The 58,115-nt window shown below is 54.1% G+C and overlaps 15 protein-coding genes and 1 non-coding gene across 16 annotated transcripts; 9 read left to right on the forward strand and 7 right to left on the reverse strand.

Moving 5' to 3' along the window:
• Positions 1–2,974: 2,974 nt before the first annotated feature.
• On the forward strand, positions 2,975–3,862 carry COL26b_013367 (uncharacterized protein; the record flags this gene model as incomplete). The annotated part of the gene is made up of 1 exon (XM_053185984.1): positions 2,975–3,862. One exon carries the CDS (start codon positions 2,975–2,977, stop codon positions 3,860–3,862), a length of 888 nt encoding a protein of 295 aa, XP_053030057.1.
• A 2,029-nt stretch (positions 3,863–5,891) lies between these two features.
• Positions 5,892–7,370, forward strand: COL26b_013368 (uncharacterized protein; the record flags this gene model as incomplete). Its single annotated transcript, XM_053185985.1, has 3 exons — positions 5,892–5,979; positions 6,034–6,138; positions 6,193–7,370. 3 exons carry the CDS (start codon positions 5,892–5,894, stop codon positions 7,368–7,370), a joined length of 1,371 nt encoding a protein of 456 aa, XP_053030058.1.
• A 2,014-nt stretch (positions 7,371–9,384) lies between these two features.
• COL26b_013369 (uncharacterized protein) lies at positions 9,385–11,213 on the reverse strand (the record flags this gene model as incomplete). The annotated part of the gene is made up of 5 exons (XM_053185986.1): positions 9,385–10,326; positions 10,375–10,672; positions 10,741–10,902; positions 10,959–11,046; positions 11,159–11,213. 5 exons carry the CDS (start codon positions 11,211–11,213, stop codon positions 9,385–9,387), a joined length of 1,545 nt encoding a protein of 514 aa, XP_053030059.1.
• Positions 11,214–19,256: 8,043 nt separating this feature from the next.
• On the reverse strand, positions 19,257–22,968 carry CHS2 (Chitin synthase, class 2; the record flags this gene model as incomplete). Its single annotated transcript, XM_053185987.1, has 2 exons — positions 19,257–20,500; positions 20,553–22,968. The coding sequence occupies 2 exons, from the start codon at positions 22,966–22,968 to the stop codon at positions 19,257–19,259; spliced, it is 3,660 nt and encodes a 1,219-aa protein (XP_053030060.1).
• A 1,104-nt stretch (positions 22,969–24,072) lies between these two features.
• Positions 24,073–26,040, reverse strand: COL26b_013371 (uncharacterized protein; the record flags this gene model as incomplete). Its single annotated transcript, XM_053185988.1, has 1 exon — positions 24,073–26,040. The coding sequence occupies one exon, from the start codon at positions 26,038–26,040 to the stop codon at positions 24,073–24,075; it is 1,968 nt and encodes a 655-aa protein (XP_053030061.1).
• Positions 26,041–26,614: 574 nt separating this feature from the next.
• Positions 26,615–27,131, forward strand: COL26b_013372 (uncharacterized protein; the record flags this gene model as incomplete). The annotated part of the gene is made up of 2 exons (XM_053185989.1): positions 26,615–26,620; positions 26,694–27,131. 2 exons carry the CDS (start codon positions 26,615–26,617, stop codon positions 27,129–27,131), a joined length of 444 nt encoding a protein of 147 aa, XP_053030062.1.
• Positions 27,132–27,719: 588 nt separating this feature from the next.
• On the reverse strand, positions 27,720–28,510 carry COL26b_013373 (uncharacterized protein; the record flags this gene model as incomplete). Its single annotated transcript, XM_053185990.1, has 2 exons — positions 27,720–27,874; positions 27,937–28,510. 2 exons carry the CDS (start codon positions 28,508–28,510, stop codon positions 27,720–27,722), a joined length of 729 nt encoding a protein of 242 aa, XP_053030063.1.
• Positions 28,511–32,961: 4,451 nt separating this feature from the next.
• Positions 32,962–35,282, reverse strand: COL26b_013374 (uncharacterized protein; the record flags this gene model as incomplete). The annotated part of the gene is made up of 4 exons (XM_053185991.1): positions 32,962–34,438; positions 34,494–34,858; positions 34,912–34,987; positions 35,038–35,282. The coding sequence occupies 4 exons, from the start codon at positions 35,280–35,282 to the stop codon at positions 32,962–32,964; spliced, it is 2,163 nt and encodes a 720-aa protein (XP_053030064.1).
• A 1,291-nt stretch (positions 35,283–36,573) lies between these two features.
• COL26b_013375 (uncharacterized protein) lies at positions 36,574–37,232 on the forward strand (the record flags this gene model as incomplete). The annotated part of the gene is made up of 3 exons (XM_053185992.1): positions 36,574–36,699; positions 36,752–37,110; positions 37,160–37,232. 3 exons carry the CDS (start codon positions 36,574–36,576, stop codon positions 37,230–37,232), a joined length of 558 nt encoding a protein of 185 aa, XP_053030065.1.
• A 2,033-nt stretch (positions 37,233–39,265) lies between these two features.
• COL26b_013376 (uncharacterized protein) lies at positions 39,266–40,657 on the reverse strand (the record flags this gene model as incomplete). The annotated part of the gene is made up of 1 exon (XM_053185993.1): positions 39,266–40,657. One exon carries the CDS (start codon positions 40,655–40,657, stop codon positions 39,266–39,268), a length of 1,392 nt encoding a protein of 463 aa, XP_053030066.1.
• Positions 40,658–41,978: 1,321 nt separating this feature from the next.
• COL26b_013377 (uncharacterized protein) lies at positions 41,979–43,174 on the forward strand (the record flags this gene model as incomplete). The annotated part of the gene is made up of 3 exons (XM_053185994.1): positions 41,979–42,095; positions 42,153–42,874; positions 42,934–43,174. 3 exons carry the CDS (start codon positions 41,979–41,981, stop codon positions 43,172–43,174), a joined length of 1,080 nt encoding a protein of 359 aa, XP_053030067.1.
• A 2,277-nt stretch (positions 43,175–45,451) lies between these two features.
• On the forward strand, positions 45,452–46,968 carry COL26b_013378 (uncharacterized protein; the record flags this gene model as incomplete). The annotated part of the gene is made up of 2 exons (XM_053185995.1): positions 45,452–45,631; positions 45,898–46,968. 2 exons carry the CDS (start codon positions 45,452–45,454, stop codon positions 46,966–46,968), a joined length of 1,251 nt encoding a protein of 416 aa, XP_053030068.1.
• Positions 46,969–50,588: 3,620 nt separating this feature from the next.
• Positions 50,589–52,571, forward strand: COL26b_013379 (uncharacterized protein; the record flags this gene model as incomplete). Its single annotated transcript, XM_053185996.1, has 7 exons — positions 50,589–50,799; positions 50,863–51,042; positions 51,095–51,215; positions 51,269–51,409; positions 51,479–51,759; positions 51,824–52,366; positions 52,423–52,571. The coding sequence occupies 7 exons, from the start codon at positions 50,589–50,591 to the stop codon at positions 52,569–52,571; spliced, it is 1,626 nt and encodes a 541-aa protein (XP_053030069.1).
• A 572-nt stretch (positions 52,572–53,143) lies between these two features.
• Positions 53,144–53,214, reverse strand: COL26b_013380. Its single transcript has one exon. It is a non-coding gene; the product is annotated as a tRNA-Asp (tRNA).
• Positions 53,215–53,311: 97 nt separating this feature from the next.
• COL26b_013381 (uncharacterized protein) lies at positions 53,312–54,420 on the forward strand (the record flags this gene model as incomplete). Its single annotated transcript, XM_053185997.1, has 6 exons — positions 53,312–53,326; positions 53,376–53,389; positions 53,539–53,668; positions 53,716–53,761; positions 53,854–54,137; positions 54,196–54,420. The coding sequence occupies 6 exons, from the start codon at positions 53,312–53,314 to the stop codon at positions 54,418–54,420; spliced, it is 714 nt and encodes a 237-aa protein (XP_053030070.1).
• Positions 54,421–55,318: 898 nt separating this feature from the next.
• Positions 55,319–56,743, forward strand: COL26b_013382 (uncharacterized protein; the record flags this gene model as incomplete). The annotated part of the gene is made up of 1 exon (XM_053185998.1): positions 55,319–56,743. One exon carries the CDS (start codon positions 55,319–55,321, stop codon positions 56,741–56,743), a length of 1,425 nt encoding a protein of 474 aa, XP_053030071.1.
• Positions 56,744–58,115: the final 1,372 nt, after the last annotated feature.

Genomic DNA, 58,115 nt, shown 5'->3' on the forward strand with positions numbered 1-58,115 from the left:
CTGATCACCTTAGCCTCTGAAGACTTGATCTACTACAAGCCTACGACCTACGACCCAGACCACGACCCCAGTGTACTGTTACTACGTGTCAATCCCCAGCTTCTGTTAGCAGACCCTACTGTCGGATAGCTGACCGTAACACTATTATTCCTATGATCCTATAGAGTATAAATATCCTATCCTAGCCGCTTAACGCCTAAGTAGGTCGGTCAACTGTTATCCATACATAATAGGTCGTAACACTATTCAAGCGATGAATCAGTCAGTGTCTAAGCATCTCCCCTGTAGGCTTAAGTCACTACCGACCGAGCTGATCGAGGCAATTTTATCCGCCTCACACTCAGAAGTTAGATCTCTATGCTTTCGCCAGGGCCTCACTCACGATTTAGAGAGCGTTCATTTCAGCCAAGCGAACAGTCTTCCTCAACATTCTAGTCTAGGATCTCGGCCCGGCCCTGCGGGATGCCCTCGCTGTGGCCACTCTAGTCCCAGCCAAAATCGAACACCAAGTAGATGGGGGAGAAAGAACGAGGATTATTCAGCGATACAAGTCACTAACCTGAGACGACAAGTCTTTTGCGTGAGTAACCATCAATGTAGTTATAGCACTGCTCCACGTGAATCACAGCGTGCAGCTTCTCACTGACGAATTCGCCGCATTAAGGCTCCCGGAGCTCGAGAGTATACATCCGGACGCCGCCAATCCACTAACCCTTACAGAACGTTTGCGTTTTGCACAAGCTCTACTACGGCATCAGGTTCTTACCCGCATCACTAAAGGCGGCGAGCCCCAACCAGAAGGGCCCAACGTTCTGCATGACTTCTTTAGCCTCTTCAGACCTTGGGAGACACACCTGCTGTCCGATATTCACTGCTTCATCTGCTACATGATAGACCAGGCACTCCTTTACTGCAGAGGAACGGCGAGACCGGATAGGATTACAGTAGACAGCCCGCGAACAGAGTTGCAGAAGGAGAGAGCCGCAGCTTACACAGTAAGGTCGTCGCGGAGCGAGCTCGTCTGGCCGCTGATCCGGAGATTGCAGCAGCTCTTGTCAGCGCATACATATACAGCCGAAAGGGGCCGATATGAGGACTGTGGCCCGGTTTAACTTCCTATAGTAGGACCGTTGCCTTTGAGCATCGGTTCCAATAGAGTGGCAGAAAGAGACAGGGACATACGTAGTAAGTTGCATCGGCGAGAGGATGCTATGCCCCTCTTGGTGCATGAAAACATGTGTAACATTACTATCACGGATACACTGATTTAGACCTTCATCCCCTGGCACCGAATTGGATTTTTCACATTCGACCATACTTTGATCGACGTTGGAAATGCTGTCGTTATCAATTTTTCATAAAACCTACAACATTACGTTTCTGGTCTAACCCATACACATGTTGCTCAAACGCTGTGTCAAAGACTAGATAGGGGACATCTAAGTCTGCGCCATCGCACGGGTGGGTACTCCATGTGATGAAGTGATCAACGTGGTTTTTCTAGTTCTATGAGAGTGGCTCTCCTTCTGCTGTATCATCATTGTTGCTTTTTCGCAGGTCTTCAAAGCCCTACTTTGCCCTTTTGACAGTTGACTCAGATGATAAGTCGGGCGACTCACTTTGAGAAGAAGCCCGAGCATTACCGAAGATTGACTCAACAGAACGTCTTGATGTCATGACAACGGATCAAAACCCCTCAGCTAACGTTCTCTTTCAACCTGGAAGGCATTCCGTTAGCAACTACCACAGCCAAGCTTGGCCCCTTCAGTTGACTGCCCAGGGTGAACCATGTGACAAGTTTTGCAACCGTAGTATGACCAAGCTGAGTCTGTTGTCTGCTGATATCCTCAGAAATTTCATGATCCGTTCTATACGATATAGAATAGATATCGAATATTTCGAATAAGACACCAAAGCAGAGGGATACAAACGGCTGATTGATAACGTTATTTTAAAGTGGCTTGGTCATTGAAATCTCATATCTGCCGATCACTAAGACGCATTTTTGGCAGCGCACAAGTCAATGATTTGCCACATCAGTTGCTTTGCGTCTGATATTGATGCACTCGCGGGAGATGTTATTCGTGCCACTGCGTTTCAAACTACCGGGTGGTGTCATGGAGATACATTACTCTGAACTCAACACCAAGTCCAAAGGCAGTAAAGAACTCTAACTTTTTCTTCAGGCCGACTATAATTTGTCTGTGAGCGCAGGCCTTCTCGCAAATTTCTGGGGTACGTCGACGAGAATGTGTATTTCTTCTTTAATTATGGAATGGACACCCAAAGACATGATTGAACGAGTGTCCGAATACTTGTGGCGTCAACTCTGCAGTCAGCAGGTGCAAATCTCTCCCAAGAGTTCCAGAATTTAGAACCAATTAACACTTGATATTGGGAGCTTTTCATGAGGATCACTTACATCTTTCATAGCACAGGTTCATTGTTACACCAATGGTCATCGGGCAATCGCTCAGTGTCTCTAATCATGCTTTCGTCTGGCGTATGTCATCTGCCGATTAATGCGGCATTTACTCACTGCTTCCATTGTCTGTACATTACTCACAAATTAACATTTGCGAAACATTTGCGACACCGAAAATGAAGATATTGCGGACTATCGGGAGACATTGGGCTCGGAGGCTGAGGAACCCCCTTTCCCCATTTCCCCTCACGGACTTCCGGCGGATGGCTGTCGGTGATATTTCTCCGCTGCCTGCACCGCTCATAACAGGAGGTCCAAGAGTTTGCGTTTTCTGCAAATGCAGTCTGGAATTGGAGGATCGATCTCGTTTTAAACGCTGGCTCGGACGCGGTTGTCACATGTCATCGTCATTAATCATTGATCAGGCCGCCCGTCAGACGAACGTTTTCTTCTGCCCACCCGCCAAGCCAACCAATCTCCTAACTCAACTTCATTCGCCAAAGAAAAAGAAATCGTCATTGTCACCGATACACTAGGAAGACATCAGATATGGTCATCACGACAGGAAGAAACTTCTCGCGCATGCCCTTGGGCTACGGCCCTTGCCCAGGACCCCGGCAAGACGCTAAGGGCAACCAACCGCTCCAAGGTTGGGATCAGGTCAACACCAAAACCTGTACAGTTACTTTCAAAGCCCCGGTTGACCAGTTGGTCGCACTACTACCCCGACCATGCTTCCAAATTGACGCGGAGACGGTGGTGGAGGGTCTTGCGGAAGCGTCCATCTCCTTTACCTCTCTCGGTAACCTTCCCTGGCTGGCTGGCCGCGGATACAACCACTCGGGCCTTTACATTCACAACGTCATCTGCCAGGGCAAGACCGAGACTGTTCAGGGCAAATATCTCAGCGTCCTGTTTGAGAACCTCCCGGACCCCATCCTTAGCGGCAGAGAGGAGCTGGGCTACCCGAAGCTCTTCGCGACACTGGATCAGGAGGACAACGTTGAAGCGTCAGGAGACTGGAGCCTTTCGATGGGCTGGGAAGGCAATCAATTTGGAGAGGTCAAGATCTCCGGCCTGAAGCTGGAGGTGGCGCCTCCTGAGCCCGCAAGACCCGGCCAGGATGTTCTTTGCTTCAAGTACATCCCTCGCACCGGCCGTCCGGGTGTTGCTGATGTCGAATACGCCACGGTCTCCCCGGCTCCGTCTCCTGAATGCTTCAAGCTGGAGCGCATGTTCAAGGCGAAGGACGCGAAGATCCATTTTGAGGCCCTCGGTTTTGATGAGCTACCCACACTGCATCACGTAGCCACACGACTGGCCGAGCTTGACATAGTCAGCGTTGAAGATGTACGCATTGTGGAAGGAAAGGGTGCACCGGATTACCAGAACCAAAGAGCAGTCTCGACTTGGGGTTACGGCTTGTCGACCAACTGAGTGGCCACTTGATACCAATGCCGATAAGTCTCTGTTAAGCTCGATTCTCCCTCAATTGATTTCATTTCATCATTTGCGTCTTAACGCTGTCCACTAATACATTGGTCAAACATGAGATCCTTCTGGCTCTCGAGGGAATGCAATGCTGACAAGTTGTGACTGTAAATGGAATAGTCTTGACGGTATATGCCAAAGATCGACCATATAGCAAGCAAAATGTTGTATTCCGCCATTCGCAGCCTCCAAATCTCATTTATTATCGGGTCGTGAATACGAGAAAAAGGTTCTGGAGGATATGCAGGTATCCTGTCGGGCCACAAAAACCTTTTCCTATTCGAGACATCAAGTCTAGGGTTTGCAAAAGAAAGTCGCAACCCCTGATGAGCTGGTGCGCTGCAGCGTTCCAATCCTTCGTGCTGATCCGCTTTTATGAAGGTGGCTGTGAACAAATCAATCCGCTGCCTGATGTCGAATTCTGGTCTCATCACACCCCCAAACATGGAAAAGGAGGTCGATGGACAGCCTTGTGAAGGGGGCGCTCATGATGGGGGCTAAGTTGCTTGAGACGAGTGTCTTTTATTATTGCTAGGATCATACATCACAGACAGAAATAGCACACGTAGGCTCGGCATTTTGTTAAATTCAAGACTTCCAAGCCTGCATGGCCATCATCGAATTCTCTGCGGCTCTCGGGAACAAGGTTTCGGAGGGAGATTGAAATCCGGGACCCCACTGCCCTTCTAATACCTTGTCTGTGATACTCTGTAGCGTAGGTGCAATTCTCCCAAGGAAAGATGGGAAACGGCTAAACTGCGGGAAGTTCTGGACACGAACCTCAAAGAAAGACCAATAAGATATGAATCTCTCGACTACCCCCAATCCTTTGGGTCCTCCGCAATGTCCGGTTCCATTTATTGTGTGTTGGATCTTGTACTCAATTTGGTAGAATCCACCTTTTTCAGCCAATAGAACAACAGCTTTCCTACAGCCAAACAGAGAGCCAATCAAGAAAACACACGACTTCGAAGACAACCAGGACATGTTCCGGCGAGCCAACATGCACCGCCCGGCTGAAAACTCGTCGAAATGTCCAGGGAAAACGGCAGGGGCTGGAACTTGTTCCGGAAGATAGCCGCCTACCCCTATCCATCGCATCGCGTGCTGGGAGAGCCTGAGACGCGTCAGTCAACCGTTTCCCCACAACTAGTCCACAGCTTCTGCCACTAACGATCTAATTCTGGGCGATGGAATGGGGCCGAATCGTCATCGCAAGGAAGATCACCCCACCACCCAGGGGGCCAACGACGCTAAGTCCGAGCGGACCGGAAGTTTTCTGTCTTGTGCCTCGCGGCCCTTCAAAAGGCGCACGTAATCTGCAGTCACAAATCCACGAGTTCGCAGCTTCGTCCGCACGTTTGATCATCATTCCAATCCGGGGAAAGGCGACGGATCTAGTTGCCGAGTGATACGGATACTTGGTGCATAACTTCTGGAGAACATCTTTCCACTTGGTGTTGGGCGGTAACCAGGCAGTGGATTCACGATATGGAGGGAACCCACGGGCAAATCCACTTGCATTGTTGCGCCATAAACCTGAACAAAGTCCGCAGCAGGCACATAAGGCTGGCACGCTGGGATGCCATTGGGCGGCTCCGGAACTTGAGATCTGCCCTCAGGATTGAAGATGCAAATTTCAGACAGGAGTGAAAAATATGCTCGGCTTGTTTTGAAAAAGTTGGATCCGATATTCATTGTTTGTCATCCAGTTGCATGTTGAAGTTGTGGGTTGCAAACGTCAGCGGTGGAGAGGTCGAAATTGGACCCGCGTTTGCACAGCCCCTTGAAGCTCCCTTTTAACTCGAGCGACCCTTCTGCCCATCTTGGCGGTCCTGGCGGCCTTTTTTGAGCCCAGTCGTCGTCGATGCCAAGGTACCAAGCGATCGCGACATCGATTCAAGCCTTTGCTCAACCGAACTCACTTTAGTTTTCGCCTTGGCATTCTGGGCACAAGCCAGCCAACACAGTCAACATGAAGCCGACAACATTATCGGCATTGACGGCGGGTCTGGGTCTGGCGACAGCGGTAAATGCTATCGACGTCACATTCACGGACAATGGTGAGTTCATCATGGAAAAACTGCTGCGAAGAGGTGGTGGCTAACTCCCTGCAGAGTCGATTAAGAGCGCTGCGGGCACAATTGCATATGGATTGGTGAAATATTACACAGGAAACAACACTGGCGACACACCAGGAAACCTGCCAGATCCTTACTACTGTGAGAACTCACGACTGTTGGGATGATCTCAAAGCTGATTTCAATGCGTTCTAGGGTGGGAGGCTGGTGCCATGTTTGGCACGCTGGTTGATTATTGGTGGCTCACAGGCGACGACTCCTACAACACGATCACGACACAAGCTTTGCTGCATCAAGTCGGTGACGATAATGATTATATGCCCCAAAACCAGACTTTGACGGAAGGAAACGACGATCAGGGCTTCTGGGCGATGGCTGCCATGTCAGCAGCGGAACACAAGTACCCGAATCCCCCGGACGGCGAACCACAATGGCTTGCACTAGTACAAGCAGTCTTCAACGAATACGTTAGTCGATGGGACACAGGAAACTGCGGCGGTGGCGTGCGATGGCAGATTTTCACGTGGAACGCCGGATACGATTACAAGAACTCGATTTCGAACGGATGCTTCTTCAACGTGGCCGCCCGTTTGGCTCGCTACACCGGCAATACCACCTATTCCGATTGGGCCGAGAAGGTCTGGGACTGGGAAACCAGCGTCGGCTTGATCACGAGCAACCACGAGATTCTTGACGGTGTTCATTTCGAGGGATCATGTCCCAGCTCTACCGACAGCACAAAATGGTCCTACAACGCCGGCATCTTCCTGTACGGCGCGGCCGTCATGTACAACATCACGGAAAGCGACACGTGGAAGACGCGCGTTGACGAGATGCTCACCGACATCACGACCGCGTTCGTCCAGAACAACATTCTCTACGAAGCGTATTGCGAACCGACGGCGCAGTGTAGTCAAGATGCTCAGAGTTTCAAGGGATATTTGAGCAGATGGATGGCCGCCACGATGCAGGTGGCTTCATACACTACCGACACCATTCAACCTCTGCTGCTGTCAAGTGCACAGGCGGCAGCTACGGCATGTTCAGGATCTCCGGCTTCGGGCTTTAAGGGTCATGCGGGTACGGCCTGTGGCTTCTCCTGGCTGAACAACACCTTCGATGGCTTGGTTGGTGTCGGTCCCCAGATGAACTCGCTGCAGATCATCATGTACAACCTCGTTTCGTCGGCAGATGCGCCCGTCACCGCCAACACGGGAGGAAACTCTTCGGGCGATGTCACTGGAGGAAAGAGTGACGGCTCAGGGACGAAGGCCCCGTCGGCGATTACTACTGCAGACAAGGCCGGAGCGGCTATTTTGACTATTCTAGTAACGGGTAGTGTTGTTGCAGGCACGGTTTTCATGGTTCTTTAGACTCTTTCATGTTTCCATATACCAATTTCCTTTTCTTTCGGATGAATACAACATCAAATGAACTTCATATCTTGGCGACCCAAAGAACTGCATTCCTGGAACATACTTCAGCATGGCACGGAGCATCGTCTCAAATATCCTTCGTGTCTTTCGCGGCTGTGATTCTACTCTGACACCGTATCTGGTACTGCAAACCAAAGGGCGAGGCTCCCCTTTTTGTTAGTGCCCACAACCTTTCTGGCTGGCACTTCAACTAGGTTTCATGTGGATCATTGAAAACTCGACTGCTTATAAAGGTTGCTTCAAAGTGAAAACCATTGCCTTGCTCCTATTTGGCACTTCTCCACGCATCAGATACCAACATGCATCAGAATCAGCTCACAGAAACCGCTGGCCACAATGTCCTTGCAAGAAAAGACGGCGTATCCCGAGAAACGGTGCATCAAATATCGCAAAGATGTCTGCACTTTTGACAGCCATGCTACAGCTTACACGTATACAACGGGCTGGGAGGATCGCAGAAACAAAAACCAGCTCAACTCCACCATTCACTGGATGCCCCGAGAACTCCTTATCGAAATCATGCTTCACCTCAAGCCTGAAGAGCTTTTCCTTTTCCGACAAGCATGCAGTCTGATTTTCCAACTATCTCTGAGAGGCGCATTTGCTGAGAACTATGAAACAGCAGAAGAAAAGCAAACGCCACAATGGAAGCCTTCAGGGATACAACGACTGTTCAGGTCAATATTTGACCTTCAAGTACGGCGGCAGGTTCGAGCCTTCAAGACTTTCCGTCTCCAAGATGACGGCAAAAAGAAATTGAAAAGTTTGCGCCACAGGCATCGCCTGCGCAAGGACCTATGCCAGGAATGCTGGAAGCGCGTGGACTGGTCTACCGAAAAGCAATGTTCACGTGGCCCAGAAGCGTCTGCAGCCAGCTTGCTCTTTTGCCATTATTGCGATGCCACGCACAATGAGAGCTGGTTCTCTATGAATCGATATCAAAAGGGCCGCAGAGTTTGCATCGGCTGGGAGGGCAGTGTTCGAATCTGCTCCCACCACGATATGTCATGGTCTTCGCTGATCTCCTTGCAAATGGCTACGAGGGGCGATACAGAACCTGTCCTCTTTCAATGTGTGGAGTGCTCCGAGAGCATTGGATGGCCCGGCACGGGACCCAGGTTAATCAAGCGGCCATACTCGTACCAACCCAGTCCGATAGCTGTCAACAGGAGTGCCGCGACTGCGACAAATACAACGCCCGCATTTCCAGCTAAACGGACGACCATGAATACAACCTTGGAGTGGAAGCTTGTAGTCTGCCAACTCCAGCCGACTCAAGTCGTGACCAAAGACCTTCTTCGACAAGGTCTGAAGAGGCTACAACGAGACCACGGGGATTTGTGTTGCCCACACCTACGCTTCATCGACGAAGATGTCTTTATGTTGCCATTCAACATAAATCGGTGTGCATGTTTTAGAGACCCGGCGGTCATGGATAACAAATGTCATTGGCATTCACCAAGCGGACCTCAATCGGATTATGCCCGACGTTTTTGCTGCGCTTGTCGCGCAAAAGACAATCCAAATTTGATCGGCAGATTCATGGTACACGATGGCTGGCAACACCAACAAGTCCATCACCACTCAATATTTCGCGGCCGTTGCAGTTTCAAGTATCTATGGAGACTAGAAGAAAACGACGTAGTCGTTTTATTGGGGTCTTGGGACATTAGTACAGACTTCAAGTTTGCAGCCGCGCACTCTGGCCTGACTGAAGAGAGCTTCGGATGGATTCTGGGCATTGATCCTAGTACTTACACACAAGATGAGGAAATGCGGCACTCCACGTGGTGCGAGGACAAGAGTTGTTATAATTCAAGGGCCAAGAAGCTGCACGATTGGAAGTGGGTCAACAAGTAGAACAATCTATCTTCAATCATCGATGAAGGGAGGCTTATGTGGTCTTGCTCTTCTCTCGCTCTGCCTTCAGCCTATTCCAGTTCCAGGATATTTATATAAAGCTCAGTAAATCCTTCTTGGGACGCGTCGGTAGCGACCACTGGCCTCTGGCCTCTCCATCGAGACGCTCATGGTGATATGCGTCAACTTCCTTCGGTGCACCCTTGTTCTTCGGATCGCCCGACTTCTCATCGTCTCCGTTACCCGGCTCAGGGTACTTCTTCAAGTGTTCCAAAGCCCATATCAGATCTTCGGAAAGCACAGGCGGCACCCGTCCTTTACTCCTGAGCGTTGGGAGACCCGCCACCCTGTACAGACCCGTGAGCCACTCGAAGGTCTCGCCTGTCTCCCATGGGATGTCGTGAAACTTTCTGCCCTCCCTTCGGACTGTCTCTTCTCTTTCTCTTTCCCAGCGTTCTTGCTCCTCGAGAGGCGGTAGTGCGACAGAGTTCCTCCCAGAAAATAGTCTTGCCAGGGCGATGGCTTGATATTCGAAACTTCTGAAAGTGAGAACGCGGGGCATGCCGACAATGCCCAAAGTTTGGAAATCCTGGAAAAACGTGTGCCAGAAGATCTTGACCAGCTTTCCTTTCTTGTAATCGTACAGCGGCCGATTGTTGTTTTCCTTGCTGTTCCAGAACGGATACGAAGCCTTATAGCCCGTACAGTAGATAACGTGATCTACATCGTCCAAGTAGGTGTCGTCTTCGAATACGATCCGTCCGTCGGGTTGAAACTCTCTGATGACGGGCTTCCAAGCCTGGCCAGGCGGTGGCTCATCACCATCCCAGCGAGACTTACTCCGACGAGACTGGATCACAGGTTCGGCGGCCGTCCCCACAAGCTCAGCCGTAACATCATGGCCCGATGCTGAGTTGCCGATCACAACAATCTTCTTGCCGGCGTAGGGTTGCGGTGAACGATATGTCTTCGAGTGAACAACACGGCCTGGAAATTTCTTGATGTACTCCTCTAGACCCTTCACTTGGGGGACCTATGCCACGTCAGTCTATAGTATCGTTGGATATGAGGTTGAACATACGTAGGGAACAGAGTAGTGCCCGTTCGCAAAAACGACAGCATCGAAAGTTTCCTGCCACCACACATCGACGTTTCTTGCGGGGTCAAATCTTCGCAACGTCAATCGCCACTGCTCAGGCCGATCAACGGCATCAATTCTCGTGACATCTTCAACGGTCGTATTGAGTACCAGAATATCATCCGTCTTGTGCTGCGAGAAGTAGTTTTCGATGTACTGTCGTGGGATCCAGTGGGGTGCGAAAGGTCCGTAAGCGAATCTCGAGTCGGAAAAAGACATTGCGATGTCTGGGACATTGGTACTGATCAACATGTCAGCAGATGATTAGAGCGTGGAGCTTTCCTCAAGCTGGAAAGTGGGAATGCTCACGTTAGGGAGTGGTAAATCGGCGTTTGCGTGTACCTCTCCTGAGAGGTGCTATGCGGCTTCACTTGCGGAAGCTCGGCCGGGATCTCCAACGCCGGGTCCAGTTCCGGAGGCAGTAATCCCGGCTGAAGCGGAGGGAGCTCGGCTGGGTTCGGATCGTATATCCTTTATAGGTTCAGTTAGTCTTTGCACAGATAGCAGCGCCAATGAAAGAACCGTACCATGTTCCACCAGCAGATTCTCTTCGCTCGTACACCCGAATCTTCTCAAAATAATCTTCCGCCTTGAAAGCAGCAGCTGTGACAGCACCTATTCACACGAAATGCGAGTCAGCTCTACCGCAACCGTAGTCATCAAGCCAAGTGTACAGACGATCGTGTCGTGGCATGGCTTCTGCCGTATAATATTGGGCTTGGCTTACCCGCAGCGCCGGCGCCAATGATGGCCACAGACTTGATTTTCCTTTCGCCGCCCATTTCAATTTCATAAAAGCTCAGACCAAAAAGCTGTGACAAGTACGAGTTCTATACTTCAGAAGCTCAGACCTGAGATGTACAATACATGCAAGTGAATTAAATAGAGAAACATTCCCCCATCAAACACGATATCTCGCCGAGTGGCATCATACGCATTTGTCATCTATCAGATGGTTTAGGGGGGGGACTGGGTTGGTCGGGTGCAATTCGCCATCTGTCGCCATCCTAAGATGTGATTTCACCATCGACTGCATCACGTGAGCACCTGGTATGAGTTTCGGCATGTTCTGCAGACCAGAAGTAGAAGCAAGCTCAAGGTTTCGGATAGTCTTAAAATGGTGTTTTCATAAATACCTAGCTAAGCTTTGACATATGACACTTTCAATTGAGTTTCCAAGGACTTTGATAAGGGATGTTGAGCTGGGTTCCGGCGTGATGTCCACGGACGCCAGCATCCGGCGATGAGCGGGGGCGGGGACGGGGGCCTGAAACTGCCCGAATCGCCGAAGCCGGCCGGGATTGCTTGACGGTCCGATACTGAGCTTCCCTGGACAGCATTCCCGGAGAACTCGAACCCTTCCCATGGCTCACTCCGTGGAGCTGAACTACAGCTGCTCAATCGACGTGAAGATGAACGTCTCGCTTAACGCTTTTCCTCTAACGCGGGCAGCATTTCAATCCCTCCCGATTGTGTGAATGATTGGCAGGTATGTACTGAGTCCGCAGCACGCGCTAAGTTTCTTAAAAATCTCGCATGTCGTTGATGCTTGTGCAATGAGCGCTCGTGCCGTGCAAGGTATCTGTCGACATAAAACGCGCACTGCACATTTCTTCTGTAGTCAACAGACGAGAACTGACGACGCCCAACAGAACAGCCACTCTACCCAGCCCGAGTCGGAAGAAGTCGATGTGTTCTGGTAACGAATACACACTCAACGCCTGAGGCTACTGGTCAACCTTGAGGAGGCGCTTTTCTTGTGTGCTGTTGTCTTCTCTCCCGCATCGAAGCTCCTCTCTCGAGTTGTCACCGTTTAACGGGCGTGAAATCGAGCATCACATCCTGAGCGGAGATCTATCCACTGGCGGACGTGTCAGAAAACCCAGAACTCTACCATTTGGTATTGAGCGATGGCTTCTGTATGCGAATAGAAAAGATGACAAACAAAATCCAGGTGTCTTGTCCTTTTACCGCGTCCAAATGACTAATGAGTCTGCTCTGAGTCACTCGTACACACCATGGTCTCAGCCGACGAGCTGATATATTCAATGAGACTTCCTATGCCGATGGTGGCTCCTTTGATGGTAAGTTATCAGGTCCAACTTGTGTGTAGTCCCATGGCGAAACTTACCGACATTGAAAGATGGATAGCCCGATCACGAAAGCGCCAGCAAGGCTGGAAAACCCAACCCCAACCCATCCCAGTGCCCCCACGTATGCAACGAGACCCAATGACAGGAACAAGAACGCCAGCACAATAAATAAGTGCATCATTGCTGACGCTAGTATTCCGATCTTATCCCAGTTTCGATGCCAGGACTTATCTTCGGCCTCTTGAGCTTGTTGGCGTAAAATGGTGAGCAGACTCGAGCTATAGCCCGCGATGGCTATCGTGAGAATAAAACAAAGCCATCCTACCGCGAGAAATCTTCTGACTGTAGGCAAGGTGAATGGTGGCTGTCTTGGCTTCCAAAGCTCTACAGGGTCTTCCATTTGGCCGGCAATTACGGCGAACGTAGACGCGCCAAAGATGGAAATGGTCAGCATGATTGTAATGAATACTTTATAATCCTTGACGGAATTTTCAACCACATGATCGTTGGGATAGTATTGAGCAGACTCTCTGCAATCTTTGCCAGCTTTAGGCGGATCTGGAGTTGGCAATGTTGTGCTTGGGGTGCTTGGTACCGTAGGACCTCGCTCGGCGCTTGGTGGCCTCGATGCCATCTTGAATTCGTTTGAATAAGCAAAGCTTCGACGATAATCGTTCTTTTGAGTCAAGAATAATTCCTCGCGACGGCGACGACTAGATGCTGTGGTGTAGAGAGATTGGTCGCAGAATTAATGCAGTTAAAGTTGATTAGGTCAGATTTTCTGTCGTCGCCTTCATAGACGAGATTCTTTCTGCCTAAAAGCCCTTGAAGAAGTCCTACAGTCACGGGTAAGGCAATGCGAACCAGCCAATGACCTGGGGTTGTCTTTTGTTTCGCGTTCCCGTCATCTGTCACGCAGCCTGTGACACGCAGGAGCAACCCACTAACTTGTCAGCCCGGTTATGCAGCGATGACCACCACCTTGCGTCCTAATTGGCCTCCATGCCGCAGTCACACGTCATATATCATGGATGAATCCCATCAAGGCAGACGGCGTCTTTTTGGCAATGCAAATGTACTTTTCCCTTACTCTAGTGCCGCAAGCTCATGGGATCGGACTCACTAATTGTTGCACGACGTGAAGCCTCATTATCGCAAGCTGTGTTGAATGGCAGCAGCATCAAAATATCCCATCTTGTTCAATTTTGAGCATGCCTTGAAAATGAGGCCGCTTGTGAGCTCATTGGACCTTTCAATCCGCTGAGGTTGCGTCAACTGACTTGCCGGCTCTTTTGCAGGCAATATTCCTGCTTTGCGGGAACTGCATCGCCGCATTGAACATTATACGGAATTCCTCCTCTGGAGCACTAGGGCTTAATCTTTTGGCTGATTCACAAGGAGCTTAGATCGAGTAGGCTTGATTCTTCAGCGGTTAGGTGTGCTGTTACTAATCGGTTGAACTTGTGAACCAGTATCGTCGCTGTCCACGGTCTGGATGGTGATTGGAGAGGATCTTGGACGGCTGAAAATGGAACCTATTGGTTGCAGGATCTGCTTCCTCAACGAGTTCCCGAGGCTCGAATCTACTCTTACAGCTATGACTCAAGAACGAGAGGAAGCGATCACGAATTGACATTGGGCATATCGGATCATGGACGCGCACTGGTCAGCGATCTGACAATCGAGCGAGGACTCACTAGTGTAAGTTCAAATATCAATCTGGTTATCTGATGTTCTGGGTGTCGTGGAGTATCATGATATCACCTTGAGTCTCGGGCTGATATCACGACTGTAGACCGAGCAACGACCCATAATGTTCGTGGGGCATAGTCTAGGCGGCTTGGTCATTAAGACTGTAAGAGGTTCCTCGTTACTGAAAGATAAAATGATTCAGGAAGCTGACTCGTTGGAGGCTCTACTTAACTCGTACATGGCTGATATAGATCACCTAGAGGAGCAGAAGTCAATCGAGCTATCGACTTATGCTGTCATGTTCCTGGGAACGCCTCACCGCGGTTCTGAAGGCGCTAGACTTGCTAAAGTACTAACAACAATACTCTCCATCTTTTCACACACCAATATCAAACCACTGCATCAGATGGAGTCGGATGGTGAGTGGGTTGAAGAGCTCCAGGAACGATACAACTCCATCAGCAAAAGCTTCAAGACAGTTTTCTTCTATGAAACGCTCGCAATGCCTATCCCATTTGGAAGTACGATTGTAAGTTCAATTGACACCATCCATACAACCATTGGTGAGGGACATTCTGACAGTATTCGATAAAGGTCGTGCCCAAAGCGTCAGCGGTGGTGCCTGGGGCAGTTGATACCGAATCCGTCCCGATGGTCGCTGACCACTCGACCATGGTGAAGTTCAGCAGTGCAGGAGACGCAAACTTCGAGAAAGTTTCCAAAAGATTGGAGTTCTACTCGAGAAGTGCTACTCAAGTTGTTAAGAAAAATTGGGAGAGATGGTTCATCAAGAAAAGTACGGGTTCATAATCCGTTGTCTTGCGATTGAGATAATTGACAGACATATAGCAACATTCCAGGCCCCAGACAGGGCTGAAGACAAAAGGCTTGAAGCCAGAGTAGAACGTGTGCCTGAAGAATTTCGCCTTGGTGTAACTTTCAAAACTGTCTGGAATCAGCATTTCACTGGTAGGAACCGCACGTTACAGCTCATAGACGACATCCTCAGGCCTGGCTCCCATCGAATGGAGCGGAAGGAGGCTGTTCTATACGGTACTGGGGGCATAGGTAAGACACAGCTCGCACTCGAATATTCTCGCCTGAAAGAAAAGGTTTACGGATCAATCTTTTGGATAGACGCGCGTCGACCCGACACAGTGAAGACCAGCATTACAGAGTGTGGAAATCATATACTGGGTCACTATAGGATTAATGGCCTGAGAGAAAACCCTCGTTTCCAATTCTTGGAGGAAACAATCCAGTCTGGACATATAAGCAGAGCTTTATCTATGTGGCTAGGACACGAGGAAAATGACTCTTGGTTATCGATCATTGACAACCTTGACGACCCGAAGACTATCGATTTGAAGGAAATTCTGCCGCCTAAAGCCAAAGGCTCCGTTCTGATTACCAGTCGAAGATCAGATTTAGCAATAACCAGGAATTCAATCCAAGTTCCTTTAATGGAACAGGACGAAGCTTTCACGCTTTTAACAACAGGCATTCCACAAGGGCCCGAAATCGGGACAGATGGTAGGTACCTACATTTTCTGAAGATATCTGACGGCCAGTCAGTCTAGTTTTGCACACGTTCCTTTAGAATGGAGAAATGCGCAGGCCATCATTCAACGACTTGCGTATCTCCCGCTAGCTATATCACAAGCAGGAGCTCACATAGCTATGAATCCTTCAGAGATGCCGTTTGCAGCATACCTTGATCTCTACCACAGATACCCGAAAGAGATTCTCAGTCGAAAGGCTAGGAAGGCAGCCTGGGATGAAAAGGATGATACCGTGTTGACCACATGGGAGATTTCATTCGAAGCTGTCCAAAACCAAATGCCAGAAGCCGCTGAAGTACTTTTGGTATCTGAGTACCTGGCTCCTGAAGGAATTTCACAAGAGCTTTTCACCTTTGAAGGCTTCTTCTCAGGTTAGTTCAATTTGTCACGGAGTTAAAGACATTTTGTTAACATAGGCCTCATGATTCAGAGTTACAAGTCCAGCAAGCATTTCAAATCCTTCGATCTTTCTCCTTTTTCCAGCAGTCTGTCGGCACGAGTGATGTTTCTATACATCCTTTGATCCACTTATGGACTAGACTCCGCTCAACTCCTGCTGAACACGAGGCAGCTCTAAACAAAACGGTCAGCATGCTGCATCCATTTGTATGGCGCCACGACGGTTCTGTTGATGGCGGAACTGATGAGGCTCATGTTTCCCATTTCTACTCCGTCTATACAAAGACAGAGCCATTCGTTTGTAACAACCCGTTACAAAGTGTCGATGTTTCCCTCGGTCGATATGAATCTGTCACGGGCAACGTCTTCAATCTTTATCCGTATGGTAGAGCAGTCCACACCGCTCTTACTCAAGTCACGTCAATTTGCCATGCTCTTTCTCGATGGATTTTCCGAACACCGCAAACGGACGATTTCGATCTCATAATTGAAGAAATTTCTCGCTCCGTGCAAATGGAACGCTTCATTGATACCTACGAAGATAATGACCATACCGTCAGAGAGGAATACCGAGATCTTTTCGAGTGGATGTTTTGTCGAGCTTCAAAACTCTTTCCCTCTCAGCATCCCAAAGTCGTCGAGATTTTGTTCGCATTTCAGATCATGCGGCATTCGACCCAAGATGGGGGGGGTGATACCCTAGATGGTGGTTGGTACGCATGGCTCCTCATTTGGTACGGCCAACTCACAGTGGGAAGTCATCCAGTAGTTGCGGGTATACGCCTTGGGTTTGGCCTGTCACTGCAAATTTGTTACGAAGAGGTGAGAGATTTATTGCAAGCCCGTTACATGAACCGCGACCCGGAGGCGTTTGATGACCGCCTCGTCAAAATCGACATGTGCCTTCGCAATCACACCGGAGGCTCGGAAGATACCAATGAACTCTTCCGCACTGTAATTTCATGGAGCCTGGCAGTGGTTGTGTTCCGTTGGTACGACCCCCGAGATTTCTCTCGAGAGATATGGACCCACGCGAGCGGTGTCACATGGGCTTGGAATGCGACAGACCCCTTCTCTCGAGCAGTGCTACGCGGAGAGATTGGAAACGACGCCGAAACGACGGCTCTGTATATGCTGCTTCAACTTCTTGACTGGAAGAGGTCTGTGTGCTTGAAATATTGGCCTTATTCACTTGCTTACTTGGCAAGACATTTTCATCGGTTGGTGAGAACTGATTTTGGCGGAGAAAGCGTTGGCCATCTCGTCGACATGTGGTCTTTTGAACATCGCAACCGATCTCGAACATGTTTCACTCACACGTATTTCACCGAGAATGGTGGAATTGGCTGCTGCATCGACAATCCAGACGAGACAGTTCGTGTGTATCGCAGGATTCAGGTCAAATGCCCCAAGGCTAACAAACACACCGACCCCGACTTCGCAAATAACTCATTATGCCAAATGGGTCAAGTGGCATTTTATCTATCGATTTGGCACGCCGGGGCAGGCGATATTACAACTTCCAACTTTTGGCTCTCAAATATCTACAAAACACCTTTAGATGCGCCAAACAACCAAGTGATTCAGTGGCACGAGGGATGTCGGTTTCATCAAGAGGACCCTGAGGAGGCCGACGTCCAGGTGAGCTTATCCTTCTTGAATGATGAAAGTGGCCTTCGTCGTACGGCAAATTACGAAAGCGATGGAGTTTTCGACTACATCACCAATGCAGCCGTCGATATTCTCCGGGGATTCCATTATAATGCGATCCGGAAGGGTCGCTTTTCAACACAAGATATTGAGGAATGGCCTGAAATATCGAAGTACATGGCTCAGCTTTTACTCGGACCTGGCATGCAAAATGCTGCAGCTCAAGACGCCGACTTTGCCCGCTTTCTCATGGATTCTGGGAATGTCGCAGAAGGAGCAACGCTAAGAGAAAAAGGAGCCCTTCGGGCTTGGGATACATACGGGAAGAAGTGTCAAGACCGCATACTTCGGAAGACGATCATTGATTCTATTAGCTGGTTTACTTCGCAGAAGAAACTGCCAGTTTTCTGCTTCATCGAGAACCCGCTGTCGGTGACATGTCCGGCGGTTCAAAATGGGCTCCGAAAGGATGGAGGATTGATCGGAGGGAATAAGAAAGACTCTTTTATCAAAAGGATTTGGAAGGGTTTGAGAAGAAGCGGTGGTTGAGGCTGAGCCCAGCACTTGGTTAAATAACATCCAAAGGAACCATCATACTACCCACACGAATGTATACACGAGGACCTATGCTATTGCCTTTCATATTTATATTTAGGAGAAGACGGTTTTAGCCGTTAAACGCCTACCTCCCCACCTCCTTAGGCTTTGTGTTGGCAGGGGGCACACAATGTAGAGGGCTCCTATTCTTCCTGTGCTAGAGAGATTACTTTTCCTGTGTACTCGCTATCGTCGTTAAGGTAGACGTGTATGCTGGGCATGTGCCAATCATTACCATCAAGCCGAGACTATTTATCAAACCTGACCAGCAGGACTGAAAAAACAACATCACATCTTGTCAATCGTAGGATCTCAAGAGAGCAGAAAGTACCGGGGTATATCACTCAATTGCAGAATCAAAATCAAAGACCTCCCTTAGGATAGGTCCCAATGATGGATGGCATCCCATCATGTTTTTATCTATTTACACAAAAAAGTGCTGCATGTTTCTTTCATGCAACACAACAAAATTCCGTCAACACACATGCGTCTCCCATGCATCTTCTCCCATCATCTCATTACAAAAAGCGTTTCTTTGTTTGACCGCATCAATCTTTCCCAATCATGCCCATCTGATATCAATAACTGCGTTCTTCAAAAAGCAACACGCAAAACACAAATACCCTGCCCAAATAAGTAACTTACCTCTCTTGCAGTCCTTTATTCTTTCAAAAGGAAAAAGGTCGAGGAAATGGGGGTAGGGGGATGAATGGGAAAACCGTAAAACGCCAAGGCTGCAAGACACATATTTCGTTTCGTCGAGTCGTGACCTCCCTTTCAGCAGGAGGTGTGGAGGAAGAAGTATGGAGAAGGGACGAACGCCCCGCCTCCCTCAACGACGGAACGGGTTCGTAAAGCGGCTGGTCCCGCTCAACCTCGTCCCGCTCAGCCTGCTCCCGCCCACACTGCTGCCCCCGACGCTGCTCGACAGGCTGCTCATCTTCTCGCTGACCTTCTCGCCGAAGCCGCCCATCCACTTGGGCATCTTGAGACTCAGCCGGCCCTCGCTGTGCACGATGATGCTGACGAGGTTGAGCACGGCGTACGTGCCGCTGCCGAGCGCGCGGAAGACGGCGAGCACGGCGACGGCCCACAGGATGAACGCCAGGTAAAAGTTGTCGCCGATGCCGCGCTCGCTGTAGGCCTCGGAGACGGCCATGGCGAGGATGGCGTTGGCGATGAGCCACGAGAGCACCATGTACGTGCGCACGCTCTTGTAGTAGTCCTCCTGCATCTGGGCCTCGGAGAGGGACTTGGCGGGGACCTCGACGCGGTCGCGGAGGTTGCGCAGCGCCTCGTCGTAGCCCGAGTCGATATCGAGCTGCTCCGAGGGCATCTCGAGCTCGACGCTGTTGCCCTTGCCGACGGCGCCGCCGAGGTCCGTCTTCATGACGTTGTCGCCCTTGGTGCCCCAGGTGACGTCGTGGGTGTTGCAGAAGGCGTAGACCTGGAGGGTGCAGATGTAGGCGGGCAGGAGCATGAAGTACTGGCCGGCTGAGGTGAACATGTGCCAGGGGTCGAGGTAGAGGAAGGACATGATGAAGTAGAGGCCGACGGTGGAAAGGGTCGAGACGATGAGGTTCGTGAAGACGTTCTGGCCGAGGTGGATATTCGGGTTGTCCTTCTCCTTGAACTGCCGCACGACGATGAAGATTGTGGCAAAGGTCGTGTAAATCATGATGATGCTGTAGGCGATCATGCTGAACATGTACAGTTTCTTGGCGCCTTGCGGACGGTTGCCGAGGGAGAGGATGAATTGTGCGCAGATGAGCAGCACGCAGGTGTACCGGAGGAAGGTGAAGATGTAGAGACCAATGTTGTGACCGAAGGGGTCTACTGTCGGGTCGGCTAGACCGCCGGCGACGAAGTAGAAGGTGAGGTAGAAGTTTGCCAGGGAGAAGTAGGTGAACATGAGCTGCAGGAACTGATAGACGAACTCGATGTGGAGAAGGACCTTGCGGGCGAAGGTGTGGTCGGTGGACCAGATCTGCTTGAAGTGGACGAGGGAGTAGACGGCGGCGAAGAAGGCACCGTTCAGCCAACGACGTCTCTGCGAGATGAACTCAGGAACAGTGTCTATGGGGTTCGTTAGTGATGGTCAACCAACAGCGCAAGGGGAGCTTCTTACCTGGCACGTCCGTCTCACCGTGGCAGCCCTTCACATACTTCAACACCCAGCTCTCACCACGTTTAGCCACAAGCTCCCAGCATAGGATACGATCCTCAGCAAGGTACATGTTGGCCGTGAACACGTCTGCGTGCTGACCGTGCAGCGTCTCTCCCTTGAAGTACTGACTAAGAGGTCCATGTCCCGTCTCGTCGTTCTGTAGGGCGTGGTAACGGTACGCACTAAGCGCACCGGGCAGCACGGTAATGTACCCAAAGATGGACTCCAAAGGCTTATCCAGGATGTTGGACATCTTGTACTCGAAGTTCTGCGAAGCCACCAAGGGGTTTAACAGGTTCGATCCGAACTTCCCCTTCATAGCCTTGATCTCACCACAGGCACCCGCAACGTTGGAGTCGTTGTCAAAGGCCTTCCAGAGATGGTACAGCGACGTGCCGCCAGGTCTGGTACCGACGTCGAGCAAAATGCAAACGTTCGGGTTGAGCGCCTTTCCAAAAGCGTTGAAGAACCAACGATGCGAGTTCAGCTTCCGCTGGTTCTTTTCCTTCAGACAGAAGATCAGCTGGCAGGGCACGATTCCCTTCTCGGCGCCCTTGAACTTGAGATCCGAGTCGAGCGACACCTGCGTCGTGTACTCGTACACGTGGGCCTGCACAGCCTTCTGGTTGACGAAGTTCTTGGCGATGCCGTGCTGGTAGACACCCATAGCAGCGAGGGCATCGAGCGTGCGCGGATGGATCGATCCACGTCCGTCGGAGACGATGCAGACGACGATCTTCTGCCATCCCTGGTCGCCCCAGGTGCGCGAGCGGTTGCGCGAGCAGAAGTGCGAAATATTCTTCATCACGGCGTACATGGTCCTTGTGAAGTCGAACTCGTTCTCGTTGTACATGGTGACGCAGATGAAGAGCTCCGTCTCGCGGGCCGTCTTGCCAATGCACTGGCGCAGCTTGTACCCGCGCTCGACGAAGTCGTCGGGGTCGCAGGTGACGGCGGTGTAGCGCATGTGGGTGAACTCGACCTCGTCGCGGCGCGGCAGGAAGCTGTAGAGGATCGTCGGGATCTTGCACTCCAGGACGAGCTCTCCGTTGATGAGCTGGACCTCCTTCCTCGACATCTGCGGGGCGCGCACGCCTCTACGCTCCTGGTGGCCGTCGGGGGCGGGTCCGTAGTGCTCGACCTTTTCGCTGAGGTCGGTCTCGGCCTCATCCTCCTCGCTAAGGGTGACTTGGTCCTGGGACAGGTATGATTCTCTCATGGGGTGGCTCTCGCTGATGTCAGTCTCTGGGCCGAAAACGTCGTCAGAGTCGTGCAGGGGAATCGAGACTGTCGCGTCGTCTGCGAAGGCGGCCGAGTTGCGGTTTCCGCCAGTCGAAAACAGGGGCGCGGGCGGGAGAGGACGTCTCGGGCTTCCGCCGTATCTCGAAGACGGGGTTCCGGGTCGCGGGCTGCCATTGAGGTCGCTGGGCTCGTAGATGCCGGAAGGAGGCGGTCTGGTGAATTCGGAAGAAAGCCTGGAAGGGCTGTACGTTCTCGTCGGGGACTGGCGGCCGGCCTGGTACTCGTAGGCGTAGTCGTTCTCGTACTCCTGCTGGTAAGTGCGCTCATACTCGCGGGCGTAGTCGCGGCCCTGGAAGGGCACGTATGTCGAGTCGGTGGGCGGCGGCATGCGGGGCGGGTCCCGGATGGATGAGCGGTCGGACATGAAGGAAGCCGCGTAAGACCGCCGGGAGGATTCAGGCCTAATACTGTTTTCTGCGTGTGAGCCTCTGCCTGCGCTGGAGTTTGTGCTGTCGTGAGAGTCGTCTGACAAAGGAGCAACAGGAGCACTTGAAGATTTGCGCATTGCCTGCCTCCGAGGCGAGAGTCCTTCTGGTATGGTCGGGAGACTGTCCCGGAACTCAGCGTCCCTCATCTGCGCGGACTTTCGCTTCTTCTGTAGCTTGACAGTAGCAGCGCGCGCCGGCTTAGGAGTCAGAGGGGCGGATTGAGCTTCACCGAAGTCGACGACATTCACGCCCCTTACTCTCGGCGGGTGAATGGGCTCCGGGGGAGGTTGCGCCTCCTCCTGCTGCCTCAATGTCGCAATGTGCTCAGGCGTAGAGATCACCGGGTCAGCCCCGTCCGACTTCTTCCTGCGCAGCGAAAGCGGGCGTGGAAAGAGGCTGGGCGACGACTCGGGCGTCTTGTGGTCCTGCTGAAGAGAAGAAGACGATGACGAAGGAAAAGAGGTGGAAGCGGAGGGGTTCTGGACTTGAGCGCTGGAAACTACATACGTTGATCGACTGTCTGGTTCTTCCACTTGAGTCAAGAGTCGAATGGCGGCGGGATTCCTGGAGCTCCCGGTGGGAGTGCCGTCGTCGTCCCGGTCATCGTAGGACGGCAGGCTGTAGTCGGGCGGTCGATTTGGGGCCATTGTGCCTGTTCTGGTCGGCGCCGCCCAGTTACTGGGGTGAAGGTCTCGACTGTCTCAGGAATGAGAATGAAGCTGGTCTTCCTTCTCGGTTTGGCCGGTGAAATAAATTTGTTTCTCTCACAACGGGATCGGGCGCCGCGAAGGAGGTCTTGAGTGAGTCTGGCGTTCAGTCGTGGGTGGTGAGCTTGCCGGCCGCAGATTCTCGGCGTTCGTGGGGTCAATTGGTCGTCGTGTAAGTCGATCTCGATGACGATGCTGGTCGGTGAGAGGAGTCGCCAACAAACGTCCGGATGAATGCAAAAAATGAGCTAGTTGGCCTCTTTTTTTCGTCTTTCGTTTTCCCGCAAAGTGGGAATGGAGTGAGATGATAAGAGGCAGGCAGCTGGGAATTCCACCTGGCAGAAAAGACGTGCAGGAAAAAGCTGGGGGGGAGCAAGACCTCGTGGGAGGGATGGAGTCTGGCGTCTGGTTGGTACCTATGGGACGCCTCCAGCGCATCCGTGAGTTGTCGAGGGGCAACAGGGCGGATCGGGGAGTTTGATCGCGTTGGCCCAGCAACCCGGCCGTGATTCGCGGTGTTCCTGGCTCGGTGGGCGCAGAAAAGCGGGACACTGCATGGGGGGGCTGCTGATGCACTGGGCTCAGAGCACCGCCTGTGGGAACTCCCTAGCAGGCGCCCGGTTAGCGCCCACGGGGGCGTCGCTGGACCCCGTCGCCTAAAACGGCCATCCAACGCTGGGCGGAGTGGCTCAAAGTAAACAGATCGAGCTGGGCACCTGGCTCATCCGCGATGCCGTCCATAGTGTTTCCCATGTCCTTTGACGATGCTCCGCCCTGCACCGCACCTGTCAACTCTCACCTGGGGCGCAACGTGGCCATTGCTCGCAGAAACACAACATGACCCCATGGCTTGGACTGTTTCTTTTTTGGTCCTTCTCCTCTCGTCTTGCGTGACGCACCGCAGATGTCGTATGCAGCACGACAGATCTTCTGTGTATCCGTCTCCGCCCATTCGTCTAAGCATGTATGTAAACAACTCTCCGCCTCCAGCTAAGGTTGTCTGTTTTCTCTCTATCGTGTTGATCCACTCCTCTTTATCTTAATCTAAACACCCCAGAGCGCCCTCCAACGCTTCTCATCCGTCCTCAGAGGCCCGTCGAACCGTCCAAACCTGGCCGGCAGCCCCTCGTTCGCCTCGGGCAGGCAGATCCACTCCCGCACGCAATCCGGAACCTCCTCCTTGATGTGACTGATGCAGATCAACGCCTGTTGGTCCGAGAGGCCCCGGACCCTCACCTCCCCGGCCTTGGCAGCCTCGCTGTCGACGATCTCCTCCCCGCTGTACGTCTTCTCCTCGCCCTTGGCCAGGAACAGCATGCACTTGTCCCGCACGGCGTCGTCCATGCCGCTGAACGCCTCGTCGAGGACCACCACGTCAGGGTTCTTGATCACCGCGCGGAGCAGGAGGGCAATGCGCTGCGCGGTGAAGGACAGGCCGCCGAAGAGGAAGTTGTCGGCCCAGGCCAGGCTATCTCCCGTTGTGTTGTGGTATTCGGGATTCAATTCTGCGGCGAACCAGCGAAGCGATGCTTCAACCTTGCCCCTTGCCTCATCGTCGAGCTTAGGCACCGCCTTGAAGGTGTCTGCCCACGCGTTCTCAAGCACCTGTCGCACCGTCAAGCTACGGGGCATGTGCTGGTGAACCTCCGGGCTCGAGTGACCGATGCGTGACTGAATGTCCCAGAACGTGAGCGGCCTCTGTCCCGAGCCTGGCTCAGGTAGTCTGCTTCGGCCGAATAGCTTGATAGGGAGGGAATACGTCTGCGGGTGGTCGGAGCAGAGAAGAGAGACGATGGTGGTCTTTCCAGAACCGTTCGGCCCAAAGACACCCCATCTTTCACCTCGTCTCACTGTCCAAACCAAACCGTCCTTGGCCCCGGATTCTGTGTCTTGAGACCAGTTTCCGAGGGCAATCTTGCTCCCGTACCTGACCTGGCAACCGTCCATCTCAACTAATGGCTCTCCAACCTCCTTAGAAACACCCTGTTCAGTGACAACGGGCCCAACACCATGGCCCTTCTTCTCCTCTGCCGCAACAAGCCCATCGCCGACGACACCCTTGGCAGTCAGCGTTCTTCCCATCTCAATAAGTGAATGCACAGGCAGTTTCTCATCCTCCGTCAAGCCACCCTTCCACACGCCCCTGACGTACTTTCTCAGCCCCTCAAGCACAATATCCTTCTCCCCCATGGACCCAATCTGGCAGTCGCTCCTCAAATACACCAAATGCGTAATCCACTCAGGAATAGGGTCCTGCGGCCTCACACTCAACACAAGCCTAGGGCTCTCCCTCTCTGCCAGCCCCTCCAGCAACGGACTCAAACTCGCTACAGTCGGCGGGTCAAGACCCATGAATGGCTCATCCAGCAACAGCACCTCCGGCGTCGTCAACAGCGCCCTCGCAATCCTCGCCCGCCTCCCCTGCCCGTTACTCAGAAACGCAACCGGCAGATCGAGCAGCTGGTCCAGCCTCAGGTCCTTCACAACCCTCTCCAACAGTCCCCGCGGGAGCTCCCCCTCCCCTTTCTGCCTCAGCTCCCGCTCTAGCGCGTTCTGCTCAAAATTGCCAAGCAAAAAGTCCCGCAGGCCGAAATCCGTGTTCTCACGCCGCGACTCGTATCGCGCGGCCAAATAAGCGCTCGTCGTCGGCCCCCCAAGACCCCCGCCCTGCTCGCCGTCGAAGCCGACGTACTGTATCGCCTTGCTGGCCGTCCGCAGCCGCGCCGACACGTCATCGCTCGACAGGTACGGGTACGACCGCGAGCTCGGCGGGATCGCGAGGTGCTGGCCCCGCAGGACCTGCAGCAGCGTCGTCTTGCCCGAAAGCGACGGCCCCACGATGCACCAGTGCTTCTTCTTCATGCCCTCCGTCGTTGTGGAGGGAATCTCGAAGCTCAGCTCATCGAACAGTGACGGGTTCGGATGCGTTGTCTGCGCGTTCGGGTGTCTTCGGTAGAACGTGCCGTTGGCGATGCGCAATATCGGCGCCGAGGAGCGCGGTGGTAACCTCATCGTGAAATTTCAAAAATGTGTCCCCCAATTGGCCGTTATAACACAGTCAATTGCTCTTGTAGAATCTTGTAGTGTGTGGAATGAAGACGACCTCTCCACATGGTCTCCCTCTTGAATCGAAAGGTCTCAGGGGAGGGGAGTTGACGTCGCAGCTTTTCCCGGACTTTTTCTTATTTCGCGGGTACGTAGTTAATGGAGCGGACAGCTTCGCTGCGATCTCGGTGAAAGCTCGACCGTCATCGCACCCCACCACGCGGGTACCTTCCCACCTTCCTCCACAGCTCGCCCGGGGCCGGGGGAGAAAGCAGGCAGGGGCACTCTGGCAGCTTCCTGCCGCGCCTGCATTTCAGCCTCCAGATCACGTGATGGTATTATCTAAGCGGTTGCGACCGGGGAAGCAACCACGCCAGCAGCCAGCAGCACCAAAGCAGCAACGGCAGGCGGACAGCTCCAGGCACATCACGTAGGCGCAAGCTCCCAGCATCCCAACCAACACCCTTCATCACAGCCGCATCAACCACCACCCTTACACACACACACAACCTCCATCACCTCCTCCCCAAATCCAGTCAAGATGTCGGTAAGTACTCCAACTATCTCCCTCTCCCCGCCATTTAACCACCAGCCAAACTAACCACAAACCCCCCTTCCAGATGCGAATCGTCCCCGCCGCAAACCAGCCCACAACCTACGCCGCCGGCGCCGCCGCCCCCTCGGCCCCGGGTGTCCACGACACCCTCCGCGCAGGCGTCGGCCAGTCCGCCCTCGACTCCCGCAACAACGTCCCCTCCTCCGCCCACCCCCTCGAGGCCCGCCTCAAGAACTGGGAGGCCACACAGGAGTCCATGCGCATGGAGACGCTCCGCCGCACCTTTGGCGCCGCCGAGCCCATCCGCCGCCAGATGGAGCTCAAGATCACCCAGAACGGCGAGTGGCGCCCCGTGGCCCTCGGCGGCCAGCAGGCCTCCGTCCACGAGGAGATCCTCCGCGGCAAGGACGCCAGCATCACGTGGGAGGACGTGTACACGGGCGACGAGAGCGTCGGCATCGTCGGCATGCACGATGAGATGGAGAGGAAGCTCAAGATTTGAGGGAACTAGGGACGGAATATCGTCATGAGGAGACGGATCAGAAGGGAGCTGGATTGACTGTAACATTACGACACACGCGCAATGAACCCCCGGCTGGGGAGATTTTACACTACCCCCAATATCATAGGAGTTTGCTAGAGCAGCCCAGGGATGGAAGGGAACCGAATACGTTCGTTCTAATATCCTATGGACAGATCCACCCATGGACGGGCGCGAGAGCAGACAGAACAGTCAAAAAATACAAGCTATGGATACGCCAACTCCTGTTTCCCCCCGTTTCTTGTTCGCTCTTTGTAATACGCTCGGGATGAGAGGGGTAGTGTCGGCGGATGGACACGCACTCAAGAAGAGAGAAGAAAAGTAGTAAAAAAAAAAAAAAGAAGAGACCCTGAAACACCCAAACCCGAGAGCCTCGAGACCAGCCGGCCCGGGGCACATCTGAAAATGCATGTAGTATCGAAACCGAACCAACCCCCTTTCCATCCGCCTTCTTCCCATGCATGTCATTCTTCCCTGTCGATTAAGGAATGGATCTTTGGAGATGTAGAGAATGCTGAAGAAAACACCGTGGTCGAGAGGCCGTTTCGATCATAAGATTACACAGCACCCGCTGCCTCCTTCGCGGTTGCGGCTGCCGCCCGAGGCCGACTTGCTACCTCCCTTGGGCTCCTCCTCTTCGACGATGTCGGCAGGCCGAACTGTCATATGGACGACGTTTGCCGCCTCAGCGCTGAAGTGGTACTCTGCAGGATGAGTCAGTATGAGGGAAACTACTGGGGTGTGTAGGGTATCGTGGTTTACTTACGCTTAAGCTGGTCTTTATCATCCAGCAGCTTTCCGAAATGGATCAACCGTATGCTGCTCGGGCTGGCCGGTTTTGGATCCCACTCGTCACGCCACTCCCGCAGTATCAGCTCCTTAAGGGTGTACACACTGATGCTGAAAGGATCTTTCTTCCCGGCCTCCGTCAATCCGGGAACATTGACGTTCCTCTTTGTCAGGTACTTCTCGTCCAACTTGTAGGGGTGTCTCGCGCCGGTTGTTAACAGGAGCGTGATGTTGCAGACGGGGCCGTCGGTTGGTGAGACGGTGATGGGCTGGACGTCATCGACCGAGGGACCAATTGCCAAGGAGTCGTCTTGGCTCTGGGCCGCAGGCTGCGCTGTGTTGCCGGACTCCTTCTCCTTCCCCTTGGCCGAGGGTTCGATAGAATCATCGGCCCCCGTCGCGGTGTTGGGTTCTGGGTGTGATGAGGTGGCCGCGGCCTTGGATGTGTTTGCGGCGGCATCGTCTGTTGACAGGTTCGTCATGGGAACGGCGTCCCTGGGCTGGGCCAGAGAGGCGTCGCCGTCCTTGGGGGGTGCTTGTCCTCCAGTCATGTTGGCGGTATCGGATGGTTTGGTATCGGACATTACTGAAGTCGATGTCGATGGCGATGTTTTTTTAGGGGTCGAACAGCAGGTCGTCGTGCCTTGCAAAGGGGGACGGGACTGCGGCCTCGTTGGTGCTGGGGCAGACCGACGGCGACGGGCGACGGGCGACAGGCGACGGCGGCTGCGGCGGTGGTGAGGAGCGGCAGGGCGGCGATGGGGGAAGAGGCGACGCAATTGCTCAATTCATGCGGGAGGCGCGACGGGGGTTGCGATCGGGAATGTCGGCGAGGATTGAGGTGAGGTGAGGTGAGGTAGGAAATTGGTAGAGATGTCGTCGAGTGAGACGGATTGGAAGGTGCTACTACTACTACCAGTTGGTTGGCAGTTGCCAGGATGGGGGGTTTGTGAAGCGGAAGGCGGACCCAAGTCAAGTTCCAACCATCCAGCAATGTGGGAAAAAGGAAGGACGGGATGTTATGGGGGTCGGATTGTTGGAGACGGGAGGTTGACGGACGGGCTGGGCGCTGTCTGCTGGGTGCCCTGGGCTGGGCTGGCTGGGCTGGGCTGGCGGACCTCACAGGCTGGGACTGGAGTGGACTGGGAGCAGCACCTCACTACCGTCAGGTCCAGGTCACAGTGTAGGTAGGAGGGTCGGGTGCTGGTGCGGTGCGGTGCGGTGCCCAGATGGGTGCCCGGGCAGCCGTTCGGCAATAAGTCCGTTGTGCTGGGTCAGGTCCAGTCAGTTTAGGAGTGCGAGAGAGAGGGATGTGAACCTGGGAGGCGAACCTCATGCTGCAGTAGAGGTACCCGGCAACTCAGATACGGTTATGCTGACTACGTGCCTACCCTTCTTCGTAGGTAGGTACCTGCAATCGCGATTCCTTCCTTGCTCGTCTCTGTCACTGACACCATCCCCTCCATCGTCGTCCGTTTATTTCCTGATTTCCCTTTTCTGAATTGCATCACATCATTTGGCCCGCTGGACACGAACATGGAAACAGAGACGCCGCCGCGTGGCTCTGGTAGCACTGCGGGTGTTGATTATGCGCCTTGTACCTTTCTGCTTCGCTCCAAGGTGCCCCAGCCAACATGGCGGTAAGGTAAGCCCAAGACACGAGACAGGGTAATGCCGTGATGAGAAGCAGGCGGTGGTCCCGTTTGTCTTCCCGTTGAATTCCCAGGCAGATCGGATTACGGCGCAGGCACGGCGTCTTCGAGTCGTGCAGCCTGTTTCGTCTTGTAGGTCCAGCTTGACAACCAGCCTGCCAGCCCAGCAGATGGTGCCCCTAGCAGACCCAAGTAGGATATCGGTCGGCGGTCGCGGCGGAAGCCGGCAGCGAAGCGGCCAACGATCGGTCAAGCGTTGAGGATGTCAAGCCGGAATCACGGGCTTCGGTCTATGGTCCAGTGTCGAAAATCCAAATGTCGGTAACTCGGTCCTCTGCAAAGTATAGCAGCGTCGTTTTTAGTACACGCTGCCGTTGCCCTTTTTGTGTCAACAAACGAGATGAGTGGCCGAGCTGATTTATGGCAATGAGACAATGATGCAGCCAGCGTTCAAGGGGCTGGGTTGCTGAGAAACGAGGCCGGTGATGGGTGCAGTAATGGTGCTACTGCTGCTGTTCCCCTATTCTTCCTCGGTTTGCATCGAGAAACGGTCCTCCATTGCAGACGCAGGGTCCAGGATGGCGGCGACTCCTTTGAAGGCAATTGTCTTTTCGAAGAAACAGAAAGCCACTGCCCACTTCCAGGCACACGCTGGGCTCTATGAACCAATATTCTGGCTTCTGAAGGAACAGCGGGAAGGGTCCTGCTTGCTTCCATCTGCTGCAGCACTTCACCGAGAGTGGAAGTCACTGAGGGAGTGAAGCACCTCACTGGGGCCTCACCTCTCAAGAGAAGGATCCACCCAGCTCTGCTCCTCCCCCATCAATCCATCGGCCGTTCCCCCTCCTTCTCCAGACTCCAGAGGCTGTCCCAGGTCCCGTCGTCCCCTTTGCCTATCGGATCGGGTGCTTCCACAGCACGTCCTGCAGCCGACATGCGAGGTGCGAAAACCGAAAACCCATGGGGGCAGTCGCACTGTATTTCTCCCGCTAGGCCTGCTCCAGTCTAGCGCCTTCCAAGGTTGGGCTGGTGGGGTAGGGGGCGCTATCGGATTTTGGCAAGCACCAACACCCGGCGGTCGCGGCTAGCCCCCGCCATCAGAAGGGCCGCTATCTCTCTCGACATGACACACTTCCAGCGCACGCACTGTGGCACTGTATGATGCACTCTGAGATCAGCCCAGCTGCCTTTCAATGGAACGTCGATTGAGGGAAGGATCAAATGGAAAACACGGCACGAAGCGCGGGCAACTCATCCGCGGCGTCAATGCCAGTCCAGCCCAGCCTCGACGGAATTGCCTCACTCGCTCAGCCAGGCACGACACCGCACTCGCTAGGTCGCTCACCAAACAGGGTACGTACTTGTTCACCGGCACCCCTCAGGTCAGGTCGTGCCCCGTCGGTTCTCTTATTTTTCAGGGAACATCCAGCTTCACCACCCTGGCCAAGTGTCTGGGCATCCCAAATCCTCCCTCGGCGTCCATCCCGAATCCAAATGCAATCGGGCACGCTGGAAACGTGGGCCAGGAAAAACGACACGAGTTGTTTCAGTCCTCCTCCATACGCGTGTGGGAAACACAGCTCGGTACTGTACTCAGACGCTCGAAAGAGAGCCGCAGCAGACAGACCCCGAGGCGTCACCGCTATGCTTGTTTTCTTCGTCAACGCCAGTGCGCCGTCTCTGTCTCTGTTTCTGAACATGGGACAAGTCCAGGAACGACCAAACTCATACTCAACCCTCACCACCTTACGCCGCAGCACGGAGGCTCATTCGCTTGATCTACGCAGGACGGGAAGGAATCCCACGCTCAAGCCCCATGTTCCTCACGACATCTGCAGAAATAGAAGCCGCAAGCTCGAGCGCCCATGCGGCTCTGGAGTCTCTATCCTTTCCCTTTCGGCCTACCGCTGCTCTCATCAGTTCACAGCCTCAACATCGGCAACCTCCGGTGTAAACGGCATAATGAAGGACTTGAAGGATTCGACCTGATCCAAGTCACAGAACAGCCGCAGAATGTCAAGCAACAGCAGCAGCAAACAATACACACCCCGTAGCAGAGTCGAGAACACCGCGAGCTGAGCCGACCATCACAGAACCCCACACTCCGAAAGGATCAAAATGTCAAAAGAGGGCAAGACACAGCCCAAAAGCCACGATCTTAGACCTAAACGCATCCAGCCGCCAACAAGATGCCGGTCCAAGAACTCAGCTTCCTTCAACCGCCCGGACACTGGGACTAGCTCCATCCACGGCTCCAACGGAAAGGGCGCCCGAGTTCCAGCCCGTTTCGCGAGCTAGTCACCCAGCCCGCCAATCGCCTCCCTCGTCCTCCTCGTTACTCACCGACCTGCCTTTAACTGAAGTGCGGAACGGCGAGCGATGGACGCTGCCATTCCGATACCCTACCTCGAGTCGCCTGCTTCTTCGAGATATCCCCCATCAAGTACCTCGTCGAGGACTCGTCGAGGGAGCCTGTGACGTGAAGACAATGTCAAATCCCCCACAGACCGGGCGCACTACAAACTCCCCCCGGTCTCATCCCCGTGCCTCAAAATCCCCAAAAATATTCCTACCCCAGACCACCACAAAGCCGAGAAACACCACCGATCCTCCCCCTCTCTCGGCGCCCTCTCCACGTTACTGGCTCCTTCGCACAAATCGCGGGGGAATCCACCTTTCTCCCCCACCCGATTGCGAAAACGCCAAGCCAAGTATACGTACAATACACCATCCATCTGCCCTCACTCATGATATTAGTAAGGCAGTCAGAGTCTATCCATCCGTATATCACCCTGAAGACTGGTGCCACTTCAGCTGCACTCTGCCAGTTGCCCCGTCCGGAGATGTCGCCCCAAATTCCGCCTCTACGCCAAACCAGAACCCTTTCCCCCCCTCTCTTTTTGGCTCGAGGCTAAGATCTAGGTCCCCAAAAATCTTGGACCTATTCGAATAGACTTCCCGCGATCCCGCCACTCTAACAAAAGCAACAAACCTCCCGTACGCCCGCTCTCGAGACATCTTTGCGTTTCCTTTGTCTGAACTTCCTTTGAGAGCGTGATGGCACTAATCTGCAATCGCGAACCTTGGAAGAACCAACTACCCCGCGAATTCAGGCAGCCTGTAAAACATTGCAGTCCAAGCCAGTAGTGACACCGTACTTGACCTACTCAGACTCCCCATCATCGCGATGTTGAAGCAATAAAGTGAAAATCGAATGAATCCAAGAATAGTGTCTCTGCCATTACCGACGAGGATATCAAATATAATCTGCGTACAGAAACTTCCCACACATTACGCTCGTCCGCTCAGCAACCCCATCAAAACTACTACTACCTGTTACCCCTTTGCTCTCACAGCACAAGCAGGTCCCCGTTGCCTCCCTGCGCCGGCTGCACAATCTGTTGCGGCGCGTGCTGGTTAACCACGTACCCCGTCTCGTAGCCCGACGTGTCCCCGAACGCGTCGCCCTGGTCGATCCGCATCGCCGCCATCTGCTGCGGGCCGATGCTGGAGAAGTAGGCGTCTGCGTCGCTGACGGCCTGGGCGAGGTTGCCGTTGGCATCGACGCCGCCCGCAGCGGCGTTGTTGACGTGTTGGCTGTGCATGTTGATGTCCTGCGCCTGGCCGCCCATGCCGAGCATGCTGAGGCTCTTCTGGTTCTCGATCGACGTCGGGAGGAGGTGCTTCTGCAGCGCGGGCGAGTCGATGAGCTTGCGCGGGCGGGCGGAGCGGAAGACGGTCTGCACCGGCTTGAGGTACACGGTGGCGAGCGTGCCGACGTTGAGGCACATCTCCTCGAGGGTCGCGGGGTCGAGGCGCTCCGACTCGGCCGTGATGGCGGGCTTCTCGCCCATGACGATCTTCTTGGCCGCGTTGATGTCGGTGGACAGGAGGCGCCAGTACATGTACGCGCGGTCGCGGAGGTCGGGGTTGTCCGTCTCTTCCGTGGCCCACTTGAGCACTTTCGGGACCAGCTCCGCGCCCTTTGTCGGCCTCTGGATGAAGAGCTTGACGGTGGCGGTGAGGAGCGCCAGCTGGACCTCCACGGGCTCCTCGGCGAAGGAGTACAGGAAGTCTTCCAGGAGGGCGTCGCTGTTCTCTATCCTGTCCGCGTACTGGCCAATGACCCACACCATGGCGGCCTTGGCCTCCGGCTCGTCGAGCGAGTCGAGGTGCTCGCACAGGGTGCCGATGATGGACTCGTACTGGTTGGGGTACTTGCGGAAGATGTTTCTAATAACGACCGTGGCCTCCTGCACAATATACGTAACCTTAGTCGCGACCAGCTCCAAGAGCAGGTTGATACACTGCCTTGCTGCCGGTTCGATCTTGATGGCGAGCTTTCCTATGGCTCGCACGGCTTTGCGCACAAAGTGCACGTCGATCTCCGTGGCGTACTCTCGCAGCTCGGTGAGCACCTCATCAATGTTGTTCTCGTTGGCCAACATGAAAATGAGCTCCAGCTTCGTGACCTTGACGTAGATGGGGTCGTTGTATTTGCAGAAGAAGACGCGAATATCGTTGCGCAGGACCTCGGGCCGACGCTGCAGAATCAAGAGAGCATTCCTCAAGGCCAGGTATTGCACTTCGGGTCCCTTTGCGAGAAGCGTCACCAGGGGCGGCGAAAGCTTTTTGCAGAGCGCCGCGTTGTGTCTCTGGTCGGCGATGTAGTTCATGAGATACAAAACCACACGGATACATGTCAAAACGACCGCAGAGTTGGAGTGTGATAGGCGTGGTGTGATACGCTCCGCCAGGAGAAGAGCTTCGTTTCCATCTTGCGGCACGTATGACATGAGCGCCTCGAGGATGTACGTCTGACCCCATCTGAACGTCTGTGTCAGCACTCAATCTTGACATCACTCTTTAAATGTCAACCTACTCAGAGCAGTCTGCCAAGATAGCCACCATTTTTGAGGCATTGCTGTAGTCGATGGTGAGCTTGATCGCATCGCTGCGCTCCCAGATGTCCATCAGAGACGCCAAAGCGCTAGCAACGACCGTAGGGTTATCGTCTCTGAGCAGAGTATTCAGTCTGTCGATCAGATCTGAACCCTCAACCATTCGTCGGTCGTGGTCGTAGAGCTTCGCGACGCAAAATGCTGCCGTCTTCCTCACGTATGGGTCGGCATCCTTCAGCATGTGCTTAACCAGTGGAACAGTCGCTTCGACGAATTCGCGGACGTGGATGTAGGACATCGTTCGGAGTGCAAGCGCTCTGACGAGAGGGTTGTGGTCTTCCATATCCTGGGCACTGTCAGTCACGGCTTCTTACGCAACATCGCAACACGACAACCTACCTGCTCTAGTACTGGGATCGCCTGAACTGCAATCTCGGGTCGCATTCTGGCATAGTTCACCAAAAACAAGAAGCACCTGGAGTTTGTCAGAACGAGCCCCCTGGGAGCGCAGACATGAGACCATACATCTTCTTGATTTCCAGACTCTGGATATGCATGCAGCCGATGATGTCGGGGAACAAGGCGACCATGTCATTGTTGCTCATGGTCATGTTGGCGACAATCTTCTTGAGGGCGATTTTCTTGTTCGCATTGTTCTTGTCCTTCTTGCCACCGCTGTTCAGCTCGAGCCTCAGCTCGGCTACCTTGCCCTTCGAGGTTGTCAGCTGTCTGGAGATGTAAGGCGGCGGGGGCGCATAGGCCATGAACATGCTGGGCGGCGCATATGCAAGCATTCAGGCAAACATGGGCCAGAAGGAGAGGCTCGGTGGTGGTTGCGAGGCAGCTCAAAGCCGCAGGATGCAGAAGGCTAGGGTATGCGGGAGAGGGGAGATAATGTAGACTTTCAGAACCAAGACCTTGACTTCTTCAAAGTCATGACAGGGGTTCAGATGCAATACATGCAGGTATCACACGACAAGAGACGGGCGCACCCAGCAAAGAGTGTGCAAGACAGGAGAGGCAGAAGCGAGAGCTTACCCTGGCAAACAACTTGGAGTCTCCTCCACCCTGAGCGGCCGACATGATGACGCCCTCCTATATGAGACCTGGCGGTGGTCGGTGTGGTAATATGTAGTGCGAATCTTAGACAGTAGTTCCCCTCTAGACAGGCCTCCAACAAGCTTTGCTGGCGTGTGCTTCGATCGGGTGGTGGTGGTGGGCGATAACACCACAGACCCCTCACGCCTAGCTGTACGAAAGTCGGCAGAGGATGGGTAGGTATCGTTGACGCTGTTTGCTTCCCCCGCGGGCCTAGGATCAAGCCACCCAATTGGTAAGAGGGTCGCAAAAGTTGGCGGAAGGCTGCAGTTTTCCTGGACTCGAGTGTCTTGGAATGGTGGGAGGGGGCGCAGGTGCAGAAGTGAGGGATGTCACATGCGTCGTTGGGGCCGGGGGGTTTTCGATTCGCGGCCAATCGAAGGGTGTGTTTGCTGCGATAGTCCTTCTCTCGTCTCGATGCCAGATGCCGGCCGGATCTCCTCGAGGTCGGAGTTGTTTGATTTCTCGCGCGACGCAAGTCCGATCGATTTCGCGGGTTCGGCAACGGTCGATTGAGGAGTGCCGGTTTCGGTGCAACGGCGACTTTGCGGGATGTCGTCGTCGTTGATCGGTTCTCGTGGACGGCCCGTTTTCGTTTCCAGATGTTTAAGGGGAAACGTTGGGTGAGAAAGGGTCCCAAAGCTCCCGCCGTTCCGCGGTGGATGCGACAGGCCCCCGGTACGCTACTTTACCACTCGCATGTCGCAGCAGTCGCGCTCGCCCCGGTTTTAGCTTATCGGCCTTATGCAGGGCCGATAAGACATGGACCCGACCTCCGGTTGCTGCTAAGGCAAGCAGGCGACATCGCCTGTCCCATGGTTTAACCGAGCTGTGGTGGGGACCTTATCCAACGTCGTCGCGAGCTGTCAACGCCGCCTCCGAAGCTTTCATCCCAACGGCCGCGCCCGTGTCCTCAATTACCGAACCCGAAGTCCCAACCGACCGATCTCGATATCTACAAAGATGGCTCTGGTCAATAGCTCCGTGCCGCGATGGGTCGCGGATTTGCAGTCTCCTCCGGCCGCAAAGTCCAAGGTCTATGGCATTTCCGACCCCCCCGGGTACCCATCGCAGTCCACTGGCTCCAAGGTACGGAATCGCGTCGAGATCGCATTGGAGCCGCGCTGACATCTCGATACAGAAGCAGAAGGATCAAAAGGTCCAGCCCCAGCCCCGCAAGCAGCAGTCGCCCGAGGAGATGGACACGTTGAAGGTCAAGAAGGCGTGGGAAGTCGCCCTCGCCCCCGTAAAGAACCTGCCCATGACGGCCATCATGATGTACATGTCGGGCAACTCACTGCAGATCTTCAGCATCATGATGGTCTTTATGGCATTCAAGAACCCTCTCGTCGGTCTCACTGCGGTCAATCAGGCGTTTGAGAGGTTCGAGTCGGAGACGAACAAGGGCAAGATGCTCCAGGTCAAGCTGGCATACGTTGCTATGCAGTTTGTTGCGCTGGGCTTGGCTGTGTGGAAGGTCAACTCGATGGGATTGTTACCGTATGTGTTATCGTCTGCAAGCATTGGTCATATACTAACGCGAATGCAGGACAACGCGATCAGATTGGCTGGCTTGGGAAGTCCGCAGAGAGCCCCTGGAATTCTCAGTGCCCGCGTTATAGACATTAATTCAATTAAAGGCTGTGTATCAGCTAATTTCCGCCTACGTTATCATTAATCGTCATTGTTTGTTGCTCAGATTGCCCGCTCCCTGCAGTTGACGCCGCAGTTCCAGGACCCAATAGGCTGGGTGACAGGATCATGTTCAGGAACAACTACTAAGCTTATGTCGTTGAATGGATCATCTTCTATGGGCGTATCAAGCCAGCGTTGCCTTTGTGTCGAGGTCGAATCGTCATGTGGACTAACATCGAATCCTACAACGTCACGTTGATCATCCGATATCGCCTGTTGCCGATCATGCAGCGGTCGTTGTATTGGAATAGCCACGCCGTTATTTAATATGCCTGCAGTTTCTTCCGCTGGTTTTTGGAGAACCCTGGCAACAGCGGTGGCCCTTTCGGCTAACATGAAAGCCTCAGTTACGTCGTTCTCGTCGTCAAGGATTGCCTCTAAGGGCAGCTCAAGGGGCAAGTTCTCGAGAGGTTGGAGGTGGATCGCTCCAAGCTCAGTGAGAAGGCTGTCGACATGAGTCTATTAAACGAGTCAGTTCCGCACTAAGGCCGGGTTGGATGATCCTGTCTCACCATCTCGGTCAACGTCTAGGTTGGTCTGAATGTATGTATGGGTTTGTTTGTCACGGCTGAGGAGCTGCTCATTGCTTTTCATGGAGGTGGGGGCCATAGACCTTTATAGCCATCGACCGATCCTTAGACTGTAGTCGAGGTTGAACGAGAGGCTTCGTGTGTCAAGGCTGTCCATGTCGAAGGTAACAGCATCGTAAGCTTATTTTTAGCTCACAATGATCAAGACAACCATCGCAACACCACGAAGAGGACGTGTTTCAACCAGTAACGCTCTCCCGTCACGCTCGTGTTTGTTTTTAACTACAAGCGGCTGAAGTCAATCCGAGTCTTTACCCCAATCAGGACATCCCAGCCGATTAAGAGACAATGCTCCGTACGAGCCGGCAATATCCCCCATAGGTCTTTCGGAGTCGGTTCTGACGTCCTGTCGCGTGCTCATTGGCCAATTGGTAGGGAAAGCAGGCTTCTGGAGCTGTACCTGACACTAGGACGATGACGATCCCTTTACATTCCAGCTCTGGGTTCCAAAATGGGACCAAATCTGGAACATGACCACCCACCGTTTCCTGGCGTGTTTTTCGAAACAAGTGGGCTTGCTGGCCAGGCCATGCTTGCCCATCCGCACACTAGAGGTCGCTCACCCGCAAGAAACCTGTGTACACGATGCCGTGTTTGTGCAAGATGTCTCTGTTGATGTCTCTCGTGGTTTCTGTCGGGGCAGTGGATGTCTGATCCGCGGCCTTTGTTCTTCGTCTATCCAGACGTGCCCTGAATCGCCCGCCCAACCTCCAGCCGTAGGTGGGTGGTTGCCTCGACTGCCTCACCGGTCTAAGTCGACGCTAACATATCTCCCTTCTCAAACCTTCGCGGAATAAGCCTGTCAGGTCTTACCAAAAGCCAATCCCCGAAGCTGTATCCTGGGCATTTGCACATGCTTATTGAACGCGGCACCGAAAACAGAGAAATCCATGTTGAGAATCGCGAAGGAGGCTCAAGTAGCAGCCTCGATGACATACACCTCATTCTCCATCCAGCCCCCCCTATTTCCCATTGCTGCTTTGTCCGTTGTGGACCGACAGAGACCGATGGCTGAGACCATCCAACCCAGCAGAGAACACTTAGGATCGAGGCAACGGGACTGGTGTACGGGCGCTGCGGTAGTGCTATCGAGCCATTTGGCGGAACGTCTGGAGCTTTGGCATCGTTCCGTGGCGTTGACCCGCATTCTAGATATGAGGGGTTACAGTTGGCAGGTAAGCCACGGCGGAGGGACTAAACGATCACGGGCTCGATGACAGACCGCGCAAGAAGACCACCCTCGATGTTTGGCCGTCACATACGAAGCAACTGACTCGAGCAAGATGGTCTGAACAAGTTGTGAGATCTAAATGACGCTATCAGTTATCGCATCTGCCTAACCGCGCTTTGCGCAACAATATACCCAATCATCACGAGGCTTCCTTCATCCGCCTCTCATTCCTCCAGCCCGGCCCATTTCTAACAATCAGAAACATCATCGGACTGGTCACTGCGCACAACGCAGCAATGAACGTGAAGCACCACCCCCTGCCCATGCCAGAAATCATGTACTCGATGATGGCCGTGCCCACGGCGCCCACCAGGCACCGGACGAGGTTGTTCGCGGCCGTGGCCGTGGCCGGCGCCTCGGGGTACAGGTCCACGATCAGGGTGTTCATGATGCTGAAGGATCCCGTGATGGTGAGCCCGATGATGCTCTGCAGCACCAGCGGCGCCGCGACGCTCGTCTCGAGCTGCAGCACCCAGCCGTACGCCACCAGCGTGATCAGGCCGACGATGACGGCGGGGTACACCGGCTGCAGGCGGGCCTTCTCGATGGGGAACTTGCTGAGGTCGTCGCCCCGCCTGCGGTCGATGGTGAATCCGATCTTCCTCGCGATGCGCCGGTAGTTCCAGTCGAGCACGTACCCCTGACCCAAGCTCGCGATGCAACAGCCCGCGCCGTACGGCAGATAACACAACCCCAGTTGCAAATCATTAAAGTGGTAAATCTCGCGGAACAAAGTCCCCAGCGTCGCGGCCACATCGATGAAGGCAACGTACAACAAGGAATTGTACACCAGGATCAGCGCCATCTCCTTTTCAAAGATGATCTTCACCGCCCTCAATGGGTTCGGGAACCTAAGCTTGCGCGCCGGCTGCCCCGCCACTGACTCCTGCCTCTCCAGCCCGGCCGCCTCCCGCTCGCGGTGCCGCCGCCGCCGCCGGATGAGGTCCAGCACGGGGCGGTTCCACGTCTGCGCCGGGACGGACCCGTTGCCGACGACGTTGCGGCACGTCTCGGGGATGAAGAGCGCGAACGGCACGAGCCAGGCCCCGATGAGCGCGACGCAGAACCAGAAGATGGACGCCCAGCCAAAGTACTGCGTGAGCACGCCGCCGAGGACGGGGCCGATGGTGGGGCCGACGTTGATCCCCGCGCCGACGATGCCCATGTACTTGCCGCGCTCGGAGGACATGGAGATGTCGGCGACCATGGCGAAGCCGAGGGCGATGGCGCCGGAGCTGCCGCCGGATTGGAACATGCGCAGGACGATGAGGGCGGCGTAGTTGCGCTGCAGGGCGAGGCCGATGTTGGCGACGAGGTAGATTGCGAAGGCGACGAGGAAGGCGGGGCGGCGGCCGGCCATGTCGCCGAAGTCGCCGAAGAGGGTGGGCGAGATGGCCTGGAGGATCATGTAGGAGGTGACGGTGAGGTTGACGGCGGCGACGGAGACGTGGAGGTCCTCGGCGATGGGGGCGAGAACGGGGTAGTAGATGTTGGCGGACATGGGCGGGACGAAGCAGGCGACGGCGGCCATGAAGGCGACCCAGCGCTTTGTGGACGGGGGGAAGGCGCTGTAGGCTGGGCCTGAGGGTTGGCGGGTGAGGTTCTCGGGATCATCTTGTGGGGTTGTTGGTGAGGGTTCGTCAACGGGCGTGTTGTCTGAAGAGTTGTCGATGGAAGCGGTTTCGTCTTGTTCTTTCTCGTTGATGGGTTGAGGTTGTGAAGGGGTGGGTATTACTGGCGGCTCAGCCGAGTTGATGACGGACGGTAAACTTATTTCTCCCCCTTTTGGGGGGATGTCATTGTGTGCCATACTGATCTCAACTCTGAGTGCAGAAAGACTGAAGTCGGTGTGAATATCACGAGTTCAAGTGAGATGAACGAAAGTACTTGTACGGTTCGATTCGCTACACCACTGTCGATGAAGTTAGAAACAAGACAGCGTCAACACAACATACAAAACAAAGGACAAAATCCAAGATAAGAGGAAAGAACCAAACACCAATAGATCGACCTTCCCTTCATGTAAAACTTGTCGTCGGTATCCGTCCGTAAGCGGGCCCTATTCCCGCCCACCGGGCCGCCATGAATGATGTTATTTCCGCCCTGGCATCGCCTCCACCACACCCTGGAAAACCGGCACCTGCGCCGTTCGCCATTGCGGCTCTCGTGATTCGCCCGGTCCGGCCCATGGTGTCCACCACGCCCGCTGTTTTGGGCAAGTGGTTCTGTCTCGACGGTCTGGCATTGACCGCGATGCGACAAGCTTGGTGCGGTATCGGGAGTTTGGGCGAGCGTCGAGCTGACTCCAGCTCTGCTCCATTGATTTTCGTTCAAAGGCACGGGGTCACTTGACCAGCTGGTTCCTGTCGTGCAATGAGAACGAAGGCCGATTTCGGTTCATCATTGTGGCTCAGTTGTCTGTCATCAACGTCTATGAAGGGACTCTCTGGCCAATATGCATGTTGAAACCGGTGTCGAAATGTTTAACCGTCTTCTTCGGCGGCGAAGCTTCCTGCCACCGACCCTGGTGGATACTGGGCCGTGCGTTTTGCCGACAACGGTGCCGAAGCTGCGCCGGTAGAACTCGCCTACCTACGCACGGCCACATGCGCCACAGGTGTCAAGACGCATCAGCCACAGAAATGTACTGTGGCTGGTGAGTCCAACGGCCAAAGCCACGTCATTGGAGAACAGCTTGCCAATTCCAGGTTGTGGTGGAATGTCGATGGCCTCTAACGACGTTGCTGCTCGACTGCACTCACGACACACGAATAGCATGCGCACCGAAACTAGGTGACGAACCCCTCAACTCCCTCGAATTTGTCGTCTGGCCGACCCCAGCTACGGCCGCAATGGACATCACACCACTCTTCAACGAGCTCCTCCGGAAGCACAATGCGCCCCCCGTCACCGAGAAGAAGCTCAGCCTCGAAGCGATTGACGGCTTCCTGAAGGAGGCCTACAGAATAGTTGGTCGCCCCATCCCTCCAGCAAACCACCCAAACCCAACTAATGCCTCTTTCCAGAACTCCCACATCACAACCCTCCACAAAGAGCTCAAAGACGTCCGACAAGCCTACCTCTCCACCGCCCAACCGCGGCGGCATGTCCGCACGAACACAGGGAGCAGCTCCCTGAAGGAACCCCAACAGCCCCTGACGGACCGACAGCGCGAGGACATCGACGCGCGCGCCAAGTCGATGCTGCGCGAGCTCAACGCGTCCATCCGCGCGCTGGATGAGACGGAGCAGCTGCGCCGCGAGACGGAGGCGGCGGTGATCCGCAAGACGCACGTGCGCGGGCTCGGCGCGCTGGGCGCGTGGGCGGCGGGCGCGGAGGTCGCGGACGCGCGCAAGTCGGCGGAGCACCTCGCGGCGGAGGGGAAGGCGCGGGACGTCGGGCTGCACCGCGACGGCGTGCTGTGGAGCCTGCGGCAGGCGCTGCAGCTGTGCGGGCGGACGCAGCAGGACATGATGGAGGCGAGGCTGACGAGGGAGATGGAGAAGAATAGGAGCGTGCTGGCGAAGGCGGGCGGCGGGGCGATGCCGGAGCTGGGTGGGGGGTTCTACGAGGCGATGAAGAGGGAGAAGGAGGCGAAGAAGGGAGGGTTTGATACGGCGACGGGGCTGCCGCCGGATGAGGGGTCGTATGACTTCAGGCAGGACCTTACGGAGGAGCAGATTCAGATGTTTGAGAAGGGGAATCAGGACATGCTGCAGCATTATAACAGCACGTTGGACAAAGTCAGGTACGTGGCATGGTGGTTCCTTTTCAAGACGGCTTTTGCTAACATGGGTGTTTGCGCAGGACGGCAGAGAAGTCGCTGATTGAGATTGCCGAGTTGCAGACGTTGCTTGTGGGCAATCTCGCGACGCAGTCGGCGCATATCGAGCAGCTGGTGTCAGATTCGGAGAACATCACAGCGGACGTTGGCGGCGGTAACAAGCAGTTGAAGAAGGCGACGCAGAGGCCCAGTGCGGCGAGGTACACCTTCTTCGCATCGGCGGGGTTATGTGCGTTCTTGATCTTGTGGGATTTGGTGATATAGATACCTCAACTGCCTCATAAGGAGGCTGTAAAAATACACATCAATGCTCAATCTCTCGTAGGATGTTCAAAGTAAGCTGGGGGATGGCGGGGGAGGCTGGCATGTGAAAGCATGGGGTCTAGCGTCACATGCCGGATGGAAAGCCCAGACCAGGACCAGGTGACCTCTCGCATCAAGCCATCTCGATTTAATTAACAGCAAATCTGGACCGGTTCCCTCCAGCCCGGCCATAGTATGAAGATGGCCACTATTCAAAGGCGTTGTAAACGCGCAGAACGTTGTTGCGGTGTGCACAATGTTATGTGCGTTGGCTGGCGGGTTTCTCCGAGGTGCCACAAGACGGAGCTCTATCGGCGTCTGGGCCACGGCACTTGGAGCTGTTGCGAAGCGAGCTTCTGATTGGCGCTGTTAACTGCGTCAAAGTAGGTACATCTGATGTGCGAAACAGAACCGGGGGTCTTCATCCAGGCTTTGGAGGGTGCTCGGCGTCGTAATCCCGTGGAGCCGGGTTATTTGGGAGGGTAAATGGGCTGTGAGAGGAACTGCCTGTGATTGCAGCGTGTGCAGAGTGTTGCTGCAGACATGTTGTGTAAGTTGGTGTCAACTTGCATGAGATGGGATGATCTTCAACCGTTCCTGTCAGGGCGTCCCGGAGCTTGCACACTCACTGCACTGGGTTCTGGGGAAGTCTCCGGAGAAAGACGGATCGTACGGACTAGGACGAAAATGAAGAAAAGGCAAAACATCAAGTGAACCATGTGTCGAGGCATCTTCGAGTCGTGCCGTGGCCGTTGGGCGGCAGAGAGAGTCAGTCATGGGGGGCGGCGCTGCTCCCGAGACCTCGGCCCATCCGCAACAGTGACCTCACAGCTCGAGCTTAGGGAAGCCGGCTGCGGGAGGATAAGAGAGGGCGCATTCCCCCGCGGCGGGCCCTGCAGCAGCAGCAGAGGCAGCATCAGTGTGATCGGAGTTGTCCCGTCATTGAACAATCCCGTTTTACCTGCACACGCACTTTGTAGAAAACGATTCCCGATAGTCCCCCGACACTTCGCCGATTCCTGCCTCTGCCCAGCCGGCATCTCACTCTTCGGTGTCCCCCTCTATCAACCCGCTGTCGGATATTATCGTCAAACACAGACAGACTGATTCTCCTCCACGGGTTTCTTCTCCCTCTCACTGTGTCCAGCCAGCCAGCCAGCCCCCCCGAATCCGCAAAATCAAGCCAGCCAAGACAAAGACAGCCCACAACCGCCGGCTGTCCGCGCCCGTTTCGAGTAACAGGTTACGAAATAGCTGCCCGCAGGCTGTGGATACCTCTTACTTTGTATTACCCTCGCCGCCGCATCACCTGGCCGTACCTGTTTTTTTTTTTTCCTCAGTCCTCCTGGAATTCCAATCCCGTAAGCCTGTAAGGTAGGTAACCAGGGCCCCCGTTCCCCGATCGTCCGAGCAGCCCCCGTAACGAGGCCACCCCGTTGTGCGTCTGTGTCTGTGTCGGTCTGCCCTGTCTGTTTTGTTTGGTCCTGCATCAGCCAAACCAAACAGTGCCTATTTTCTGCAGCTCTTTTTCTGGCTGTAACTGCACCTGTAACGCAACTGTCTGCAACGGTCTGTAACTGACTACCTTACCCTAGGTGCTTAGCTACCTTTACCTTCTTTGAGTATCCGTACGCCTCTTCACCAACCAACCACCTTACTACGCAGTACTGCAAACCTGCAACACTCGGCGAGACACCGCGTGCAGCCCCAAGGTGAGCAACCAGCAAAGTACCTCCTTTATCTGGGAGGAAGTCCTCTTACATCGTCATCCCCGCCCCCGTGGTACATCTCTTACCTCACCATCCCACCTCGTCCCCAGGTACTTGCACAGGTTCCCCTAGCCAATCCTTGGATTGTGCAGTAGCTTCCCCCGGCCTGCAACAAGCTGCCCGCTGCCATGGAGGCGCATGTCCGCTTCCACCTCCCTTTCTTTCTACTATACTTGGTCACTCCCTATGTCCCGTCCTTTTCCCCGGTTGGCGCCTGTAATCGCAAAGCCTCCTATTCGCCCGTCTAAATCGTACCACTTCCTGATGCCATAATAATAACAACGACCCCAGGCGACCCTTCCCTCTGACTCGTTCCATCTCACGAAAGCTCCGACACCACTTGAAAATGCCGGGTGACTCCTCGTCGTCTTCTTCTGCATTTTCTCTCTCTGCTTCCTCTCCCTCATCCTCTTCCTCTCCTCAGACAAACTCTACCCTTTCGAGAATACGCAACATTGCACAGCACATCATGGCGCCCGTATCAACGACAAGCTTCCCCGCCAGCACGGTGCCCCAAGCTCCCGAGGACCCCCTCTTCGGCTTGATGGCCGCCTACAGGGCCGACCAGAGCAAGGACAAGGTCGACTTGGGCATTGGAGCTTACCGCGATGACAACGCGAAGCCTTGGGTCCTGCCCGTCGTCAAGAAGGTGCGTTCCTCTCTACTGCTGCTTCTCACAGCTTCTCGACCCGTTTCCGTGGCATTTTTCTGTCGTCACGAACCCTCCGGCCCACCCGCAGAAAAGCTCAGCTGCGTCACCCGGCAGCCGCAAACCGGCTGATGCGATGGGTGCACCACCTATTTTTGACGAGATTTCCCCTCATGCCGCCTCCACTTCCCTCCCTTCCTGAGCCCCTACCTAAGCCCCTAACGTGAACCCACCCCCGCTGACCCCGCCATGATGCAACTGCACAGGCCGACGAGATCCTCCGCAACGACCCTGAACTCAATCACGAATATGCCCCCATCGCCGGTATCGTCAGCTTCACCTCAAAGGCCAACGAGCTGATGCTCGGCGCCGACTCGCCTGCCATCCGCGAGAAGCGCACCACCTCCGTCCAGACCATCTCCGGCACCGGTGCCGTCCATCTCGGCGCCCTCTTCCTCGCCAAGTTCTACAAGGGCAACCGCACCGTCTACATCTCCAACCCGACATGGGCGAACCACAACCAGATCTTCGGCAACGTCGGCCTCCCCATCGCCCAGTACCCCTACTTCTCCAAGCAGACAAAGGGCCTCGACTTTGAGGGCATGAAGGCCGCCATCTCCGCCGCCCCCGACCGCTCCATCATCCTCCTGCACGCCTGCGCCCACAACCCCACGGGCGTCGACCCGACCCAGGAGCAGTGGAAGGAGATCGCCGCCCTCCTGCGCCAGAAGAACCACTTCCCCTTCTTCGACTGCGCCTACCAGGGCTTCGCCTCCGGCAACCTCGCCCGCGACGCCTGGGCCGTCCGCTACTTCATCGAGCAGGGCTTCGAGCTCCTCATCGCCCAGTCCTTCGCCAAGAACTTTGGCCTCTACGGCGAGCGCGCCGGCTGCTTCCACTTCGTCACCGCCCCGGCCTCCGACGCCGCCGACACCACCTCCCGCATCGCCTCCCAGCTCGCCATCCTGCAGCGCTCCGAGATCTCCAACCCCCCGCTGTACGGCGCCCGCGTCGCCAGCACCGTCCTCAACGACCCCGCCCTGTTCGCCGAGTGGGAGGACAACCTGCGCACCATGTCCGGACGCATCATCGAGATGCGCAAGGTCCTGCGTGCCAAGCTTGAGGAGCTCGGCACCCCAGGCACCTGGAACCACATCACCGACCAGATCGGCATGTTCAGCTTCACCGGTCTCAGCGAGGCCCAGGTCTTGAAGCTGCGCGAGGACGCCCACGTTTACATGACCAAGAACGGCCGCATCAGCATGGCTGGTCTCAACACGAGGAATGTCGAGTACTTCGCCAAGGCTGTTGACAAGGTCGTTCGCGAGTCGCAGTAGACGATGCATGTGCGTTGTGTAGGCCAATTGGGACCCGGGCTGTAAAGGCGGCCCGAGGATTGGGAGGAGCTTTTATTAAGACTTTACATGACCGTCTGATGAACAGATTGACGGCCGAAGGGACACACGGCAGGAAATGGAAAAAAAGAGAATAGATTTCCCAGCTCTGGAGTATTCAAGCATCACGTCTTTTTCACTGCATCACTTCATTTTGCGACATCTACGGGCTTACCTTTATTTTGGTTCAGTGTTGAATTTGCCATGATACGTCTAATCACGCCTGCTCGGCGTAGATGTCGTCAAGGTTGCCAATTGTGATTCCAGCCATAACCGCAAACAAGGTTCCTAGACTTGTGTATAGACTAGAACATGACCGCACGTTCCATGCCTGTGATGCTGAAAGTCCAGAATGCGGCCCCAATCGTGGGATGACTCTCGCAGTCACGTTGTTCGTCAAAAAGCTGGGGCATGTGACCATGTGCTGGCACATTTGCTCCAACGTAGCTGAATGCCAACGCCGGACTCAACGTTTTCGACAAGCGCATCGTGACGTCGCGTCCGGAGGAATTGTACTCGTTTTGAGCTAGGTTGAGGGCCTCCACGACGAGCTGCATCTTTCTACGACGAGCTGCATCTTTGAAACTGGTCGGCTGGTTGGAATCTCAGTTCTCGGCTTCAGCAACTTGCTCGTCGAAAGTCGATCAAAAAAATGTCAATGGTTGCCGGCCGCATGGCTGTTTCTCTAAGTTCTGATGCAGCTTCCTCTCTCCATCTGAAAGCTTTCAGGCGAGAGATCTGTGAGAAAAATGGCTTTCCTTCGCTGTTTCGTCTTTTCCTCTCGGCAGGTCGAACGACGTAGGATCTCATGAGTTTAGCTGGTATTGCGCGTGCTGCTGCTGCAATCGAGCATTCAAGAACAATGTGGCCCGGTTCAGGAAGAATCAGCCGGTAAGCTTCTTCAGAGCTGAGCCGTCAGGGTTGTTGCCCGGTGTAAGTGGGAGTCGGGATGGTGATTGGTCGGTTCGGTCTCGATGGTACGCTTTTGGCGGAATGTCTCTGTTTTGGTTTTTCACTCATCTTCCGACCAATCCTCATCTTTCCCTTCTAAGTCAAGCAGTCGTCGATGTATCCGGCCCTGAGTTGCTCCGTTCAGAACTCAGATACAGCAGGAGCGCTCAATCGGTTTCGTCCCAGCAGGATGTCGAGTCAGAATATCCCAGGTTTTCATCTCGTAAGTGGCGCCCATGGTCGGAATCCTCCCTGCTTTTGTTTTTTGTTTTCCTTGGCGCGGGGAAAAAAGGACGAAGGTATGGCGGAAGCAGATGAGGACTTGGGGTCAGAAGTTCAGGGACGACGTCCCGATTATCTACCCTCGACACCCCGTGGCAATCGGCCCTTCTCTCGGGTGTTTACGGCTAACGGTATGCCCCATGCCGGCAGACGGGAGTGGCTGCGCACCCCTGCTGGTGTAGGTTTTGTGGGGTGTGCCTCCGTGATTTCACGATGCGGCGGTGGTTTGTTTGTCCCTCTCTGCGATTAAAGTGTGGTTGACGCGGAAAGTATTGACCGGAAGATGTCTGCTATTCCGCTGTTCCGCGAGCCGGAGTAGATAGATTCCAGAGAGGAGAGGGTTGTGGGCGAGTCAGAGATTGCTGTGATGAACCTGTGTGCCATCGGGAATACGGTACTACACTCCCCCGCAAGGAAATCTCTCTTTCCTGGTTTTTGTTCTTGCGGGGGAGGAAGATGACTGGAGGATCTGCCTGGCTTTGCTACCGGGGTGGTGTGGTGGTTTTTGGTATTGGGGAAAGTTGGAGGTTGCTTGTTACCCCAGCCGGGCAATACGCCCTGCGATGTTCATCCCGTCTTTGGACAATCGTGCTCTATGGAGTAAAGCCTCAATGCCTCCTTTGATGGTTTTGTTCCTTGAATTAGCATTACTACCATCCGTTCTCTGTAGTGGATGGAGAACCGAAAAGCAAAGGAGATATCATGCTTTCCCGTCCTCGTGTTGAAGCTCCCATGGCAAGGTTACATCTCCGTCGTTCCGTCTAACCATTCTCCCGGGACAGCTTCCAGCAACGCCGTCTTGGGCCCATCCACTCTTCTATGCGGAGTAATTGATCAGAGTGGTCCTCACCTGACAACGCAATGGGCCAGCATGCCGCTTGAATCACCATCTTGGCATGCCTCGCCCATTTGAGGCACAGCCAAAATTGTGAACAAATCCCAAAAAGAAAGTGTTGATCCCCCGCAGCCCTAGCCCCAACCGCCTCAGCTAGATGAGCTGTGCCGCAAGGAGGCGCTCTCGGCAGAGGTGCGCATGAGCACACCTGCATCCTACTGCAATCAACGCCGACTACGTATCTTGCTCTTTTCGTATGCATGTTCGGACTCATGTAAGCGCCATGCCGCCCCTCTGACATGGAGGCTTTATGACGCTCTGCAGATGAGCACACATCGAGTAGACCGACATGCTCTGCTATCAAATTTGCCAGAACACGGCTCGAAACGGGTGAATCCTTCTTTTAAGCTGCCAGAAACTTGTTGACAAGCAGTGCGGGAGGTGGTAAGACAGAAGCCCGGCTTTCAACTCGGACTTCCGCCAGAACCTCGGGTATGATTCGCTCGAGGTTCGTCCCGAATCACCGAATACGGCCACCGTCCCCCGTTATCGCCAAGCAACCCTCGTCTAAACCAACATCGACGTTGAGCCATTCCCCATATCCAAAGTTGGAGCTAGCCCGTTGCTTCGTCGTTCCCCCTCACGGTTCACCAAACAAGATGCGGAGTTACCGCCCTTCACCCACCCATATTTTAAGCACAAACCATCCGACATCTGGCCATGTGAGCGCTGCCCATGGGGGAGAAACCCGTGTAACCAAGTGTGGGGGAGAACAGCTTCCCCCCCTTTTCTTCCCCGCAGTCTTATTCTGAGTGGCTCCTTTTCGAACCTGGAGTCGGAGGACCGCCGCTTGCGTTCCCTGGTTCCCCCGTCAAAAAAGCAACTGAATGGAGACTCGAGATGCACCGCGCCGCCATCTGACTGGATGGATAAATGCAAACACCCCGGCCTCTTGGCACCATCCGGCTCTTTTGCAATTGTTCAATTTCATTTCGGGCCTTCAACCACCTGGGCGTCGCTTTGCACTCCCGTCCTCCCGCCTTAGCACGCCCTCCCTCGGGACTATTCCAAACCACACACCAACCAACCAACCACCCCCATGCCCGGTACTCAGTGCTGTTGCGTCTGCTTTTGGAGAAGCAGGTCAGACGGGAATCCGAGCATGGGGTAACACTGGCGGGTGTTATGGCATATAAAGACGGACGGGGTGGGACCTCGTCTAGAAGACGCGTTGGTGTTGGAAATTGGATCGAGGAAGTTTGCGCACCGGTATCCGTAGCCTGCACAAACCCCAGGCCTTGGACTCGGTAGTATATACTCCCGTCTTGTATGAAAGCGGATATAACCTCTCTATCGAGCCCATCTCCCTCCCTCTCCATTTTGTTGTCCCCAACCGTCCGCGATACTCTCGTCGTTTCTGCCTCGTCCGCCTTTTCGGACTCAGACTCCCCGAAGTTAAGAAACATCCAAGCCTGCAAGGTCTTGACCAGCGACAATGGTTGCCATCAAGCGCGCCCAGGAGACCGGGGCCGCGGACCCCATCCTGACCCGCATCTCGGAGGAGGACAAGGTGCCGTGGTACCGGAAGCCGAACCTGCGATACCTCTACCTGATGCTCTTCCCGACGTGCATGGGCATCGAGCTGACGTCCGGCTTCGACTCGCAAATGATCAATGCGCTGCAGATCGTCGAGCCCTGGAAGGATTGTGAGTAGTCGCACGGATGAGGAGAGCTAGGGAAGCATCACCGAGACTGACTGTGCCTGCTAGATTTCGGGAACCCGGAGGGTAGTTTGAAGGGCATCATCGCGGCTGCGTACTCGCTGGGAGCGATCCTGTCGCTTCCCTTTATCCCTATCGTCAACGACAAGTTTGGAAGGCGATGGTCCATCTTTGGCGGGAGCTGCATCATGATCCTGGGAGCTCTGATCCAAGGATTCTCACAACATGGTGAGTAGCATTGCACCGCACTTACTGATCGTGATGGCTGATGCTCCAATAGTCGGCATGTACATTGTCGCCCGCATGATTCTCGGCTTTGGTATCCCGACCTGTATCGTCTCTGGCTCATCTTTGATCGGTGAACTTGGATACCCCAAGGAACGTCCAGTTCTCACCTCTCTGTAAGCCATTCTCACATTCGGACACCTCCAGAATGCAGCTGACAGCTCTACAGCTTCAACGTTGCCTACTTTGTTGGACAAATCACCGCGGCGGCCATCTGCTTCGGCACCAACAACATCGCTAGCAACTGGTCGTGGCGCATCCCGTCTCTGCTCCAGATCTGCCCTTCTCTCCTGCAAATCAGCTTTGTCTTGTAAGCCAGTCACATTCCCTCCCTTCTTCCCATCCCCCGTGAAGACACCTAACATCGCGCGCGCCCAAGCTTCCTCCCCGAGAGCCCCAGATGGCTCATCACCCAGGACCGCACCGAGGAGGCCAACGCGATCCTCGTCAAGTACCACGCCGAGGGCGACCCCAACTCCGAGTTTGTCAAGGCCGAGATCGCCCAGATGAAGACCGTCATCACCCTCGAGATGGAGGCCTCCAAGCAGTCCTGGATGGACCTCCTCCGCACCGCCGGCATGCGCCGCCGCTGCCTCATCACCTCGATGCTCGGCCTTTTCACTCAATGGAGTGGAAACACTCTCATTTCATACTACCTAGGTACTGCTCTTCAAAAACATCCCGTGGCGGCTTCCGGAGTGTTGTTTTCTAACTACCTATCTAGGCGACCTCCTCGGCATGATCGGCATGAACGACTCCCTCACCAAGCAGAAGATCAACGTCGGCATCGCCTGCTGGTCCCTCGTCTGCGGCGTCACCGTCGCGCTGCTCGTGCGCCGCTTCCGCCGCCGCGTCATGTACCTCGCCTGCACCATCTCGCTGCTGCTCTGCTACATCTCGTGGACCATCTCCATGGAGCGCGCCGTGCACGCCCTCGACAACGACTACAAGAACCAGTCCGCCTCCATCGCGACCATCTTCTTCATCTTCATGTACTCGCCCTGCTACAACATCGGCTACAACGCGCTCACGTACACCTACCTCGTCGAGCTGTGGCCGTACGCGCTGCGCTCGCGCGGCATCTCCTTCTTCCAGCTCTTCGGCCGCATGGCCGGCTTCTTCACCACCTTTGTCAACCCCATCGGCATCAAGAACGCGAGCTGGCGGTACCTCATCAGCTACTGCTGCTGGCTCGCGTTCGAGGTCGTGTTTGTGTACTTCATGTTCCCCGAGACGGCGGGACGCACGCTCGAGGAGCTGGCTTTCTGTGAGTTTCAGTGTATGATGAGTGTGAAGATGACGTGGCTGACTGTTCGCTCCCAGTGTTTGAGGACAAGGCTCTTGCTGAGCAGGCCAATGGCGCCGTTGAGAAGGTTATTCACCACGAGGACATGGAGCCGATTGGTGAGCGTAAGACGGCGACTGGTCAGGCTGAGGCTGTGGAGGATGTCACAAACAAGTCTAGGGTCTAAGTGGCTTCACAAAATAACGGTTCTCAACAAGCGAAGGAGGCAGCAATGGATGTGTATTGGCTGATAATAGCTACAAATAATTGAGTGATTGACTTACGAGAAGCATCCTTGCTCATTCGATGTACACACGTGAGGATGTCAGATGGACTCATGAAACTGAAGAATCTCGTTCGGACATCTAGTTATGTGGACGGCCTCTTGGAGGTACCTATGGAATCTTTTTCAGTGAATTGACGCGAGCTGCATGATTCTTTGCCCCATCGAATATGCTTGAACTAGGGACGATCGCATTGAATACCAACATCAGTACTTCTTCTCCGTAGCGGGTCTGCGTTCAGGTTAGTGGGGCCGTGAGATCGGAGCCGGCTGCGACATCAACCATGAGTTCCGTTCGGCGAGGTCAAGCAGAAGAAGCTCGGGACAAGGCACGTCACATTAAGAACAATTAAATTCGATAAGATTTGCGCAAAACAATCGAGAGTCTTAGTAGGCGTGACATGGCCATCACGGGGCCAAAAAGCATCATCCAATGCATGCTAGGTAGGTTCTCAACAGACAACAAAAAAAGATATCTCTCTCGCCCGGAATCGAACCAGGGGCGCCACCGCGACAAGGAGGCATGTTACCATTACACCACGAGAGATTGGTATTTCTTGTTGTCGGGATCAAGGCCAAAAGATAGGTCTATGTAGTGACTCACGGTTACTAGAGGAAACGAAGAGACGAAAGGGTTGGTCGTCATGGTTGCCTTCAGGGTCTGACTCACACGGTAAGACGCCACGGACAGTTTCAAGAGATCTTCAGGTTTGCGAGAATAGGTAGGATGGAAATATGGAATGGTACTGAGGTGAGAAGTTGACATGGTAAATTTGGCAGGGAGCATATAAGTCGACTGACGTGGTGTTTCATGATACAGCCTCTAACCCAACGTTATCGCCCTGGAGAAGAGGTGAGGTGCCATCACCAGTGTTGATCTGGAGGGCCCTCGAGTCAAGCTCGTCAATGTCCTCCAGGACGTCGACGTGTTGATCTTGACTATCCGCGTCAATGGACTGAGCAGCCAGATTCCCCTCACCGACGCCGCCAAGGCCGCGAGCGTGAGACGATTGGTCCCCTGCATCATAGCCACCGTCACGCCTCCCAGGGGCGTCCTCATACTGCGCCGGCTGGTGAGGACCTCCTAACAGAGCGTATGTCCTGAATCTTGCGCTAACCTTGGTTCCTGGGTATGGAAGGAGAAGGCACTTCTCCACGCAAAAAACGATTTCCCTCCCGTACACAGTCATCGACGTCGGCCGGTGGTACCAGCTCAGCATTCTGCGCCTCTCCTCTGGGCATATAGACTCCGCGACGCCGTTACCGGTGAACATCATCGCCGGAGATGGTAACACTCCCTCTACGCTGACGGACGTGAGAGACGTTGGAAGATTCACTGCGCGCATCGTCGCCGATCCTCGCACCATCAACAAGACGGTTCTCGTCTATAATGCCGTTCTCTCCCAGAATCAGATTTTCGACATGCTGGATAAGATGAGTGGCGAGACTTCCAAGCGTGACTACATGGGTGTTTGTCGACAGTGAGTTGGATGTGCCACACCTTGACTGACCTGCTTTACTTTCACAGATGTCTGCTGAGGGCTTGGAGACCGCTCTCTCGGAGCCTTTGACAATGGACGCGATCGAGGAAAACGCTTTTGATCATAGGATGACAATATTTCACGAGTACTGGTACTCCATGGGCGTCCGCGGAGACAACACTTCAGAGTACGCCGACTTCCTTGGGTACATTGACGGCACAAAGTTGTACCCTGACTTCAAACTCATCGACTTCAAATCCTTCCTTGAATAGGTTCTTGAGGGAAAGTCAGTTTCTATCTATAATACTCTCAAGGATGAGTTAATGAATAATGATAGGTAGGCTGGAACTACTAGATAATATGTAGCATGGGTCTTGTTGGATGATGATGCCCGCAAATGTGATGGTCGACATTGCTCCGTGGCCGATTTAATGTTGGGCAACCGGAGAGAGAGAAAGTCTTCGTCTAGACGCCAACATTTTGTAGGCTGTGTAACCGTTCACTTAGGCCTAGAAATTGACTTCATGCTTTCTAGATAGCTTGCGTCTACATTGAACGGTTCTTTGATTTTTCATTTCCTCCGACTTCAGCATTCGTTGAGCTGCAACCCATATGCTATGTGCGGGCTTAGATAAAGTGGAACGTCATCCTTCTAAGTGGTGAACGAGGGATCAAACTCACCCCACTGTCGCTTGAAGCTGTAGTATTGCATCCGGAAGACGCTTGTCATCGGAATTCTTTGTCGTCGGAGCAGTTTCCAACTGAAGAAAGATGTGTATGGCGCCGCAATGCCGCATTCTAACCCAACATATGCGAGCGAATGAGAAGCACATAGTCTGGGGTACGATGCAACGGCACGCATGGCTTGGGTATCATTTTAGTGGCACCTGTGGAGCTGAGCCCATGGGACTTCGGTGCTTAGGACAACCAACATCGCGCGTTGAAGACATGCCATGGTTATTGATTGGCCTGTCGCCCGGGACTCTCGTTGGAACTATGGGGAACCTATCAAGGGTCAACGTCGCTCGTATGCATCTTCATGGAAGATGTCGGCCGCCCGTACCGCTCAAGCTCTCCCTTGCGAATATAAAAGTTCAGGGTTTTGTCGGTCATCTTGAACTGAACTGGTTCGCTTTCGTCACTAGGTGCGACAACAAAATCATAAGGGAGATGGGGTCTTTGCCAGAGGCTTATACCTTCCAGGGGATTCCGCAACTTACCCCGTTGGAGCAGATCAGTCCTCGGGGATGGGTGCGGTACCTGTTTCCATTCCAACTCCCAGAGAACTACGATCCTGAAGCTATCACCGATATCTTTCGCAGGAGCCTCCAGGCTACTAAGAACCGTTTCCCAACATTGGCTTGCGAAGCTCTTCCCGACCCTGACGCGAGACAAGCGAACGCCCTAAAGCTTCAGAGGATCACCGACAACGAGATTGAGCCTATCATTATCAACGATCTGCGCCAGTCGTCAAACTTCACAAGCTCGTTTACCGACCTCAAGTCCAAGCACTTCCCCGTATCGAGCTTCCCAGCCGAAGTCTTCACGCGCTGCCCAATTTGGCCTGCTCCTGGGCAGCGGGTACCTATCACAATTGTGCAAGCTAATTTCATCCGCGGGGGCTTGATCCTAAACTGGAATCTTTTCCATCTGGTCGGTGACGGGCAGGCATTCTACAACTGGATTCGGGTTTGGGCTGAAGAAACTCGCCGAGCTCAAGGCCTTGACATTCCAGATCCGGTTCATTATCCTGAGCCCATCTACACGGACCGCCAGATTGCACACAAGTCGTCGCAGACCCTTCCAAAAGGCAAGGCAGGGCGTCTTACAGACCATCCCGAGTACACTATTGTCACAGATCCTGCGACGCAGCTTGCCAAGATCGCAACGACGGATGGCCACGTGGGACAGATCTTCTACCTATCAAAAGATTCGTTGCAACGGCTGAAGCAAGATGCTCAGCCTCAGACAGATGACGGATCCTACGTATCTACCAATGACGCACTCTCTGCATTGATTTGGCGAAGCATCATGGCAGCTCAGTTCGACATAACTCAGCTAGACGGCAGCGAAAGGTCCGTTTTCAACATTGCCATCGACGGTAGAGGACGAAGTCAGCCGCCTATTCATCCGGAGGCCATGGGAAGCTTTCTTGGCTTCATCCAAGGCGAACTTCCCATCAAGAAGATTCTTGAGGCCGACAACCTCTCGGGCCTGTCCCTCTTGATCCGTAAAGCCATTATTGCAATGGACAAGGATTTTTCAGGCTCGTTCATCAATGACGTCGTGCAGCTGGTGAACAACCAGGACGACCTCGGTGCGCTCATACCGACATCGTTCTTGGATGTTCCTGGTCGTAACTGTGCACAAACATCATGGGAGAAGTTCAAAATGTACGATCTTGATTGGGGCCACGCGCTGGGTGGTAAAATTGCAGCTATCCGCTCACCTAGCTGTGGCATCCTAAATGGTATGCAGATCATGTATCCTCAACACCCTGACGGTGGTCGTGAGATGCTGGTCGGTATCTATGAGAATTGTTTGGAGAAGCTTTGCAACGATCCGGTCTGGACGAGGTATGCGGAGCGTCGATAGTGAACACAGCTATCAAGGCAAGAGGATATTGCCACTGAGAGTAAATACAATCGCATAGTATAAATAAGTTTCATCGCACTCTGCAAGGCCTAAAGTAAAATGAGGTTGACGGTCTTAGAATGAATTGATCTTCGCGGCAAACCCGGGTCTAATTCAGTGGGGCTACGGCTTCGGCGGCGATAGACCTCGGCGCTGTGTGTGTGTGTGTGTGTCATTTTACGCCGGTGCGCCCCTGTGTCTTAGGGCAAAGGGCGTCCAGCAGTCATGTATCTAGGCCTATCGAAAACAATCAAATAAAAGAAATATTCCAAGAGACACCGGAAGTATATGAAGCCAGATGGACCTTTCGCGCTATGAGGGGGCGAAGGGCGGTCGATTTCATCACTTGCGACTACGGCGGATCAGTACGGTGCTCAAGCTTCATGGTTTCATAAAGGGATGAAAGCTGATGAGATTTTACCTAGCTAGGCCCTTTGAATGGAAGCTGGCCGGTATGCTAGGTTCTTTTCCCTCGCAGTCTAAGATGTATGCCGGCCGCTGCTAACACAAGTCTACTCATAGACCTAAGAAAGACTCGGAGCAACAGTTTAGCTTACCCCGGTCAAAATAAGACTAAATATAAGCCCTCTAAGTTAATACTGTAGATGCAGATCGAACCAGTGTATTTGTAATTGTAACATTATATCTAACGTGGTTCATCAGTCAGCCGGCCGGACCAGTCAGCCGGACGTTTTTTTCTAAACACTCTTACGTCCAAATCACTTAAACCTTTGACGCGTAAAATCTCAACAACTATAATGCTAATCTACACCCAAGAAGACAAAGTCATTCTCGCGATTGAAGCGATCCGATCGACACGCGCTGCAGGCAATAACTTAAGCATTTTGCGTGCTGCAAAGACCTACGGTATCCTAAAGAGCACCTTAGCCGATAGAATGAACAACCGACCGCGACGCGAACAAGCTTAACCCCAACGACATAAACTCGATCCGATCGAAGAGAAAACACTTCTCCAATACGTTATTGAACAGGATTCCAGAGGATTTCCTTTCCGCCTGAGCGGTGTGGAAGATATGGCTAATCTCCTGCTGCGAGCCCGTAATGGCAAGCCTGTTGGCAAGCGATGGGCCAGGCGGTTTGTGGACTCACAGCCTGCTCTGAAAACCAAGTTTAATCGTCTATACGATTATCAAAGGGCTCTTCAAGAAGATCCTGAGGTTATATCAAAGTGGTTTGCGCTATTACGCAACATGATGGCCAAGTATGGCATCCAAGAGGGGGACCTATACAATTTTGACGAAACTGGCTTCATGATGGGCATGATCACCGCGTCAATGGTGGTTACACGCGCCGATCGACGCGGCAAAGCAAA

Source organism: Colletotrichum chrysophilum (assembly GCF_026319265.1).
Source record: "Colletotrichum chrysophilum strain AFK26 chromosome Unknown scaffold_225, whole genome shotgun sequence".
Taxonomy (NCBI): domain Eukaryota; kingdom Fungi; phylum Ascomycota; class Sordariomycetes; order Glomerellales; family Glomerellaceae; genus Colletotrichum; species Colletotrichum chrysophilum.